General features: G+C 38.9%; 1 protein-coding gene across 2 annotated transcripts; it reads left to right on the top strand.

Moving 5' to 3' along the window:
- The first annotated feature begins 15,276 nt into the window (after positions 1–15,276).
- abcf3 (ATP-binding cassette, sub-family F (GCN20), member 3) lies at positions 15,277–71,588 on the top strand. 2 transcript variants are annotated; one of them, XM_065272942.1, is made up of 21 exons: positions 15,277–15,409; positions 15,984–16,125; positions 16,880–16,956; positions 28,134–28,189; positions 48,924–49,021; positions 49,262–49,384; positions 49,695–49,961; positions 50,377–50,457; positions 53,583–53,642; positions 64,721–64,777; positions 65,016–65,038; positions 65,157–65,212; positions 65,284–65,484; positions 66,636–66,712; positions 66,785–66,829; positions 66,920–67,052; positions 69,135–69,223; positions 69,300–69,391; positions 69,666–69,798; positions 70,914–71,001; positions 71,111–71,588. In XM_065272942.1, exons 1-21 carry the CDS (start codon positions 15,334–15,336, stop codon positions 71,267–71,269), a joined length of 2,133 nt encoding a protein of 710 aa, XP_065129014.1. In that variant the 5' UTR covers positions 15,277–15,333; the 3' UTR covers positions 71,270–71,588. The 2 variants fall into 2 exon arrangements, with proteins under 2 accessions (XP_065129014.1, XP_065129013.1); XM_065272941.1 differs by having other exon boundaries at positions 28,131–28,189.
- The last annotated feature ends 501 nt before the right edge of the window (positions 71,589–72,089 follow it).

The following is a 72,089-nucleotide window of genomic DNA, read 5'->3' as shown; positions in this document are numbered from 1 at the left end:
GTCCAGTAGAAGAACCATTACACAACATCAAACCAGGGGATTACGTGGTGGTAAAGAACCTCAGGAGGAAATCCTGGAAAGCCAGATGGTGGGATGGGCCCTATCAGGTTCTGCTGACAACTCATACCGCCGTAAAGATCGCAGAGCGTGCCACATGGGTGCACGCTGCCCATTGCCGAAGGGTTGGTGCTGGAATCCAAGGGGTGATCCAAAGGGAGGACGACTAACCGACTGCGTGGTGTGGTGGTACCATACCCGAATCTACAGAGGGAATTAATCATCAAGGGCACACGACCCCAACTATAACTGTGCTCAACCTCTTCAACACAAATCCAAAGGAATCATCAAGGGCACACGACCCCAACTATAACTGTGCTCAACATCTTCAGTACAATTCAAAAGACCCTATGTAACGATGAGAGTCATGAAGTTATGAATAAATCATAAAAAGGGAGGAGTGTAGTGGAAGATTTTTTATTTTTATTTTAATTATAGTTTATGAACTTATAATTGTTAAATGGAAAATCCTGTTCTTCTGTTCTAGTGAAAGATTTTTTGTTCTTTCCATCTGTTGAGTAGTAAAATGTCCAAAGACTAGAACATTATGCAAAGTCCTACCAGATAAGATAAAGGGGGGCTAGTGAATGACATAAGTAACAAATGATGAACAAGTGGAAAAACTCAGTAAACGGTAGAGTTTCACTGAGAACAAAATCATTTCTTCTATTTGACCAGATGTGCTTCAACTGATATGTTTCTTAGTCATTGATAAATTGAAGGTTTATTTTCTAAGTGACGCTGGAACTATGATGAAATCTTTGGATCATGGGCGGAGATGGGATGACTGTGTTTTTCAGTATCTTACTATAAATATGTGCTCAACCTTGTAAACGGGGCTCTTAGGTTTTTAAACTTCTAGCACCACGGGGGTGAGAGCCTATTCTGCAGAATATATTAAATTCATACAAAGAAAATTCTGTCGACAGTGTGTCTGTGTGATCCTTGACTTTCACTCTTAGTGAGTATTATTTGATGCGGCTAAAATTCCACGACATAACATGCTCCACTCATTGCACTAGTAATGTCTGACTTTGTTGGAAGTCTGTAGTGTTCGCGTTGGATTGCCTTGTTTAAGTCTTTTGGATCTATACACAGTCTTAGATCCCCATCTGATTTTTCTACTATTACGAGAGAATTCACCCATTCTGTAGGTTCTTCGATTATTCTGATTATTTCTTCCTTTATCAATGCTACCTTCCTTTATAAATCTTTCTTTTAATGCTACCGGCACCTTTCTTGCCGGATGTATGACCGGTTCTGCATTCTCCTTCAGCTTTATCTTGTGTTTTCCTGGTAATTTTCCTATTCCTTTAAACACTTTTTTGTATTTTTTAAACCAGTCATTCTGAGTAATTCCTTCTTTAGTTACATCTTTTTTCCTCTTCTGTGTTGTCATTTCCTTGTTTATGACATGGACTCTCTTTATCAATGCAAACTGTATGCACGATTTCAGTCCTAGTATAGCTTGTCTGTCTCCATCCACAAGTAAAAAAAACACATCCTTCTTCATTCCTTTGTATGATAGACTGACTCTGCATACTCCTTTTGAAGGTATAGTTTTGATGTCATACGTTTTCAGATGCACTTTTCTTTGATTTATTTCGGGTTTCTTTTCAGTCTCAGAAAGTCTTTCATAGGTAGGATATTTACCTGTGCCCCTGTGTCTAACTTTAATGTGACATCCGTGCTGTTAACATCCATGTGAATTATCCACTCTTCTCCTGGAGTATTTTGTTCCTCTTCGATTGAGTCTACGAAGATTGCTGTTTCATCATCTTCCTTGTCACTCTTCTTTTCTACTAGCTGTACTTTTTTCTTCGTATAACAGCATTTTGCGAAGTGATTTTTTCCTCCACAATTTCTGCAGTCTTTCCCAAAAGCTGGGCATTTTCTCGGTGCATGTTTATTTCCACACTTTACGCAACCTTTGCTTTCGTAACTTTGCATTTTCTTCTTCGACATTACTCCGTCTTTAGCACGTCGAACTGCATCAACTTCTGCAGTTTATTTTTCCTCGCTAAAAGTCTTTAGCTGAGCCCTTGCGTTTTCTGAGGCCTAGCAAATTTGTATTGCCCTTTCTACGGTGAGGTCTGTCTCTCCGTATGTCACACAAGGTTCCGATATTACATGACTCACTTTTCAATCTCAAATCCGTGACATACTGTTCGATGGATTCCGACTCTTTTTGTAATCTGTTTCTGAAGACATACCTTTCATACGTCTCATTTTTCCTCGGTGTACAATATAGCTCAAATTTCTCAATCACTGCATCATACTTGTCTTTTTCTTCTTCCGTGAAGACAAACGTGTTATACACATCCAGTGCACCACGTCCAGCCACTGTTATGCTGAGTTTACACCAAACGCGGTTTGGCCGTCAAAATCGCGTCTACCGCGCCAGGTTTGCCGCTTGAACAATTTGGATGCATTCGCGCGTGTAGAGCGGAGTAGACGCGCGGAAAAAGCAAGCATTTGACGCGCGTCCGAGGCAAACTCCGCTTCTTGTGGGAGGGGCAACTGCTGTGCGAGTGTCTGTTTGCAAGATGACTGATGTTGATTGTGCATTTATCAAAAGAGTTACCAGTTTGTATTGGGTAACCTTACTATAGGGGGAAAATAAACGGCGCGGGTCGATAAACCTCACGTGACTCAAAAGTGAAGTGTGTATTACAACTTACCAGGTTGCCCAAAGTCCTTACTGACACTCTTCAAAGCGAGGTCCTTTTTATTCCTGTATCCTATAGAAATAAGAACTTGTGTCATATAGCTCCGAGTGACTGCTTGAATGAGTGACTCCGGGCGGGGCTGCCACCACAGCAGCAGGCAGGCTCCTGATTGGTTAACGCGGCGCGAAATTCCGCCAAAGTTCAAATTTTTCAACTCGGGCGTCAGCCGCAAATTCGCGTGAACCGCAAGATGCACAAAAAGCACCATTCGCGCTTACCGCGCGTACCGCGCACAACGCTCAATTCGCGCCTTTCGCCCGAGCTTCACGCGCGAAAGAGGCGGAAACGCGTCTTCCGCGCCGAACGCCTCTTCCGCGTCGCGGGACCTCCTGACGCGCGTCAACGCGTCTGCACATTGACTTAACATTGAAATCACTCGCGCTTCACGCCTCTACCGCGGTTGGTGTAAACGTACCATTAGCAGCAATGCTGTCTTCCTCCGTTCGTTTCCATCCAATCCAATGGCGAGTGCATAAAGTTCAAAACTTTGCTTAAAAGCTTTCCAGTTATCATTTATATTTCCTGTCAACTTTAATTCGTCTGGCGAACGGATGGAATTCATCATTTTTAAACATTTTTCCTGGTACCGTGTATTGATGAGACTTACACACCGAGTGTCACGTTCGGAACCCCGTTTATTCACTACTTACGGTGTTACACACAGTCAGAACTTCACTGTATTAGTAGCACAACACTGCCCTCTAGTGGCCAACTTATACAATATACAAATCTCAATACAGAGGGTAGACACACATTTCACCGTGACAGCGCCACCCGGCACTCATTGGCCAGTAGGGGTGTCAACAATAATCGATTCAGCAATGCATCGCAATGCGGGCATGCACGATTCAGCATCGATGCAGCAAAGTCCCATAATCGATTATGTCACTGTTTATTTTCTGGCCTCGAGTGGACAATAAAGTTGTGAAGTTTCAATTACTTCCGGGGGCATAACAACAACAATCAAGATGGCTGAGGCAGAGAGAGATGACAGTGATAGACGGGTAAATAAAAACGCACCCTTTTCCATGGAAAGTGGACATGGGCACATTTCGAAAACTACGAAGTTAATGGGAAACTAGACAAGACTTACGAAGTGTGTAAATTCTCATCTCAGGTATATAATTGTCATTGTCTTAAAGCTGCTAAGCTTCCGTTTTTGTTGAGAATAGTTGCACTTGCCTTGTTGTGTACAGTAGAATTCTGATGCATCACAATGCATCGTAATTGAATCGAATTGTGAAGACAGTGCCAATGCACACCCCTATTGGCCAGTACAATCGACACAGTAGCCTATCTGCACAGATGTGAAGCTAAGATTCATCTAAACAGTCGCTAAGTTAGGCTAAATAGGTCTAAAAGTCGCTAGATGTAGCAATAAGGTTTCTAAGTTGGCAAGCAACACAGTCACTGAGTTGGCAACACTGCTTCAGCCAATCCCTCTTTTTTTAAGCAAGTAAGCCCCACCCACTTATTAACATTGAAAATAAAAATGAACACGAAAATTAAAACGAAAATGAAAAAGAAAAACAGAACATAAAATTAAAACTGAACTTTACATTTTAATTTTGTCCCTATTATTGCTTGGGCATGAATAAAAAGCCTTTTAAAAAATGTATTTACAGATTCCTTTTCAAGCTTGGTCCGTGTACTTTTGCGTCCATTCATTTTTCTTTTTTAACCAATAAATATAAAAACGAAAAATGTGATTTTCTCTTTTTTTGTTTTCAAACTGGTGAAAAGATAATCAAAATGCAAAGTTCTTCTACTTATTTTAATAGTATTTTACAATTGAAAATGTAGCGATTCAGCGGGAGGAGGGGAATAACGTTATTTGAAACACTATAAACCTCCGACCGAAATTCTACGGGGATTCCCAAGGGAATCTTAGATTTTAGCTCAAAAGGGAATATTATGTATAATTAACTATAATTAACTATACAAGTTTATCAGGTTTTACCTGGTGTAGCAGAATTAATAATAACAATTAATTAATATGTTCGTCCACCGAAGACATATATCCATAATCGTATATTAACGTCTAAGAAATGTTAATTTCATGGCCTTTAAAGTTAACCTTCTCACTGATATACAGTGCTACTCGCAGCTTGTAGCTGGATCAAAAGGCAGAAATAGTGACTTTAATTGCATGAGCATTGAACACAGAAACAATTCAATTGTGAAAATGCAAAACCGGTTTATTAACTACAAAACGAAGTACACACAAGACTAACTAAACATACACACGTACAATAACATAAAACATAGATGAGAAAGAAAAGATTGAAAAGCTAGAGAGAGAGTAAAAGATTGGCAATAGCACTATTGCTTAACATCTGCACAAACCATCGGAAAATCTCTAAGGATCGCCTTAATTTTCATAAGGGGTAAAGCTTAAACATCAGCGAGTAAACAAGTTTATACTTGCATTTGGCTCTTTGTGATGCTGTGCGCGGGTGCAAGCAGGGAGAGAGAGAGAGAATCCAGGTGTGTTCGTAAGTCCGTTAGGTTGTTCCGTATGGCGGATTGTTCCGCGTAAATTGTCCGAACTCGAAGTGCAAAGTGCAAGCCAGGAAATTACTGTCCCGAAGAGACAGGGCTCAGAGGAAAGATGATGAATCCGAGGGACTCTGGGTGAGTTTCAGCGAGTTTCCAAACTGCGCTGACGGGTTACCTGAGTAACTGAGCGAACTGAGCGGTCTCAGCTACTGAGCAGTGATGGCTTGGGCCCATTTTAGGTGAATGACCAATGTGTGAAGTGTTCGATCGCGCGGGAAACAAGCCTTTGTTCTATCAGACATCATTATTTGCGTAATTGCATAATGATAAAAGTTTGTTTCCATAACTCTTCAAATCGATATTAAATGACATTGATGCGGCTTATGGTAATATGATACATAGCAATGACTAGGAAATAAAAAGTAGATTAATTTGATACTAGACAAGACATGGGTTTAAGATCACGTTGAATAATAATTTCATACCTAAGATATGAACCATGCTACAGTGAACAAAATCTAACTAAAGTGTTAACACACAGTTACATCACATATACACCATCATGCTGTAAAGGGATAAAAAATATATATACATTTAAACAGCTCATTGTGATCTTTAAACGTGGTTTCATCAGAGACCTATAGTCTGTGCCCCCTGCTGTGTCTCTGGCGATTGTCGTTTGATCGCCTCTCAGGTTTCTCTGGTGGAATTCCTTTGAACCTCCTTTGACGACTGCATTTGTTTTAATTGTCGCCCATTTTACAACCTTGATAGGTGATAGAGATCTTGACAATTGTCACAAAGGAGACAGGGTTATCTAATATCACAATTTTAGGGCTTTTACGATCCAGCCAACAAATGGCCCCGATCTGACTCCGAGCCATCTGTTACAAAAAGCAAAGATTTTTTTTTTCAGTTTTCCAAAAATGCTAATTTTGGTTCTTGTAATTAATTTACTTTACTTACACAGTTTTGCTGTTTCACATTAAGGCTTCTTCTGGCTGTGAATTCGCAGAGCGCGGCTTTATGCACGTGAACATCACATTCTATTCATTATGATTTGTAAATGTATGTGATTCTGGTCCTCTGGCCCAATATCTGTCTTTCTTACTCGTTTAGACTATATTAAAACGCGTAGATTATAACTGGCAAGATTGAACATCTACAAAGTTTGAAACTATAAATGTTGATTTGTGATAATGGGCTCTATCTTACACCCGGCACAATGCAGCGCAATGCGCGACGCAAGTGTCTTTTGCTAGTTTCCACCCTGCGCAATTATAATTTTCATGTTTAGCGCTGCATTGTTTAAATAGCTAATGCATTTGCGCCCCCTTTTGCACCCATGGGTGTTCTGGTCTGAAAACGAGGTGTGTTCAGGCGCATTGTTGGCGGGTTGCTATTATGAGACAACTAAAATAGACTACGCCATTGACCTACAAAAACCTGGTCTATATGGCGCAATATGTTTTTTTGTTATTTAAAGAGCGCATTAGTAATATGTGCCGAAACGGGACGACAACGCAGGTTTGCTTAACACATACATGAATGCGCAGCAGCACAAAAACGCTTTTAAATATGAAAGATTTAAGGATTAAATGTGAAAGATTATTATTGAGTCTCTTGGACATAAATGAGGACTAATTATGAGACGTTTAGGCCGGGGTATACCTTTTTTCTGCGTCCGCGTCGTCCGCGGAGCTTTTCAAGTATACTCCCCGCGGCTACACGCGGATGGCCGCGTTAGACACTATACGCAATACAAATGATTTCTTATTCAAATTATTAGTCTAACAGGCCGTCAGGGCAGCACTGATTTGGCAACATTTACTGTTCATTAAAACATTAGGATAGGTGAAGAAAAGTAACTGATCCACCATTGCAAACACAGTTTAAAACAAACAATAAGACAACAAAGAACAGGAATCAAACATTATGGTAACAAACATGCTCCACAGCTTTCTGTTCTTGGAAGAAGTAAAAGTTAAAGAAGAAAAACGATAGTGTGTGTGCAAATGCTGTCCATTTCCTTTGTATAATTGTTTATAGTGGAGTGTCCTGTCAAAATATTTTCTCGCGCATGCGCTGTTGTACACGGACTGTACGCGCACTGTCCGTGCGGTTTCAAATTTTGGGCTGCACCGCCGGCCGCGGACCCTCCTGGTGACGAAAATGACGTCATGCAGACGGTGCACATATGCGGACGTCCCTAGTATACTTTCGGCTTTAGAAGGCACAAAGAGCTGCTTCATTTACTTGCAGCCTGGTAAGTAAATTAATGCTTTGCTTTAAACAAATGCATCTGTTTTTAAATGCTACCTCATGGATTTATTGTATATGATGACCAGTGTTGTGCCTGAAGGAGTTCATTGAACGAAAGTTCATGAACTCGTTCATATTTTGGGCGAACGTGAACTGAACGTACTGTATTACTGGCTGATGAACGTTACTGTGAACTCGTTCATTCTGGGGCTTGTGAACGACACGCTCTTTCAGTTTAATGTCTTTCAATAGCGTGGCAGATTTCTATAGAGTCTTCCAGGCAAAAACCCGACTAAAACACACCGTAAACAGGCCTTAATGTGTAGCGGAAAAACCACCCAATCTGGCAACCCCCGCGTTTCATGGCAGCATGCGTCATCAAAACAAAGAGCAGCATGGAGGTGACGCACTGGACGCTGCTCACATAGTTTAACATTAAATAACATCATATTTGTCCTAAACTGTTAAGGATTAACATAGGCTGCTAACGCATATTCTGGATCTTGATAGACTCTGACTAACCTCATGCTATTTAACATGCACGTGCAAGTTGTCCTACACGCGATGCCTCGCAGCGCTTCTCGACCGGAAAACCCCCTTGAAGCACCCGGCTAGCCTTTCAAGGGATGTGCAATCAAATACAAAACTTAAAAGACAGTCAAAGCTAATGTAAATCCTGGTTGGATAAGGATTTAAAGTTGGATATGAAGATGAAATCTGACGCATTTAACTTCAGTGTTAAAACTGATAAAATAATTGCTGTCTGTGGTTCTATATGGGCTATAATGGCAATAATTAAAAAAAAATAATATGGGGGAAAACTAAAGAACTATAAATTAGTTCATTTTTGGAACTGTGAACTAGTTCAAAATGTTGAAATATGATCAATGAATTGAATAAGTTCATTTTAAAATTTGTGAACTGTGAACTGAACTAGGTCATGTAGAAAGTGACCTTTCCCAACACTGATGATGACTCTGTACCTGTGGATATGGTTAGATGAGAAACATTTTTAAGTAATGCTTAAAAAAAACTGACGCTGTCAAAGTGCTGAACCTAGTGGAGACTTTGCGGTTTGTAAATTCTTTATCTCCTGTTTTTAAGAACGAAACAAATAAAGTATTTTTAGAGTACAAACCTTTTCTTACATACTTGTAAATTATTTTTTGATGATATATTGGATAGCCATTTAAAGCAATTAAAAGCCTGCTTCTTTACTTCCATGACTAAATGAAAACGGGTTTTAAAGGTTTTAATGAAAAAAAAATCAATACAAGTGTAAAACAACACAATTATTTAACATTAATCTTAAACTGGGGATCTTCTTCCTCCGCTTAGTTTTTCAGTTTCAACTGAGGGGTTTTACCATTAAAGCTAGGATAGGTAATGTTTGAGAGCTAGCAAAATTAGAAAATGGCACCTCTTCTAAGCTACACCCCCTCTCGTTAGCACTCCGTCCAAAGCTACGCCCCCACAAACATGAACGCGCATCCACAGTCGGAGTCAGCTGCAGGTCACAGGAAAACCGAGTATTTCAACACATTATAGGCATCAACCAAACGACTTCATGTCTCATTCACCTGTAACTCAACTGATTTACACCGACAGAGAATCTAATGTTAGCATTGGGCTAATACTAGCTACAAAAATAGCTACGTTGCCTAACGTAACATTTATCATGGAAATAACAAATCCCCCCGAAGCAAAACAAATTATTACCTGTTCAGCAGAAAGACCGCAACCTCGGCATCGCTTTTCAGGCCCTTCAGCTCCCTCAGTTGTCTCCACCGTTCAAATGCTCCACCGATGTTTACGCGAGTTTGTCCTCTGGCTTTATCCAGTACCTGTTTAGTTGCAGCCTTTTCTGCCTCAGATTTTCTTTTTCTAGGTTTTTTATTAGGGCGAGCAGTTACCAGCAAAGCTGGCAGTCGTAGTTTTGGCTGCTTTTTATCTTCCATTGTGCCGGTGCCGCAAACTCCTGCTTACTCGGTGTAGTGTTCAGGGTGACGATGACGTGATTAGTGCACGCAGGGCAGCGCGCGCAGTGGGGCTGGGCCACGAGACATGAAGGCATCTGATTGGTTCTTTACACACGCACCGAATGGCAGTGATTGGTCTGAGTTTTTACTGTCCTGCAGCTGCTACAGAGGTCTGATTGTTTTCATTCCGTTTTCTGAACACATAATGTATTGACTACTCTCAGGATAGAAGGACCATTTCACCCAGTATAATAAAAAATGTATCTGAACAGGATTACCTACGCTAGCTTTAACGGCTATTTTCAATCAACAAGCTGTCATGGTTCTGCCATCTTGTCCTTTGTTTAATCTAGTCTTGTGGCAGAATCATGACAGACCCATGTTTTGTGTGGGTTCACGTGGTCTTAGTATTGATTTACTAGACCACGTGTTCCCAGTGTCTTGTCCCTATTTACCCCGCTCCCTTGTCTTCCTCCTCATTATTGTTTAATTCCTGTCACCTGTTGCCCTCATTAGTTGTCCTCTATTTAATGGTGCGTTCCAGGCAGGTTTTTAAACCCGTGAGTTACGACTTCAAAACCACGACTCACGACCCTATGCGTTCCAGGCAGCCTGTAACTCGTGTTTTTACAACCTTCTACCGGTGAAAGTGCACTGGAACGGCAGTCAAACCCGTGACTTCCCACCCGTGAACTCGTACTAGATCGATGTACTCCCAGTTCAAAGTCGTGAGTCGTGGTTTTGAAGTCGTGAGTTACGGGTTACAGGTTGCCTGGAACGCAGCATAAGATCCTTATGTTTGTTGTCCTGTGCTTGTGCATTGTTCCTAAAACCTGTGAGTACATTGTCTTTGAAGTCTAGTCTAGTAGTGTTTATTGTATTTAGTCAAGTTTATTGTTCAGTGTCACCCTGTCTAGTGTTAAGTGTAGTTAAGATCTAGTCTTGTTTAGTGTTCTCTCCTTTTGTTAAGGTATCTTGTTTATGTTATTTTGCCCCCTCGTGGGTTTTGTTTTCTGTTTTGTTCTTAATAAAGTCTTTAGTGTTCATTCATCTTTGTCTGCACTTGGGTTCATCCTACACCACATAACACAAGCAGTTGGTGTTCATGCCAATTTGATTGTTTTAGATAAAGCCTGATTTGTGAAAATTATATCATATACAGTTGAAACCAGATATTTACATACACTTAAGAAAAAAACACAAAAACTTTTATTTCATTACTGTCATACATTAAATCGGAGTAAACTTTTTCTGTTTTAGATCAATAAATATTAACATATTTTCTGCATTTGTTAAATGTCAGAATTGAGCAAGGGATAATTTTTATGTATTTTTCTTATCACTTTTATCAAAGTCAGAAATATACATACACTAAGTTTATTGTGTTTTTAAACAAACAAAAAAACTCCAGATGATTCCATTTTGAGCTTAAGACGCTTCTAATAGGTTAATTGATTACATTTGAGTTAATGGTGGTACATCTGTGGATGCATATAAAGGCACACCTCAAACACAGAGCCTCTTTCCTTGACATCATGAGAAAATCAAGGTAATTCCACCAAGACATCAGGAAAAGAATTGTGGACCTCCATAAGTGTGTCTCATCCTTAGGTGCAATTTCCAGATGCCTGAAGGTCCCACGTTCATCTGTTCAGACAATTATATGCAAGTATAAAAAACTTGGGAATGTACAACCATCATACCGCTCTGGAAGAAAACGGATTCTGAGTCCAAGAGAGAAATGTTTTTGGTGCGAAATGTGCAAATCAACCGCAGGACAACAGTAAAAGATCTTGTGAAGATGTTGGCTGAAGCTGGTAAGATAGTGTCATTACCCACAGTTAAACTAGTTCTGCATCACCATTAGCTGAAAGGTTGCTCTGGGAGGAGAAAGCCATTACTTCAAAAGCACCATAAAAAAGCCAGACTACAGTTTGCAACTGCACATGGGGAAAAAATCTTAATTTCTGGAGACATGTCCTGTGGTCTGACGAAACAAAAATTGAACCGTTCGGACATAATGATAAATGGTATATTTGGAGGAAAAAGGGTGAAGCTTTGAAGCCTCAGAACACCATCCCAACTGTGAAGTATGGGGGTGGTAGTATAATGTTGTAGGGCTGCTTTGCTGCAGAAGGAACTGGTGCACTTCACAAAATAGATGGCATCATGAGAAAAGAAACTTATGTGGATGTATTGAAGCAACATCTGAAGACATCAGCAAGGAAGTTAAAGCTGGGGCGCAAATGGGTCTTCCAAATGGACAATGACCCCAAGCATACCTCCAAATTAGTTACAAAGTGGCTTAAAGACAACAAAGTCAAGGTATAGACCAATTTAGAGTAGACGTCACAGTTACGTCACCTCAAGCTGCGCGCGCAATGCGGTTGCAGAAAAACAGTGGAAATGAATTAGACACGAGTGAAAAGAGCAAGATAACTCACTAGAAAATGTCCTGTTGTGCTGTTAAGTGTCAGAATAAGAATGCCAAAAAAGATGGCTTTCATTTTTATAGAATACCATCGTCGAAGACATAATTTGAAGATAAACGTAGGTGTTTATGATTACAATAAGCCCTTAAATGGACAGAATGGAGCGAGGAAATCATCTGGGAATCTTTTAATAATTAGAATAGAAAATAAGTATAGAAGATGTCCGGTGTTCTGTCGAAGTCTGTTCCCTCCATGTGTTTCTTCTTGTAGCATTTTTATCATGTTACAATTATAATTTATTCAGAATAAATGTTTTTTTTATACTGAAAAAGCAATAATATCAAAAAAAATTTTCTATTTCATAATTTTTTCGTTTCCTATTATTTCTTTTTATTTCCTTATATCTTAGCTTATGTCTTCTTCCTGTTTGTTCTAAAATTATTATGTTTACATACTTAATAAATATATAAATATAGCACACACACACACACACACACACACACACACACACACACACACACACACACAGAAAAATTACTGGATTCTACAATGTTAGGGCTGGTTTACATATCGCGTCTTTTGCACGCTTAAAGGAATAAGGTGCGTTCCATTCGACAGGGTCCCTGCGGAGTGTTCACTGCTCCCTACTCCCTGAGCACGGTATATCAGTTGAAGTGGACTTCACGGACAATAACCGCTCATTTGGAACGGCCTGCAAACGTCATCAAAGAAAGTCAACGACGGGGTCGCGCAGATTGATATAACATAAATATATATAGGACTACATTCATATTTAAATTTTTATTTACTATCACATTTCAAATATGTACACTATACAATAAAAAAAACATTGAGTACTACGTAATGAAAAACGTATGTTTATTATACACTTTAATTGACTATTGCTGCTATTACGTGACTATTAACAGAATTGAAGCCCTGCTGTAACTGTCATGCAAATATGAAAGTAAACTTTAAACTTTGGTTAACTATGTGTATATATGTGTTTTTAAACGCTTGTCATATAATTGCATAGCGGTCTGACCGTTCCGACGGGTGATCACGTGATGCGCGCAATGACAGTTGGGTGATTATCGCTCTCCACTTCCTGTGAAGTGATGTATCGATGTTCCCTGATTCCCTATGCCGTGCGCAGTGCCCTTCGAACTGAACATGTTCGCTCCCTTCGGATTGGAATCTCACTTAAGATGGCGGAATACCCTGTGAAGTCCACTTCGCAGTCCACTTACGGTCGAATGGAACGCACCTATAGTCTACCCCTTTTGCCATATTAAACTATGTTATTACCTCAACTTATTAATACATATCTATCTTTTTTCAATGCGTGCACTGTACAGCGCGTCATGAATGTGTTAGCATTTAGCTTAGATCCATTCATTCCTATGGTACCAAACAGGGAAGCCACCAAACTCTTCCGTGTTTTACCTATTTAAAGACTGTTACATGAGGAGTTATACCAGTAAGTTTGTTGCCACAAAATAAAACTTTTTTTTGGTACCATAGGAATGAATGGGGCTAGGCTAAATGCTAACACATTAACAACGCGCTGTACAGTGCACGCATTGAAAAAAGATAGGTATGTATTAATTCGTCTAGGTTGAGGTAATAACATAGTTTACTATGGCAAAAGGGTAGACCATTCCTTTAAGTTCGTTATTTCAAATGTAGGATCACGAACGGAAGAGATTACAATTTTGTTTAATTCCATGATGTATTTTACTGAACATGAGTATGTCTTTATATCTTTATATTCTATATATCTTTATTAAGATCAGATTCTGCAGGTAAAATTACAATAATAAGGTGACTTGACTTGGACTTGACTTGACCTACTACAGGACTTGACTTGACTTGACTTGACATAGCCTGTGACTCGACTTGACTTGACTTGCCCAAGAAAAAAAAACTTGGGACTTACTTGAGACTTGAAGGTTCAGACTTGAGACTTACTTGAGACTTGCACATGTGTGACTTGGTCCCATCTCTGTTATTTACACTAAATTTGTGCTCCAGTCTTCCTTGGCCGCCATTTTATTTTTTCGAATTCGACCACTGTTGTCATGTCGTTTTTACGTCAGTAAAGGCGGTGACAAAGGGTGACATGGATATTAATGTCATTGACAGGAGACTACACTGCCCCGTGTCAATGTTTTGAATGGAAATTTTCTCACGATTTACAAGTAGTTGAAAACATTACAGATATTGATAGTAATCAGCTGGACAAAATATATAACACTGGCCTAGTGGTTTTTGGACATTTTACTGCAAATATCTTACAAATTGCACCTTTAAGGTTTGTTTTTTGGTTAGCCAGAAAAGTTTTCTTTACGGAAATAGAACGTTATTTTTAGGTTAGTTTAACGTTCCCCTAACGTAATTCTAACGTTATAATAAGGTTTGGAGAACGCTATTTTTAGGTTAGTTTAACGTTCCCCTAACGTTATTCTAACATTACCGTAACGTTAGAAAAATGTTCTCCGAACCTAAAACTAACATTCTCCTGACTTTATTCTAACGTTATTCTAACGTTAGGGGAACGTTAAACGAACCTAAAAATAACGTTCTATTTCCTTAAAGAAAACTTTCCTGGCTAACCAAAAACAAAACTTAAAAAATAACGGTATGGAAACCAAAAACTAACGTTAGGGGAACGTTTTTGGAACAAAAAACTAATGTGCCGAAAACGTTTTGGGAACCAAAAATTGTTAGCTGGGTAAATAGTAGTCAAAATTAGCTTTAGTATGTCCCATCTCTGTTAAAGTACACAAATGTCCATACTTTTTTAGGGCATATTAGGCGAACTGGCATGGATGTAGGACCATTGTAGCCATTGAAATTCTTGTAAAGAGAGTCTTTGATAATACTTGACTTTATTATTGAAAATATTGATACAATTTTGTTTTACTGTGAAAACATGTATTATTAGGTTCGTTTGTAAATCAGAAGGACAAACAAATATATTGCATATTTGATTAATTTGGCTATTTTAATGGCTAAATGTTAATAACTCTGCTCAAAAAACATAATTTACAGTATAAGAAAGAAATAATGCATATGTCTAAAAATAGCCTTAAAACAAGCTTGTCGGACACAGGCATGTAACTATTTTCATGTTTTTTAAATGACCCCCCAGCAATTTTTGCGTTCTTTGTTTTTTAATTACTTACATCTGAAGACACTACTTGCATTGTCTATAATGTTCTTGTCATTCAATAAAATAAAAAAATCATAAGACCACGTGGGACGCAGTTTTTTTTGCACGTGCTTGTGGGGCGCAGTTGCGCCTGCGCGCTATGTGTGTGAGCGCGTGTGCATTGCTGCGCATGCGCGCTGGCTGTGTGAGTGAGTAAGTGTATGATGGCGGCGTATGTGGACATACTGAAGAATGAGTTTCCGCAGATCGACTCTGAACTCTTTGAATATATCACCGGTACTGTACGACATCTACACGACACTGTTATTTACACTTATCACACATGCCGTGCACTGTTATAGTGTTTTAGCAGGAAGTATATTGTAATAGTGCTGAGGTGTTGAGCATGCTAACCTGAGTTCATGACTCATTATCATTCTAAATACTTTCACGAACACCGCAGTTATCGTTAACGTCAAATAATGAATGAACTCTGTGCTTATATGTGTGACATAAAGCGAGAATAAAGTTTGACACGTTGCACCGGTCAAGCAGATTATTTACTGTCCTCGTTTCTATTATTTTATAATATCCAGTATCAGACAAACATTTTACTGATCACGATCAATACAGTGATATGAAGGTTATTCGGCAGGTCATGCGATTGATGAGTTCTTAAAGGGCTGTAGATGATTGTGTTCAATAATTTATGCGTAATGCCGACAGATGAGATCATAAAATCTACAGAAATCTCAGACGTTCAGTTCATTATAACCATGAGCACTGGCTACCAATCAAATGTAATGCATTCCAGACAAAAAGACGTTGATGGATTGATTGACTGATTTGTTGTGTGTGTGTTGTCATTCAGGTGTGTTGGACAGTGGCGGCTCAGAGTTTGAGGATGCAGAGGAAGTGTTTGAGGCCATTGGTGGCTTTCTTCAAGATGTTGGTGACAAAAATGAGGATGACATCCGAGAGATTTGCTTCCAGATGTTCAACACACTTCATCTGTAAGTGATCCAATAATTATAGTCAAATAATATGTGTTGTGTTTCCTGATGTGTCAGTGGAGGGGGTGCGAAGCATTTTACTGTGTTAAAGAAACAGTGGGCCAAAACAACTTGAATTTCTCTCATACTTTACTCGCCTTCGTGCTATTCTAGGTGTTTATGACTACCTTGGAGATATATGTAAGACAATTGATGACGGGCCGTTAAACTATTGGGAAATAATGCACACCCAAGGAGGTAATCCATTGCAGTGCGGGTGTTCATCATTTTCCTAACCCTAAGGACCAGAGTCAATTATTCAGCTCATTGCTCTGGTGGTTAGTTTAAGACAGTTGACAAGTTAGGTGTGCGTTTACAGAAAAATAATCAACACCCGTGGAACATTTCTCAACCAGTCAGAATCAAGCATTCAACAGACCCATGGTATAAATAATTAAGAAAAATGAAATAAAATATGTTTGTAAGAGAAAACTGTTTTGATCTTATTTAGCCAATGATATGTCCTGTATTATTGATAACTTTAAATAATCGACCTGTGAGAATTTCTGTAAGCAATTAAAAACTTCAGTTTGAAACAAACCCAAAGTGAAAGTGTTTTGGTTGCCATTTGGAAAGGTAGGCACCAGAACATATAAATGATGTTTGAAATAAAGTGAAAAGGAAAAAATCAAATTTCATGTCTAATTCCAGGTTAAAAGCACACAACATTAGTTCTGTGTTTATGGTTGGTGATTACATTTGTTGTTGTTTTCAGGACCAAATGTAACTCTGGCAAGCAGCAGATGCTGTTGGAAGCTCCGGTGCAGTTATCACAAGTGTCTGCAGATGCAGGTGAGTTCAGTTCAGTTGATATCATAGTCATGATCAGGAATCTGTTATCTTTTTTTGTTATTGGAAAAAAATCTGTCAGTCATTTGGGTAAATAAGTCCCCTACAGAAGTTGCTCAACTAAAATGAATCCTTACCCCCGCTCTTGAAGCCGTGTCAGTTCCAATGGCGTTTTACATGTGAACCTCATGCATGAAAATCCTGCCAGGTGGCACAAAATGTACAGTTTGTGCTTTTAATCAACTGCTGTTATTTAATCTAACTCAACAGTTTAGATTAAAGAAAGTAATGTAATGTTAAGTGATATTTAAATTGCTTTGTTTTTTCTTGACACATTGCTTAACAAGACACTTGGGTTGGATTTCAGGTTTTATATTTAAACGCATTGAACTGGGCGATAGAGCTAAAATGTTTATCATCGATATAGCGTGTTATATCATTCGATAGCAATAATTATTGATAGATTTTATTAAACTTTTTAAAAAATGACAAGTGACAACATTGTTCCTATGCTGGTCAGATGCAAAGAACTGCCACACCGGGAGCTAACATTTCCTTTTATTATTGACAATCTCCTCGGCCACAGCACTTATTTTTAAACATTTTTGTGCTTTTCCTGTTACATGGCGATGGCGCAGACGAACCCCACAGCAACACTTGTTGTTGGCTGTTTGCTTGTCACTCGCGGCACGCTTTTTTATTAGGGCATAAAATAGGCTGTTTAAGATTTAGGAACGGCGATGTAATGTAGTCCGGTGCAGTTTTAGCAATGCATTAACAGGCGTCATATTAATAGTTTCCTCCCAATTGTTATCAATAAAGGTGCATTGACGACCAGGCCTATTGTAAAGTGAATCATACAGTTGTGGACAAAAATATTGGCACCCTTGGTAAATAAGCAAAGAAAGCTGTGAAAATAAATGTACAATGTCCTTTTTATGTTGACTTTGCTCTCTCCTCTTCAGTCATTTTCTGTATGGGATCAGGTCAGGGAACTGGGATGGTTGTGGCACAACCTTGATTTTGTGCTCACTGACTTATTAAGTGTTGATGTTTGTTTTGAAACAATGTCTTGATAAAAAGATTTAACCACGACCCATAAGTTCTAGCAGAGCAAGACAGGTTTTTACATTTCCAGGATGTCTGGTACAAAAGTAGGTTCACAACAATGAAGGTCCATCTGTAGCTGTGTCCCAATTCAAAGGCTGCGACCTTCTAAGGACGTATTTTAAGACCGATTGCGTCACAGCAGCGCGACTTGAGGCCAGTAAGGCCGTCCCATTTCAAAGGATGCTTAGAATGAAGCCTCAAAATGCGTCCTCATTTCTCCACGCTGTTAAGGATAGAACGAATGGATCCTTAACAGCCGAGGATATCCCAAGAGTCATTGCGCCTCTGCAACGGCTGCATATAATGGGTGGATATTTCTAAAATAAACAATTAAAACCTTTATTAAATAAAAGTGTATTTATCAGAAAACATTTTTTCTTGTCACTGTTTTAGTATTATAAGTTATGTTTTGTGTTAATAATATTCTTTTTATGTTGCGTATATTTATAAGGTTGATTAATTTGGTATTACTGTTGAATAGTTTAATATACATCAACGTGCCATATTTCTAAAATAAATTAATAATTTTTCTGATGTCATATTTATTTTAATAAGTCAGAAACGTGCAGGCGGGCGCGTGCAGCAGGTGACGCTATTTATGGATCCTCCGAAGGTTAGACCGTCTCATTTCAGTTCTCTTCGCGAACTTCTGAGGCTTCCACCTTGAAAGACCGAGTGCTCATCTTTTAAGGTCGAATGCTCATAAGGTTGCAGCCCTTGAAATGGGACACAGCTTGTATATTTAGATATATACACAGAGCACTTTTTAATCCCTGTTTGCACCAAACCTTGTGTTTCTGGTGCCAATAAACTCTTTTTGGTTTCAACGGCCCAAACAACTTGATGGAGGTGCTGTTTTCTTTTATTGGTTTATTTTAAAAGTGCAGTGTGTAAATTTTTGCGGCACCCGGTGGTTAGGTTGCAAATTGCAACCAACACCTCAGTCCACTGCTCACCCCTCGTTTTGAAATGCATAGAGAAGCTATGGTAGCCGCCACTGGAAAAACATGTAATTGACGGAGACAACTTAGTAAAAAAAGTTTGTCCGTTAAGGGCTTCTGTAGAAACATGGCGGCACAAAATGGCGACTTCCACGTAAGGGGACCCTCCGTGTATGTAGATAAAAACGTCTCATTCTAAGGTAAAAAAAACCCTAACAGTTCATTATAAAAAAGTCTTTATACACCCCTGATAATATAGTTACGTATATTATTTTGCAATTTTGGTCAAGAGATCGTTCTAAAAATTACACACTGCACCTTTAAAGCTTTCTGACCCTAAGATGGAACTGATTTCTGAAGGTCTCCATCTGTGAGGCTTGGAAAGCCTTTGTCCACTCAAATTGTTCTCCTTGCTGAGCATCAAGTCGAAATAGACACACGTCCTCTTTCAGGCAGATTTGCAACATCTCCAGTCAATTAAAATGTCTTCATTATTGCCCTAAATGTGGAAATAGATGTTTCTATGGTTTAACACTTTCCTTAAAGCTACTTTCTACTTTGTGTAGCTAAACAATATCTTGCTGAACATCAAAACTATAGTCTTTGGTTTTTCCCATTGTGATGAAAGAATGGGACTTGGTCTTTGTGTTACTTCATATTTTTTGACACTGGAAGTTAATAGCAATGTTAAAGGTCCCGTTCTTTCTATGTTTTTTAAGCTATGATTGTGTTTATGATGCGCAATATAACACGTGTTCATGTTTCATGTGTAAAAACACACCTTTTTTTACACAATTTACTTATCTCAATAGCGCTGTTTTCACTGTCCTAAAAACAGACTGATGTCTTCCTCAGGGAACTACACTGCGACCAAAATGGTCGCATATGCGACCTTTTGAACTGCCGTTGCGACCCTAATTTTTAATGGGCTTCCGTTGCAACCCTAATTTTTAATTGCTTCCGTGCTAAAGCTCGAGTGCAGTTTCAGCGTGCCTCCGATTTCTATGGGGATGGTTCTTGTTACGACCACGCGCTGCATTTTCTTTCTCACATTTTTTAAATAATCTTATTATTAATAAACTATATCTTTTCTAAAACCATATCCATATTAAGTTTGCACAGATTTGTAGCAAAAAAGCAGTGCTAATGTCAAGCCCATTGCACTTAACGAGCAAAGCAATGTAAAGTCTGTCACCAGGACAGCAAGTAGACTTTTAAATCTGAAATAATGAGTGGATTAAGCTTTTTAAATCGGCAAGAGAGAAATAGAAAGATAGAGCAGAAGCAGTAAAAGTGCCTATCTAATAGAAATTATTACCATTATAACATCAGTCATAACATCAGTCACATTTATAATCTATAGACCCGCACTGTCTATTAATATACTATACATAGTATTGTATTATATTGAGTTTAATAAAAGGGGTCTTATTGCTTCATATATCAGTGCAAAAACAGTAAGTGTTTTCGTGGTGCTTTGACAAACAGTGTTTGTTAATGGCAAAGAAAGTTTGGGGTGGTTAGATTAATGAAGTATAATGTGAAATTAATATTAATTTTCAATAAATCAATGTATTGTGTTGTGTCACACATTATTAGTTCTACGTCACATGTATAGTAGACCATTATTTGTCAGTGGGTAATGACCGGCTACCACCACCAAGTAAATTTCAGATCTGTGGGAAACACTGCAACGTTTAAGAAAACAAGGCGGCATGTGGTTTAAAAGATCTGTATGCAATACAGTTTCATTATTGTTCATTATTATCCAGAGCGCCTTAATATAACTTGAAAAAAATATGTGCGACCAAATCATATTTTGCGCAAATAACTGAAAAAGTTGGTAGTGCAAGTGCCACCAGTGCCCTGTTCCTTGTGTTATGAAGTCCCCTCTTCAGAAATACGTAACAGGTTCTGATTGTGTAGTTTGTTTAGTGTGTTGTGATTTGACGACAGCTTAGCTGGTGACTGACGTATTCCTGTGGGTGGAGTTTAGTCAGACACTCTTATATTAACATCATTCAATCTGGAAGTAGAGGGCTGTAGTCCAAAAAGGCCGTTCTCTGTAGGCTTTGAAAGGCGAATTCTGTTAAAGAAAATATATTGCTTGGCATTGAACTTTAAGCTTCATAATTTTGCAGGTATTATTTATGCTCTAACAGCAACATTACACACTAACTAAAGTTTGAAAAATGGGATCAGGAAAAATGGGACCTTCAGAGCTATTTTACAATTATATTAAAGAAAAACATTTATTTAATAATGCCATTTCCCACCCATTTTCAATAGTTTTACTTCAATGAAAATTTTTATTTTTGTGATTTATTATTTAATTAAAGCTCAACAGAAGAAACATTGTAGATTTATTTTCACAGCTTTCTTTGCTATTTTTTTACCAATGGTTCTTATTAAACAGGTAGTGAGTTATAGCACATTCATCATTCATTACAGGAGCCAACATATCTGATCAGCAGGCAGACGTGATGCTTCATGTAAAGTATTGTAGCTTTATTTTCAGGGGTTCACATAACTTTTTAAAGAAGCACCTGAAGATGCTGCCTGGTACTCACACTTTTCATGGCACAGACATCCTAAATGCTGTCATCATCACTAATCTCCTGACTACTCTCTTCACCATATTTATTTGGTCTAAACATGGTAGATGATGATGTACATACAATAAAATATTCCTGCTTATTGTTTATATCATGTAACCTTCATAAATAACTACTAGCCTAACATATATACATTTAAAGTAAAGTAAATGATCAGTAATAAAAATAATCAAATTATGATCAATAGCACAAATAAATACAATAGAACACACATGCAAATGAAATAAACAGGGCTGCTTATGTTTTCAGTCTGTAGTTTTAAGATAGAGTACAGAAACAAAATAATGTAATCAGAAAACACTGCATAGACTTTACTTTTGTAAAATGGATTCATTCTTATTAAAGTAACAACAGTTATTTTGTCAGGACAGTGAGATTATTAGTTTCTTTGTCTGTGGTTTGATTAAGATTAAAAACACCATCAGGTTTTGAGTGTAGTGTCACTTTAAGTGCTCACATTCAGGGTTTAAATTGGGCCGGGGCCGTCCAGGGCTAAGCTCTGTGCCAGTGTACATGCTGTGCTGGTGCGTGTGCACCGATCCGAAGTGAATAATGTGTGCTTCTCAACATGCTTCCTCATCTCCTCCCTCCTGCATCCTACAACGTGGAAACCGATCGGACACTGCCATCTTGTAGGACTTCTCAATTCTTTTATTGCACCGCGAGGAGTTAGGCTATTTGAGGAGTCATGAGCGACGATACACAAGTGTATCCTATGCACATATAAATCTTTTCCCCCTTTACATTGTCACATCTTTAAACAGACATAAATATTAATTTTACAGAACTTTTAGGAATGTCTTGATTTTAATGTAGTAAGCCAATGAACTGTTAACTGTTATTTTTCTTGTTAAAATTTTTTTTAGCACTTCATAATTTGATAACAGAGAATGAAGTTTATACAGAGAGTGAGGAAAGCGGATATGCCATTTCACTTAATACTTCATGTCCTCCGTCCTCGCCGAGGGTGGAGCTAAGATGCCGGAAAAGGAAATGAGTTAAGGAAACAAGGATGCACAAATAAGAATTAAGAAGCACCCAATGTGTTTCCATTTATTAGGCTTCAAGTTTGTGCACGCGGGGTACCCGCAACAAAAATGGTTCTACCGTTCATGCGTCAATCGTTTTTGTCACCATGTGCTCAGTTAAAGACCAATCACACCAAACTGTTTAAACCCGTGGAAACCCAAGCCTTTTTTTGTCACTTTTAATTTTGCGAGGCAACCACAGATGCAGCTGTCTTGTCAATGCAAATATTGAAGTGTGAGCACTTTAAAAAGAGGATGCTTGCTCTGACCTTGTTTAAGGGTTGAAGGTGCACAAACACACAGGAGAAAGTGAGTGACTCCAGTCCGGTTGTTTCAAACAACGGTAAACTTAGGTCACTACACCGGAAGGCCCGCCTCTCCCCTCATTCGAATGGACGATGGTAAAACGCGAATGATGTCGAGCACTTTTCTGCTCTCAGTTCTGCGGCAGGTGGCAAAAAACGCATAAACAGTACGCATAACGTTCACTGCCCATAGAAAATCTTTTAAAAAAAAGGTGCCTGCAACTGCCATAAAAGCGTTTGGTGTGATCGGCCCCTTAATCTACATCGGTACGCAGCCCTGCGTCTGACTCACACACATCGAGAAAATGTAATACAAGACTAGAAACAAGTGTTAAAATATGTATAGCCATGTCACTCATCTAATTACAATATTTTTTATTTATTTTTTTATTTAGCTCGCGCTTTTATCCAAAGCGTGAGGTCGAGGTCGCACGCCTCTGGAGCAACTAGGGTTAAGTGTCTTGCTCAGGGAGTGTCACGGTGGATTTGAACCCGGCGTGAGTCTTATCCACTGCGCCATCACCACCCAATATGAGAACTGCATAACACTGGATATAACTTATTGTATAGTTTCTTAAAATAATGTTTTTGATTATACAAATCAATTACAACCGAACTATAGTGAATGTTTTACTAGCTGCTGAACAGCATAGGGAATCTCTGTAAAACCTAAAAAGTTAACTCAACTCAAACCATGTGAGGAAACCGATTGATTGCCTTAAACCAGTGGTTCTCAACTCCAGTCCTCGGGACCCACTCCTCTGCACATTTTGGACGTCTCTCATATCTGACACACTCAGTTCAGTTCATGGAATCTATCCTAACGAGCTGATGATCTGAATCAGGTGTGTTAAATAAGGGAGACATGCACAATATGCAGAGCAGTGGGTCCCGAGGACTGGAGTTGAGAACCACTGCCTTAAACCATTTAAGTTTTAAAAGTGTGAACCTAAATGTATTGTGTCATATGCAACTATGCACTAATATTTAAGTTTTTTCATATGTATGTGTTTTAAAACTTAAAGATTTAAGGCAACAGGTTTCCTCAAATGGTTTGAGTTGAGTTAACTTATCAGGTTTTACAGAATGGCTAATTTATAAGACATGTTGCTGATTCAGTATTGAATCTTTTGGGGTATCTTATGCCTAGAATTAGTCAAGGAGGTTTTATAACTTCCTTCAAAGTTTGGTCAATTGTGCATAATGACATGTGCAAGATTTGCATAATTTAAAGTTCAGGTGCTCTTTTCAAAATATTTTGGGTTAACCTCTGGCACAGCTTTAAAGCTTTAACTTATGAAATGTTTTCAGAGGTCCAGAATGTCATTGAAACACATCAGTGGCTTTGCTCTCAACACTATTAAACATATTACTCCTTACCCCCCCCCCCAGAGTGCTCCCACATAACAAATCCCAATTTAACCCCTGCACACATCCAATATATTGTTACACACATATACATACAAAACGTATCAAACAATGCGTGAGTAAAGTATGGAGATTTGTTTCGCGTGTTTTTGAGCTTAAATATTTAAGTTGACAGGTCCGGCCAGTGACTCTGCTAACAACACATTTTAACGTGTTTGTAATAATTACCTTACCACTAATGCACAGAGAAATCCCTTATGTTGAAGTAAAATAGGTAACTATGTAAACAAAAATCCAGCAACCTTGGTACTAGGGCTGGGCGGTTTACAGGATTTAGGGGATATATCGATATGGGTTCCTGACGCGATGCGGAATTAGCCAATACCGTTCATATCGATATGGTTTAATGCAACTCAAGCACGCATACACGCGCTCTGCGTGAGCCCGCCCATCACAGCAAGTACGCGACATGGAGAAGCATGCAGAAACTCTGTGACGCATGGATGCTGTGACACCCCCTTCTAATGAAGAGGTTTGACTACTTTAGTAAATTCTGTGAACACAAATCTTAATGCTACAGACAGTTCAGTATATTAATGAGAATTGTGTGTTTCTAATTTTATGGATAATAATTTCAATAGTATGGGCAGGACACTTTTCTATAATTATAGATTAAAGATCATTTTACATGATGTAATGATTAAGAACTTCAATCACTGGTTTGTATATAAAGTTAACTAAACCCAGCTAAACAACTTTGGTATGACAAACATTTACCACCCATCAAGGACATACGCATACAGTCATTTCGGGTAAGATAAAGGCTCTAACAAAGATGATTTTTTTAGATGGTTCTGCATGGTATATAATTTTTGTTTTGATTTGAAGTGGAATAGATAGTTTATTAGGGAGTGTTTACAACTTTATGGTACAACAACTTCAGCCACAAAGATTAAAAAGGCTTTGACTTTCAAGTAACATTTTTATCCTTTTTGTAAGAAATACCGGATATATATCGGATACCGGCATTCCTAAAAAAAAATACTGGGATATGAATTTTTGCTCATACCACCCAGCCCTACTTGGTACGCAAAAGCGACTTTTAGAGCAGTGTCTGTTTCGCATTTTTTATTTTAATCGCGCATGCGCACCAGTTATGTGCACCCCTGTTTATTTCTGTTTATTTAAACACAAATGTAGCAGACAGACTCACCTTAATGATTTCTATAAATCTTATCTTGCCCAAATGAAACAAACATTGGAAATAACTTCAGAAGTAACAATTAATTTACAAACACATTTCCTAATAAGTTGTGTGACTGATAAGCTGTAATGCGGGTTAATTTAGATCAGGGGTCTTCAAGGTTTTTTTGGGCCGGGGACCTCTTACATGAGAGCGGCATGGAGCAGGGACCCCCTGATACTAAATGTGTAAAACAGAGATATTTATGTAATCAGTAAGGTACAAGAGGCTGCTTTTTCGTATTAGGCACAACGCAAAATGGAATAAAGTACAACTATTGACCAATCAGAATCAAGGACTGGAACTGTTTTATAAATAGAAACAAACCATATTGTCACACAGTCCATACCATATTAAGACATGCATTAGCACTATTATGCTGTTGTTGTACATGCATAATATTCTGTGTTTATTTTTTATTAAATTATTTGTTAAAATACAGTTAGTTAAATTATTATTTTAAGGTATTTGCAGTGTAATGGACAATTACACATTTACCTCAGGGCTCGCAAAATTTTTAAATCCCTGATAGCCCTTCGGGCAGGCACTCTTTTATTTTTGGTAGCCCGAAATGAATACTAGTAGCCCGAATAAAAAATACACTGTTTAATGTAGAATATTGATAAATCCTGGATTTCCATGTAAGCCAACTATTTCTGCCCATCCCCAGCTAACAATTTGGTACCCAAAACGTTCCCCTAACATTAGTTTTTTCCCCTAATGATATTTTAAGGTTATTTTAACGTTCCCCTAACGTTAGAATAATTGAATGTTATATTACTTAAATATTATATGAAAGTATTATAACAGAGGTTATTTTTAATTTAATATAATAAAATATCTCAACACATAGTTAGATAACATGGTATTTTATCAAATATATAAACAACCAGTGACTTTAACACAATATAGAAGACTTAAAACAGATATTTATTAAAAAGGAATAAACATTTAATTCCCTTTAGGTTAACAGATCTGACCATAGCCGTTTATTTTCACTAGAATAATGTTAGACTCTGAGGTAAAACGAAATGACAAACATACATTCTATTCGCTTTAGGTAAACGTAATATCTTACCACTGCTGTTTAGTCACCTATCAAAAGCTTCTAACATCATATTCTCTTAATAGCGTAGACGTGTCAAATCGATCGGAAATCACTCAAATATATTTTCCTTCTCATATATTTAAGTTACTACCTGAAGAAAGAAAAAAGAAACGCTAAAACAATGTTAGTCTATGAGGTAAACATTTTTTTTTAATTACTTGAGTTCGCGCTGGGCACAAGAGCAGGCAGGTGCTTGTGAAGAGCGAAGCCGGGAGAAGCGCGTGCAGAGGGTCGCGTGCAGAGGGTCGCGCGCATTTCAGACGTGCACATTAAAGGATGGGTTTATTTATGCTTTCACTTCATTTCCTGACAGTTTCACTTGTTACGTGAGGATAATGTCTGACAAGAGGACGCCGAAATACATACAATATAATGACCTAACTAAATCTGAGACAAAGCAAAAACATTAAAATATTATTTCCTACCCAAGATAGCCCGACGGGCAGGGCAAAGATACATTTTGGTAGCCCGACAGGAATTCACAATAGCCCCGGGACGTCGGGCTAGCGATTTTGCGAGCCCTGTACCTGAACCTGAGCTTTCAGTTTATAAAGATGACTGATTATGGTGAATGGCACATGGACTGTCTAATATTCTGGTGGGGATAGAGGTTGTGCTACATTATAATTCTGAGGTTTGTTGCCTTTCTTGTGTATCATCATTGTCACGAGTTTGAGTTACGCAGGTTTATTTTCTGCAGAGCATCGTATCAAACTCGAGAGAACAACATGCAACGAGTCCGCACGCATCCCTGTGGAGGAGCTTTTTAAAAGGCGGATTTCAACCTGACTATGAATCTTGCATCAAACACCATCACGGCGCGCGTTTCATTCATTTTTAAATGCGAGCGATAGTTTTGTAATGGTTTATAATGCAGAAGCGGTGTGGTGTCTTTTGCCTGTTAAATTAGCGCTTAAGGTATTACAAATCTGAACAGCGTGAAACAGCCGTCCAAGTTCAGAAATATAGATGAGACAACATGTCGCACTGATTCTAAAATGACATTCTGAAAGAAAGACACACATAAGATTTACCTGTTTTATGATTTCTTTTCTGTCCCTACTGCTGCTTCCTGAGTGGACATTTATAATCTTCAGATATTTATTTTGGTCCGCTAGCTAAACTGAACGCGCGTCTTCAAGCCTATGCAGCCGCGCATGTGCGCAACTTAAAGGGGACATGTAACGTTTTGTACATATGTTTTACGTTTTTAGCAAAAAAATAGCTTGTGAATAAACATCATTTGTTGGACCCCCGGTTGAAGACCCATGATTTCGATCATGATGCCATCTGTTGGTTATTGTTGGTGTATTAATATGACTGTTTGTGTCTTTCAATTATAAGATCAGTGGGTTAAACTATACGTTTAATGAAGGTTATTTAGATTTTAGAATTAATATATCAACTTTTTATTTTAAGTTCTCCCAGCAAATCTTCAATTTCTCACATTTTTCTTCAGCAGCGTCATCTGCCAATGATGTTCATGGAATATGGATGATAAAGAGGAACCAGAATACAGTAAGCCAATGCAAACTCTACAACATGATTAAAAAAGGTTATAAATATACTGGTTACACTTTACAGGTTGTATTAGTAATCATTTGTAAATGCATTAACGTACATTAACAAACGATAAACTATAAATCAATTTTCAACAATAACTAATTTTTGTTAAAGTCAATATAGTTATTCATGTTAGTTCATGGTAAATTAAAGGTGTAGGGGAGGGTTTTCTCGAATTTTAGAAAAGAACCGCCTTCTCCACTTTTAAAAAAAATACAATTGCGCAACACTACTGATTGACAACTATGAGGACCAATAGTCTTTATGATCCACCCGGAAAAAGAAAATCCTCCGCAATACCTTTAACTAATATTATCAGTTACAATGTTTGATTATATAAATGTATCCGTAAATCTCAAAATAACATGAACTAAGATTAATAAGCGCTGTAAAAGTATTGTTTATTGCTAGTTCATGTTAGGTAATGCCTTAACTAATTGTTATCATGTATAACCTAAGTGTTACCAATATAATAATAGCAGATTAATATCTAGACTACATCATGTAGTAACAGGTGATATGTTGCTTAGTTAAACATAACATTGTTTTAAACCTGCATGACAGACCTCTGTTAAATATATTTCTATATTATATTTATGCATTTTATCTAAAGCGACTTACAAGCTTTAATCTTTTTATCAGGATTGTGTGTTCCCTGGGTTTGAACCCATAACCTTTTGTGGTAGCACTTTATTTTACAGTACGTGTACTTATCCTGTATGTATATGTTAAATAAGTTGTAGTTACAGACAAATGTGTGGTACTTACTTTACAGTATCTTTATAGTAATTAATTGGTATCATTACTGTACTAACCAGTGTTACATAATCGGTAGTTATTATGTAACTCTAGATAAGAACTGGGTAATAACAGATACATACTTATAGTGTAGGTTTACTGTAACTAACGAGAAACATTACTGTACTTACAAATAAATGTACAATATAAGTATTTAGTATTTACAGACAAGTTAGGGTAAATGACAGGTATTTATAGTGTACATATATGATAACTAATATCAAACACTACTGTACTTACAAATTGTATATACTTGATAAGTGTGTGGTACCTGTAGGCCATAAATTAATGACCGGCACATATGGTGTATGTATACTGTAACTAACGAGAAACACTACTGTACTTACAAATTGTATATACATGATAAGTGTGTGATAACTGCAGGCAAGTGTAAGTTATACTTATACCATACGTATATGATAACTAAGAACTAACATTACTGATGTGCCATTTTGGTACTCCGTGTCTTTGTCTCCTTTAAACCAGGCATTAAATAACCATATGTATTAACTACTGGTTACATTCACTAGTACATCCATGGTAACTGCGTGGAAACAGGACTGTAAAATAAAGTGTTGCTTTTTACACAGTTATTTCATAGGACCTACCAACTAGGATGTAGCATGTCACTGTGAGGCAAACCCAACCATTGACTAGTTCACTAGTACACACTTATTTGTGTATATACAATTTGTAAGTACAGTAGTGTTTGATATTGGTTATCATTAGGGCTGCAACTAACGATTATTTTAATAATCGATTAATCTGTCAATTATTTGTTCGATTAATCGATGAAGCATTCATTTCCAACCCCTTATTCAAAACAGAACTAAAATCTTTAGAAATTGCAAAAAACATGTTGCTCTTTGAACACACCTGAGCTGTTACAATAATAATAAAATAAAATAAAATAAAAACGGACTAACACACAAAAATACACATGTATGCTTTACATCTGCCAAATATATAGACTTTTTATGACGCATTTCCCATCAAGAAGCCTCTCTTGATGGGATCAAAAAGATAGTATATGAGTACACTCTCAGAAATAAAAGTAAAAGAGTTGTCACTGGACAGTACCCTTTCAAAAAGGTACACCTTTGTACCCAAAAAGTGCATATTAGTACTTCAAAAGTACATATTGGCAGTTCAAAGATACATATTTGTACCTAAATGGTACATATTAGGACCTTTTATTAAGGGTACAGCTTAGTTTGTACCTTATATTTGACTTTATGTGTTTTCTCTGATCGGATAGCTATCTCATTTGTTAAATCGGTTCCATTTACATTTGGCCACATAAATGCGTCTTGTGAAAACGGAAAATGCGTCTTCTACTCCCGTGCAAAATGCAAATACACCTTTCATTACTTCGTCTAAAAAAATGTAAGAAGATGTTTATGCAACAAAAGGCGGCACTTACTGTATGTTGTACTGTATGTTGGGCCGGCACGCGCTTCTCCTTGCTCGGCATGAGCTGGACCGCGTAGTACAGAACAGCAGGAGAGTGACGGCGCGATGATTAACATACAGGTCCATGACGGGGAATAGCGTTCATACAACTCTCTCTCTTTCAACGTTTTATTTCTTTGTTTAATATCATTGGAGTTTTTTATTCATTCTAGAAACTTTTTTTACTCGCTGTCGTCGCTCCATAAAGCATAAGCGTGTCGTCTTTGTTTGATTACCTCTTTGCCGGCTATAACGTCCAGGTGACGGGCTTACGTTTTGGGAGGAGTAAAACACTGACATGTGGTTTTCCTCTACCTTTGCTGATTTATTATCTTTTCTCCGCCGTCCTGTCATTTCTCCGCCCTGTCTATGAGGCGCCGAACTCTGCAAGCAACAGTGCACGAGAGAGACCGACGCTCCGTCCCAAACCGCATACTTCCATACTATATAGTAGGCGAAAAGCACTACTTCTCCTACTCTTTGCCTACTATATAGTATGGAATTAGGTGGTTTGGAACCTAGTGCGAGTGTGTTCTGACGCTTAACTGAAGTTTTTCCTTTTTTTTTATTAAACATCTCTGCGTCATGCGACACAACGAATCGATTATGAAATTCGTTGCCAACACTTTTAGTAATCGATTTTTATCGATTTAATCGATTCGTTGTTGCAGCCCTAGTTATCATATATGTACACTATAAATACCTGTCATTTACCCTAACTTGCCTGTAAATACTAAATACTTGTAGTGTACATTTATTTGTTAGTACAGTAATGTTTCTCGTTAGTTACAGTATAACTACACTATAAGTATGTATCTGTTATTACCCAATACTTATCTAGAGTTACATAATAACTACCAAGTATGTACCACTGGTAAGTACAGTAATGACACCAATTAATTACCATGTAGATACCTAAAAGTAAGACACACATGCTGCTGAAGGTGTCCGGTACAGTGATCATCCCTATACCCTTCAAAACTCTTAGGCCTAGTCCACACGGACACAGGTATTTTTATAACCGTGAGTTTTTTCACGCGGTTCGGCCGTTCGTCCACACGAAACCGCAGTATCAGGGCACTGAAACCGAGCATATTTGAAAACCCCGGCCAGGGTGAGCTTTTTAAGAAACCCCGGTTACAGTGGTGTCGTGTAGAGAGTAAAACCGGGAGTTTTGCCTTGCGACGTCAGAGTGTGCGCCGTTATCCACTGTGTTTGACGTCAAGATTGTGCGCCGCTAACTGCTTTGTTGATGATTCTGTGCAATGGTGGACGTATCTTGCTAATAATAACTGAGCTAACAGGGCTTCTAACATGTATACAGATAGGTGCTCAGTTATCTCACTATATTGCGGAACACGATTTGGGTTATATCCCCGCCTGCTGGTGTGGCATGCTCTTGACAGCGCTTGATAGCGTGCTTTGGCTTTATCATGTGGATGGATATTTAATTTAAACCGAGCATGTGTGGACGGGTTTTTTTTTTTAGGGAAAACTCCGGTTATAAATATACCCGTGTCCGTGTGGACTAGGCCTTAATGTGAAAACTATAACAAGAGTTGCACTACTGTGTCTCATACTGTAGTCGATTAAAATACATTTGGCGAATAGAGCACTGAAAAAAAACACAAAGTTTTTATGTGGAGCGACTGTAGCTGCACCGTCTGGAATTAGCCCTCCGTCTGTGTGTGCGCGTGGGTTAAGGGCACTCAAAAGTGCACACACGGAGAGACATGTTTCAAAGAGCAAGCGAACATAAAATCTGTCTGTTCTGTTATGACAGGGCATATACAAACAAAATGATCTCCACAGTATTCTTTTTCTAATAAAAACATCTGTTTATGTCTTAAGTGTATGTATAGATTAGAGTCAGAAACCAGTCCGTGCTTATTTGGTCTTAAAAAGACAGTAACCTCAATTAACATACTTAAGTCTGTGTCATTAATGTTAATTAAACAACCCAAGACAACGAGAAAATCACTCCTGTAGCTGTAAAAGAATAATAGTTATATTTAATTTATGCAATGAAGACAGTGTTATCATTCATTTGATTCGATTTCTATAACTAATGCTAATTTTAGACCTGATGCTTCCAAAAAAGTTCATACATTATTTAAAGGACAAGTTCGGTATTTTAGACTTAAAGCCCTGTTTTCAGATTGTTTATGGTCAAATAGAATGGTTTTGACTGAAATTTCGACATTTTCGGCTGCCCTGAGAATTTTCGCGTGTTTGTGTTTCAGCTCAGACCTCTACAATGGGTTTAATGGTGCACTGGAACAATCCTTCCTAAAATGCATTAAACTTTCGTTTACAAAGACGTGAAACTCACCGAGTGGTCAGGGGTGTTCACTGATATGCTCACACAAAAATCGCCGCAAAAGATGCTTTCCAACAGCTGTTTTAGCATTCGTTGTTAACTTGTGGACCTATTTCCCCAAACGCCTCACACCAGTACATTCTACCGCTTAGAGCTTGAATAATAAACACTCCAGCCCAGGTGGTGGCGCTAATCCGCCTTTGCCAATTGCAAGAATAGAAACAAAGTTCCCGGCGGGAAGTAATACCGTACCTCACAGGACGTCTAATACAGTCAATGGAGTTGGTAAAAACTACGATAAAACCTGTTGGAATGCGTCTTTTGGAGCGATTTTTGTGTGAGCATACCAGTGAACACCCCTGACCACTCGGTGAGTTTCACGTCTTTGTAAACGAAAGTTTAATGCATTTTAGGAAGGATTGTTCCAGTGCACCATTAAACCCATTGTAGAGGTCTGAGCTGAAACACAAACACGCGAAAATTCTCAGGGCAGCCGAAAATGTCGAAATTTCAGTCAAAACCATTCTATTTGACCATAAACAATCTGAAAACAGGGCTTTAAGTCTAAAATACCGAACTTGTCCTTTAATTTACATTGTGTTTGTTTTGTGTCCATGCAGCACATTTGACAGATATCTGTTTTTTGGATCATTATAATCCATTATATCATTATAAATTTGGTTAAAGTGCATTCTGCATAATATTTTGGAACAGCATATTTTTTAAAGTAAAAAAAAAAAACTTTGACATTTTCCTTTCATTTAAATAGAATAACATCCACACTGTCATATAAGTGTTCAGGGTAAAATACAATTTGTAACTTACTGACTGTATTGGAAAAATAAACAAAATGACATGTGCATAATATTTTGAAACGCGGTGTATAGTGCCCACTGACCGCCTATTCTTCCATGTTTTGTCTAGGGATGCTCCGATCGATCGGCCGCCGATCGTAATCGGCCGATAACGGCATTAAATGACGCGATCGGCACTCGCTAAATTTGATTCGATCTCATGAGCGCCCCTGACTGCCTACTCCGACCGTAGTCTTCCTCAAGTCAAGTCAAAGTTTATTTATATAGCACCAATTTAACATAACTGTAGTTGATCCAAAGTGCACCAGACTAAATAAAATAATACACATATTAAGGGTGTAACGGTTCAAATTCTCACGTTTCGGTGCGTATCACAGTTTTAGGTTCACAGTAGAGGTCTACACGGAAGACCCCAGCACCCGACCCGGGACCCGTACGGGTTCGGATCTATATTTTAAATGATCAGCCGGGTCGGGTCTCAATCGATTACTTTGGGTCCCGGGTCTGTTTAACATTGTGGGTAATACCCGAGTCGATCGGACTCGGAGAACACACACTCACATTTAAATAAAATATTTCAAAAACAGTAAAAAAAACTCAGATGAACTGTCGCATACATTTTTCTTTGACGCTCAAATTGCGTTAAGTTTATATTTGGTTGCTCCAACCAGGCAGCTAAGGCGCATGTGCTCTTGTAATGTTTCTCGAGCTACCAGTCAGGAGCTTCTGCAGTGAGACGCAATGACTTTAACTTTGACAATTGGCTCTCTTATTTAGAAGGCGGGACTTATTCCGCCATACCGCGCGTTTTGCACTGACTTCTCCAATTTTTATAATAATATTATAAATTGACTGTCTTGCTGTTATATGGAAGGTATTTTTGGACTTTTTAAAAATAATTAATTAAATTATAAAATAATTAATTAAATTATAAAATTAAAAATAAAATCGCAAAATATGTCCCAAATTTGAAAATGAAATGCTAAAATAAAAATTAAAACATTATGTTAAATTATTTCATTTTCATTTTTAACGTGATGAAGCATCATTCCGGCCAAATTGAAAAATTAAATAAAATTGATGATTTGACATTTCATTTTCAATATAATCTTGAGTCAAGACTGACAATATTAAAATAAAAAGGCAAGCTTGAAAAGGAATCTGTAAATACATTTTTTAAAAGGCTTTTTATTCATGCCCAAGCAATAATAGGGACAAAATTAAAATGTAAAGTTAATTTTATGTTCTGTTTTTCTTTTTCATTTTCATTTTAATTTTCGTGTTCACTTTTATTTTCAACTTGTATGCAAATTCAATGTTAATCAATGGGTGGGGATTACTTGCTTAAAAAAAGGGGATTGGCTGAAGCAGTGTTGCCGACTCAGTGACTGTGTTGCTTGCCAACTTAGTGACCTTATTGCTACATCTAGCGACTTTTAGACCCATTTAGCCAAACTTAGCGAATGTTTGGATGAATCTTAGCTTCACATCTGTACAGATAGGCTACTGTGTCGATTGTACTGGCCAACGAGTGCCGGGTGGCGCTGTCACGGTGAAATGTGCGTCTACCCTCTGTGCATGGAGCTGGGCAGCGAGCAACATTTAGACTGTACCAGCTGACGCGTGGATTGTTTACATTTCAAAGGAGGAACAAACATTAAAAGAAGCTGGGGCCGAATTTACGAAAACATTCTTAAGACAAAAAATAAGAAAGTTTTTAAGAATAATTATAACAGGTTCGTAAGAATGTGCAAATCTTGAACATTTCTTAAGAAGTTCTCATTTTTTTTCTTAAGAATATCTTAAATTTGTGTCTTAAGAATAAAATGACAAGCTTTGAAATGAATTATGATACCCTGCTAATGAGGTAATAAACGGACCGATTGGGACATTATGGAATTATATTTACGCACCGCACCGCCTTAATACTAGCTGGCCTCTGTTACAACAGCGAATAACATCCTGTAGTAGTCTTAATGCATCACTCGTTTGTATCTCGTTAATGATCGCAAGGTAGTCAAAAGATTAATGGATAAGTGTATTGTTGCCTCATTAGCAGGGTATCTTAATTCATTTAAAAGCTTGTCATTTATTCTTAAGACACAAATTTAAGATATTCTTAAGAAAAAAATTGAGACCTTCTTAAGAAATGTTTGAGAATTGCACTTAGGAACATTCTTACGCACTTCTTATAATTTATCTTAAGAACTTTCTTATTTTTTGTCTTAAGAATGTTTTCATGAATCCGGCCCCTGATCCGGTGAGGCGTCAGTCATTCTCATATGCATACACATACAGTATCACGCAGTGTGATAATCGTGCAATACATGCGCCGAAATCCGGGAAGGACTGGTGTATCATATGCTCGCTAAAATGAAATTTGGCGTATAGCACGATAATCAAACTGCGTGTTATTTGTATGCATTTCATGAGAATGGACATACACAGCGACCAGTAACTTACTTTTGCAGCGGGCACACCTGAGCAGACTTCAGCCTTTGTGACGGGGTTCAGCTTCGGCCCAGTTTTTAAACCCTGCATATTTATAAGTGGTCCTCATTTGCATCTCTGAACCTTCCCAATCCACCAAATACTGAAATCCGCGTCCCCTCCGTCTGGAGTCTAGAATACGATTAACCGAATATGTGGTCTCCCCATTAACGATAAGAGGCGGGGGGGAACCGGGGCAGGCGGATTAAGGCGTGAAAAAATCACAGGTTTAATCTTAGATACATGGAACACAGGGTGAACCCTCCTGTACGCCGGAGGAAGGCTCAGACGCACTGTTACCGGATTAATGATTTTGGTAACAGAAAACTGGCCAATAAATTTGGGAGCAAGTTTGCTCGAAACGGAACGCATCGGAATATTCTCGGTTGAAAGCCACACTCTTTGACCGACGACGTAACGAGGAGGCTTCGACCGGTGGCGATCGGCCTTAGCCTTGGTGCGTGACCTTGCCTGGAGCAGAGCTCTGCGAGCTCTGGTCCAGGTACGGTGGCACCTCTGGACTAGTGCGTGTGCGGAGGGGACCGACACCTCGGATTCAGTACTGACAAAATTAGGTGGTTGGTACCCTAAGCTACACTTAAAAGGAGACATGCCCGTAGCTGACACTGGCAGAGAATTGTGTGCGTACTCCACAATTGAGAGCTCCTGACACCAGGACGAAGGATTCTTGGAAGCCAAACATCGCAACACCCTTTCGACATCCTGATTGGCTCGTTCGGTTTGACCATTGCTCTGGGGATGGAACCCGGATGAGAGACTAACAGTCGCTCCTAGTAATTTACAAAACTCTCGCCAAAATTTGGACACGAATTGGGGACCCCTGTCAGAGACCACGTCTGTCGGGAGGCCATGTATACGGAAGACGTGGTCAATGACAGCTACCGCTGTTTCCTTGGCTGACGGTAATTTGGGCAAGGGAATGAAATGAGTCGCCTTCGAGAACCGGTCCACTACGGTTAAAATCACCGTATTACCCTTAGAGGGTGGGAGGGCGGTAATGAAATCTAGCGAGATATGGGACCAGGGTCTTGAAGGGACTGACAGCGGTAATAGTAACCCATCCGGAGGTCGATTGGAAGTCTTACCAGTGGCGCAAACCGAACAAGCCAAGACGAAGTCGTGGACGTCACGAGCCATACCAGGCCACCAAAATCGTTGCTTGACTAGGAACCTAGTTCTACTAACCCCTGGGTGACAAGCAACACTGGAAGAATGGCCCCACTGGAGGACGTCAGACCTTAACCTCTCCGGCACAAACAAACGGTTCGGTGGGCAACGAGCCGGGGGCGTTACCCCTTCTAAGGCTGTCAAAACCTTCGATTCGACCTCCCATCTGAGCGCGGAGATATTGATGGTCTCCGGTAAAATGGGCTCGGGAGTAGCAGTACGATCGGAACGCTCAAAAAGACGGGATAAAGCATCGGGTTTGATGTTTTTGGAACCCGGCCGGTATGAAAGAGTGAAATCAAAACGTCCGAAAAACAGTGCCCACCGAGCCTGCCTGGAGTTAAGTCTTTTGGCGGTTCTAATGTATTCGAGATTCTTGTGGTCCGTCCACACTATGAAGGGTACACCCGACCCCTCAAGCCAGTGACGCCATTCCTCCAATGCTAACTTAACTGCCAACAACGCTCGATTGCCAATGTCATAATTAACTTCCGCAGGAGATAAACGGTGAGAATAATTCGCGCAAGGATGCACCTTTCCGTCTGAGGATGCGCGCTGGGAAAGCACTGCTCCTACCCCCACCTCTGACGCGTCGACCTCCACTATGAATTGACGTGAGCGATCAGGGGTGACGAGAATTGGAGCTGAAACAAAGCAGCTTTTCAGTTTGGCAAGCGCAGCCTCTGCTGCGTCTGACCACCTGAACGTCAAACTAGGGGAGGTCAAAGCGGTCAGAGGCGCGGCTAGTTGGCTGAAATTGCGAATGAAACGCCGGTAAAAATTGGCGAACCCCAGAAATCTCTGCAGGGCCTTGCGAGACTCTGGGGATGGCCAATCTACCACAGCCTTAACCTTTTCAGGATCCATGCGAACACCCTCAGTTTAAATTATGTGTCCTAGGAAAGAAACAGACTGTGCATGAAAAACGCATTTTTCCGCCTTGACAAAAAGCCCATTCTCTAACAACCGCAGAAGCACTCGTCGTACGTGTTGCAAATGTTCCTGGAGAGACGAGGAAAAGATCAGTATGTCATCCAGGTAAACATATATAAACTGATCGATCATGTCTCGCAACACGTCATTAACGAGTGCTTGGAAGACCGCTGGCGATTTCGTGAGACCGAAAGGCATCACGCAGTACTCAAAATGGCCACGAGGGGTGTTAAAAGCAGTCTTCCATTCATCCCCCTTCCTGATGCGTACCAAATGATAAGCATTACGTAAGTCCAATTTAGTGAAGACGGACGCTCCTTGCAACCTCTCGAAGGCTGAAGACATTAACGGCAAAGGATAAGTATTCTTTACCGTAATGTTGTTCAACCCTCGGTAATCAATGCAAGGTCGCAAGGACTCGTCCTTCTTACCCACAAAAAGAACCCCGCCCCCGCTGGAGAAGAGGAAGGGCGAATGAACCCCGTTGCCAGAGAATCAGAAATTTATTTCTCCATGGCCTCCATCTCAGGAACTGATAGAGTATAACTTGCCTTTAGGCGGAAACGTACCTGGCAATAAGTCTATCGCACAGTCATAGGGACGATGCGGAGGAAGAGAATCAGCCCGAGACTTACTGAACACTGCCTTCAGGTCGAGGTACTCCGCGGGGCACGTTAGACAAATCCACTGCTTCCCCCTGAAACACAGACTCCGAAACATTTAAACAGGCAGAAACAAGACAGGACTTATGACACTCCTCGTTCCAGCTGGTAACAGAACCCAGTTTCCAGTCAACAGTGGGGTTATGGGAATGGAGCCAAGGATGTCCAAGAACAATGGGGGAGAGAGAAGTGTCAGTGATAAAAAACGAAATCTTCTCCGTGTGGTTGCCAGATGTGATGAGCGGTGGTGTGCTTGATGGTGGGAAGCTGATTACCATTGAGGGCGAAGGGCGCAATCTGGTGAGTGAGTGGTATAGTGGGTAGCTGGAGCTTACGTGCGAGGGTGCTGTCGATGAAATTGCCCTCCGCCCCAGAGTCCAGAAGAACGTGACCGGTGTGTGATCTGGTGGACCACCGTAGTCTCACCGGAAGGAGAGTAGATGTAGTCGAGGTCGTCTTGGCAGAGATCCCGCCCGATAGTAGCCTCCGTCTTACTACCGGGCTTGGTCTTTTACCGGGCACCTGAAACACTGGTGACCCGGCTCGCCGCAGTACATACATAGCCCCAGGGATCTCCGCCGTATCCTCTCCTCCCGGGGTAGCCGAGCTCGACCCACCTGCATGGGCTCTGGATCTGAGAGACCGCCGGCGGAGAGTTCACTGGAGAGGCTGGTAGACTCGGTGTACTGCTGGGTTCTGGTAGACGTCTTCCTCCTGGCAGCCGTGGTTAGGCGCGCGTCTACCCGGAAAGCTAAATCTACCAGCCCGTTGAGAGATGTCGGTAACTCCGCCGTAACGATCTCTCGCTGGATCCGATCCGCTAACCCATGCAGGAAGTGATCCCACTGCGCCTCCTCGTTCCACCTACACTCCGCCGCCAGGGTCCGGAACTCGATGGCATAGTCCGAGACGGACCGCTCCCCTTGCCGTAGTTCCGTGAGGAGACGGGCGGCCTCTCTCCCGGCGACGGAGCGGTCGAAAACCCTCTTCATTTCTTCAGACAGGCGGGCGAACGAGGAGCAGCAGATGTCTTTGTTCTCCCACACCGCCGTCCCCCAGAGGGCAGCCTTGCCTGTGAGCAGCGAGAGCGTGAATGCAACCTTCGTCTCCTCAAGGAAGAATGACCGGGGCTGTTGGGCGAAATGTAGAGAGCAGTGAGACAGGAAAGTGCGACAGTAGTTGGGCTCACCGGAATATTTTTCGGGAATCTGCAGTCTGGGTTCAGGAGGAAAACTGCCCCCTGGAGGTGAAGATGGTGTGGGCGGCGTGGGTGGCGTGGTGTTTGGAGATCCCTGGGAGAGCTCGGACACTTTTGCCACCATTGCCTGGACGGCCTTCCGCATATCCTCGATGGCTTTGTCCTGGTGATCCATACGAGCCAAAGATCGCTGAAGGAATTCCTCCAACGCAGATATGGGTTGTTCTCCTGCTGCTTCCATGTTGACCAGATCCTTCTGTAATGACACGAAATGCGCGGAAGCAAATGCAGGTAAAAACATGGTTTATTGAAATGTAAACAAAGAGAGAGTATTGAAAGTCAATGCGGAAGTGGCTCTGTCCGGTGTTGTGGGCAATGGTGGCGTGACTACGGTGGCAGATGTTGTCCTTTGAGTGCGTCGGTAATGGAGTGGTGAGCAGTGGTGATATCCAGACTGAACACGGGTAAATCCAAGTGAAGACGACGAAAAACAACATCCAACTGAAAACGTAATCCAAGACACACGGAACAACCAAACAACACGGGAACCAACACAAAGTGAGGATCTGGCGAGGAACAGAAAGTCAGGTGAGTATTTATGGAGGTGATGTAATGATGAACAGCTGGAGCGAGACAATCAACACACAGGTGCAGTAGATCGTTCTAATGAGCACATGGCTGGGGTAAGTGAACAAACAAACACACACAAACATGACACGGTGGAAACAGTGGATTTCCTACCATGACACATACATAACAGCGGACCAGCCACTTTTTAGTGTTTGTTGTGATGGAACTTTCTTGGCCATGAGGATTGTGCATCACAGTTGGGTACAAGGCTAACTTCTATGGGTAAGACAAAAACTTTAATTTTCGCGACTTGTTTATTGACTTATTTATAATTTACAAAAATATAAACCTAAGCCATTTTTAACCTCTGCCAAAATCAACATTTTCACTTAAGAGCACTTGTATTATTATACTTCATGTACTACCAACTTTACTGTGCACTTCAAAATGAACATAAAATAGCTTAGAACACTGGGTTACTTTAATATTCTATGCCACTATCTTCAAGTTTTTTCGCAAGAAGATCAGTTTGTTAACATTTAAACACAGAAACAGGTCTCACCTGCAATCGCGTGCTATCAGCATCACCCTGGTGATGACGGCGCAATAAGCGAATCATCATATTAGATGTATTGCCTCGAGTATACGGCACTCACACATTTTACAGTTTTGTCCATGTTTTCTTGAGCATTGCTGCTGCAGTAGACTTAAATGAAGCTGGTGTTGTCTCTATTAGCAGCTTTTCTCCTTCGCTTGTCACGCTAAACGGTCCGCGACTCAGCGCCACACACAAACACGTGAGGAGGAACTGTGAGGTTGGCAACAGATTTGCATACTTCGAGTTGATTGGACAGGTACTCTCATCTAAACACACACAGGACTTATTCAGAACCATACATGGGCAGGTTTATGCGTTGTTTTTTCACCAAACTATATTAGAAATGCGTGGTCGAATCAAACAAGGTGCACCGTGGTGCACGGGCGTCCTGAACCGTGGGAGGAGCACGGGACGATTCGATTCTTTACTGAGAACAGTTACACCCCTAATACATATACACAAACATATATATTTATGTATGTATGCATGTAATGCATGAGGCAAGGACAGGGAAGATATGTTCACTTTTTCTGGTTCGAGTTCTGAACAACTAGTAACCGAGACCGTATAGATTGAGGTAGGCCAACATAAAGAGAATTGCAGTAGTCCAGTCGAGAAGAAATGAGTGCGTTGATCACAATTTCAAGGTCTTGAATAGAAAGAAAGTTCTTTACTTTTGTTACAGATCTAAGTTGACAAAAAATACTCTTTACAACTGCATTTATGTACTTGTCAAATAGGAAGAGGGTCAAAATTGACACCAAGATTTTTTTTCATGATTGTGCAGGTTTTTACTTAAAGGACAAGTTGGGTATTTTAGACTTAAAGCCCTGTTTTCAGATTGTTTATGGTCAAATAGAATGGTTTTGACTGAAATTTCGACATTTTCGGCTGCCCTGAGAATTTTCGCGTGTTTGTGTTTCAGCTCAGACCTCTACAATGGGTTTAATGGTGCACTGGAACAGTCCTTCCTAAAATGCATTAAACTTTCGTTTACAAAGACGTGAAACTCACCGAGTGGTCAGGGGTGTTCACTGGTATGCTCACACAAAAATCGCTCCAAAAGACACATTCCAACAGGTTTTATCGTAGTTCTTACCAACTCCATTGACATGTATTAGATGTGCTGTGAGGTACGGTATTACTCCGCGGCGGGAACTTTGTTTCTATTCTTGCAATTGGCAAAGGCGGATTAGCGCCACCACCTGGGCTGGAGTGTCTATTATTCAAGCTCTAAGCGGAAGAATGTACGGGTGTGAGGCGTTTGGGAAAATAGGTCCACAAGTTAACAACGAATGCTAAAACAGCTGTTGGAAAGCATCTTTTGCAGCGATTTTTGTGTGAGCATACCAGTGAACACCCCTGACCACTCGGTGAGATTCACGTGTTTGTAAACGAAAGTTTAATGCATTTTAGGAAGGATTGTTCCAGTGCACCATTAAACCCATTGTAGAGGTCTGAGCTGAAACACAAACACGCGAAAATTCTCAGGGCAGCCGAAAATGTCGAAATTTCAGTCAAAACCATTCTATTTCACCATAAACAATCTGAAAACAGGGCTTTACGTCTAAAATACCGAACTTGTCCTTTAAAGAACCTAACTGTTTTAACTGAGTTGTTGGTAGCAGCAGGACCCAGAAGCAGCACTTCATTTCTTTCTTTTGAGCCTAAATGGAGCATGTAGAGAGAGAGAATAAAAGAGGGCCATAAATGGAACCCTGCGAAATGAATAGGCATGGAGTGTAAACATTTGGTCCTTCACCTTTACAGGGAAAGTTCTCCCCTTTTAGTAAGAGGTGAACCACTGTAAAGCTAAGCCCTGGACTCCAACAAAACACTGAAAACCTTTCAAAAGAATGTAGTGATCGATAGTGTCAAGTATGGCACTCAGATCTAAAAGAACCAGACTGAAATGGGTCAAGAATATTAAAGGTATACAGGTATGAAGTAAACTGTATAAGTGCAACTTTTTTCAAAACCTTTTAAATTAAACAAAGTTTGGGAATAGGTCTATAGTTGTTATGCACAGTAGGATCAAGATGATATCCTTTTAATAAAGACCGTATGATAGCATGTTTAAAACTTTATGGAAAAGCGTTATTTATCAAAGAGCTGTTTATAATAGTTAAGAGGGTGGGGCTGATTGCATCCAAAACCTCTCTAAACGGACCAATTGAGAGTGGTCTATGTCAGGTGAAGGGAGGTGTCATCTAATATCCTGTTATTCTGAAAATTGTGTGCACATCTCAAGAGCTAAAAAGGCAACAGGTTTAAGAACCATATTTATGTTTTTAAAGAGTACTTTTGGCCTATTTGCGTTTTTTTGCATGCATGTTTTAGAAATGTTTAGTTTTTCCTCAAACTGATTTTTGGTAGGCAACTTAGCAGTCTTTTTTTTTTACAAATTTGATAGTAGACTTGTAGCCCATCCCTTTTCCACCTGCGCTCAGCCCTTCTGCACTCTTGTCTGAGGACTAGATATTGCCTAACTCTTTTTGCGTTTAAAGGGACACTTCACGCATTTGCATTAAGCTTTGTATAGTTAGAACCCCAGTCATGTTTTTGAATGGTCATGCATCATTTCCTCAGTTGCCGCTGAGACAGGAGAAATACAGATTTCAGTGTTCCACTTCCTTCTTTCAATGATGTAAAATCACCATTTTGCATCATTGAAAGAAGGAAGTCCAATATCTTTGTTGAGGGGGTGAGACTACAAACACCCCTTTTCTCTGTCAAATAGGCACCAAATTCTAAATGTATGTTAAATTTTGACTACAAATATGACACACTTTCAATAAAGATTAATGTTTCTACGGGTGAAATGCTCCTTTAAGTGGAGTAACTGTATTCAGAGCAGTACAACAGGCGGAGCTAAAAATGTAACCAGTTGTTCCGTACAAGTTGATAAAGAGACCGCATAATAGTGTCCCCTGACTGCATATTCTGCACACATATGGCATCATGTCACTGACGTGTAAACAACGGTGTTGCGTCACTCACGTGTAAACAGTAGTGTAATGTATGGAATCATATGGCAGCACAAATATAAAATATCCTGTAGTACTATGATAGCCAATGTAAATGAGAATTACTGTCTAAAATGTTTAAAAAAAGATTGAGCACACATGGCGTGTTTACTCACGTCTTCCTGATTTTAAAAAAAGCCTACGGATTGAAAAACAGCCATTGGTGCAATGTAATCTTGGAATCAGTGTTTTATAAAGTACTAGAAAGCAATACTTGAGTAAAAGTACAAGTATTGTACTAGAAAAAGACTTTGGTAGAAGTGAAAGTTGTCTTTTAAAATATTAGTCAAGTAAAAGTCTTAAAGTATCTGATATATACTGTACTTAAGTATCAAAAGTAATTTTCTGATATTTAATGTACTTAAAGGGGACAGAGAATGAAAAACCATTTTTACCTTGTCTTTGTTGAATAATGGTAGTCTACCCGCATTCACGAACATACAAAAAGTGCTAGACATGCTAAACATCTCAATCTCATAGAAATTCCTCTTTTAGAAATGTCAGCCAGAAAACGGCCCAATCTGAAAAACTGATGCTTATGACATCACAGGCATCTCACTGCCCCTCCACTTTAAAATAATTGGCCACATTTTTTGAGTGGCAGCAAAGTCAGCCAATCAGTAATGAGATTGCAAGTTAAGCCAGTAGGGGGAGCCAAATAGGTGCATAACCACTTGTTTAAAATCCCCCACCCTAATAGAGCTATCTGAGAGAGGTTTTTAGGAAGCTTCTAAGGCATTACAGACCCAAACAAAACGTTTTTTGTCTACATGTCACATCACAGAACAATGATAAATACCCCGTTCAATCATTCTATGTCACCTTTAAGTATTTGAAGTAAAAGTATTTTTTTTTTAAAGAAAGCAGTTAGAACTTTGATTGTGAACTTTATTGTGGCTTTCTTATAGTAAAGCATATTCAGGGTTCCCATTATCTTCTTAATCTCAATCTTCAAATAAAAATCTGTTTTTTCCAGGACTTTTCAGGCACAATTCTCTTAAGTTCAAAGAGCAAACAGCAAATTTTTAGAGCTGACATCAAATAAAAAAGCCGAAATTTCACTTTTTTATGAACTTCAGGTAAAAATGAAAAATAAATAATAACTTATTTCTTTCAAAACATGAGCATATTTTTGAAAAAAGTGGAGTATCCCTTTAAGTTAGCAGCTCTACTAAAAAAAAAACAACAACTCGTTGTGTGGCAATGAAAGTACTGTGACTTTGATGAACAATGCAAGCGCACATTCACAATGTATAACATTAGTACAACATTATCCTATAACCACTAAGTTTTGAGTTAATTAACATAAAAGGAAATCTCAAGTTTGACAAAACGTATGATGCTTTTGAAGACGTGAATACAGTCCTTAACACTTTCTTTCTAACCTGCCACTGATAGCAGTTTTTAAAAAATATTTCTCAATCTAACATTAGCCTACCCGGAGGGAATATTCGGCCGACAGCTATAATGTTACCATAAACAGTTAAGCGTGTTTCAGTTAAGAGTTCTCTGTGAATTAAATAAATCCAAGGGAAAATCAGCGGTGTTACGTTAACGTTGACGTTTATAAAACATGTGCGCCTGGCCATCACATTAGACAGATAATTATGCAATACGGCTTATGATAACTAATGTTGAATCACATTGACATTGTGGCTTAACTTAACTATTATTTTAACGTACCTTGATGTGATTCTTCAGGTTGGACGGGGAGTTTTTAAATGACAAAATGTAAATGATTTTCGGTAGGCATAGAGGCACTTTATTCGGTAGTAAGAATCTTTAATTCCAATGTACAAAAACATTTCTTTCAAATACGGCCACGGGTGTATAACGTTAGCTTTCTCACCCTGTTCATCGTCGGGGGGGTCGATTACAATAACGGGAGGTCCTCCAGTGGGTGCTTTCATTGCGGTTTCAGTTGTGCTCTCTCCTCCTTTGGCAACACTATGCTAAAATAGAATGTACGTGAAATAGATGCTGCGTCCCAAACCGCATACTTCCATACTATATAGTAGGCGAAAAGCACTACTACTTGTACTCTTTGCCTACTATATAGTATGAAAGTAGGCGGTTTGGAGACGCAACGAGAGTGTGCGGAGCTTAATGCAATCTAGAAGCGCTGATTCGCCAAAACCTCCCTTGAGGTCGCACACATTTCTTCTGATTTTATTTTGTAGTAACGAGTAACGAATATGCTTAGTGGAAATATATCGGAGTAAAAGTATACATTTTATCTAAAAAATGTAGTGGAGTAAAAGTGAAAGTTGACATAAATTTAAATAGCGAAGTAAAGTACAGATACGTGAAATTTCTACTTAAGTACAGTAACGAAGTATTTTTACTTCGTTTCATTACAACACTGCTTGGAATCATATTACAGCACACAGTTAAAATATACTGTTGAACAGTGTTTAAAAGTAGGACAACATGATAAAAAATGAATAAATTACTTGTCTGTAAGAAATAATATCCTTTATGATGATAAATATTGATTAAATATTCAACTGCGGGGAGCAGCGAGGATTTGGAGACACACAAACCAAAAACAGACGGATTTTGACTCATAACCCCCCCCTCGCATTTCAAAGCCTGTATTGGACAGTGGAGGTTGTACTGAAATTATATTGATACTTTTGGCATCCCTATTAAATATGTCAAGTGTTTTCTAAAAAAAAAATATTGCCACTTAAGCAAGGCACCTTAACCCTAATTGCACCCTAGGCACTTTAAGGATGGCTACCCATTAGGGGTGGGCAATACAGCCTTAAAATTATATCATGACATTTTAAGAATTTTGCGGTAATGATATTTATGACGGTATAAAAATTATGGAAAAGGAACGGCAATTTCCATCCAATGAGCTGTCATTGATGACAGACTACCAAAATCGAAGTGTAAATCATTTGTCATAAGGTGGCAGAAGCAGCATTAAAGTGCAATAGTAGTGACAGAATCACACAGCATGAGTCAAATATAAACAAAGTACAAACTAGAGATGAAATGGTATACAAATTTTACATCACTATGACACTACCACAGATTTTCAGTAATTTTCACAGATCCCAGTAACTTAAGTCATTAGCTAACAATTAAAAATGTTGATTTTAATATGATTTTACAATTTATTTAAGCTACATTTAAACAAAAGTTTTTTTTATTTTACTTTACTTTACTAATCTTTTTTGTTTAAATGAAGCTTTAATAAATTGATTGCAACCACTTACCTTAAAAAATTGAGTAAATTGAATGAATATTTTTTTTCATTGTACATGTACATGCACTTTTGTTTACATAAAAATCAAATAAATAACATTAACATGAATCACGGCACATTTGCGGTCGTGAGATAAATGTTATTCCAGTTCAGATAAAACACAAGTGAATCAGATTTTCATAAAAACACTGGACAAATCAAGTCATCTGTCTGTGTCTATGATCTGTATGTTATGAGAAATGGGGTGTACTTTAGGACCCAGTGGCGGACGATGAGCTTTAAACTCATCCGATCACATAATTTAATGGAAAATGAATAGCAAAGATGGATCTGTCTAATTAAATATTAAGTAAACGTGTGTCAGTACAACTAGAATGTGAAGAATTGTGAACATTTTTCGGATTTAAATTCAATCAGTAAAGTAAATTACTGTCATCACAGTGGTATGAGTTGGTGTTTTCCCTATATAAAACAACTCCTTAACACTTCAGTTTAACAGGAACTAAAGTAATTTAGACAGCGAAGCTCGGTTTAGTCATTAGTTTACTTTTTGGCCGCACGGTTGCAAGGCCACCGGAGTTTCTTTCTGTCTGACTGCTGCGCGTGGGTCTGCAGAATGCTCACACGTCAGTGCCGTTTACATTCGGTTCCAGTCGGGTTAAAAAAAAAATTTTCACTAGTTCGGGTCTAATTTTCTCGGGTCGGGTCTTTCTTTAAAAAAATTTTATTCATGCACGTCGGGTTCGGGTATGAAGTGATTCGGGTCATTTCGGGTCGGGTACATTTCTTTGGACCCGAGAAGACCTCTATGGCGCACCCCTACTACCCACTGCTCCTTGTGTGTGTTCATGACTCACTGGGATGGATTCCATACTTGACAAACATGACACTTTCAATGTCTTAGTGCATCATGTTATGTTTTCATCATCTTATAGGGTATAAAGTTATTGTAGCAATGTAGACACTCAGCTTTTTCTGTCATTTGGCCAAACAAAATTTATAAAAGGCATAGACTATAAGTGCCACATTATCCACCTTGGGTGTGCATTATTTTCTTATAATTCAACCGCTCATCATCAATTATTCCTTACATAAACCATTAATTCTGTGTTCCTTATTACAGCATTCAGAACCAGTAAAATTGGGCGTACGCATGGTCTAAAGAGTCCGTACTGTGTGCACTTATTTACCCAAAGTTTATTTTTTATAAATTCCAATAGGTATTTTGGAAATTGTTTATGCATGTTTCAGTGCCCATTTTTTGTGTATGTACACTTATAACTTATAACGTATAAATGAGGCCCCAGGTGATCAAACTAAATGTGAAAGTTTCCTACATGACAACAAAGTTTAAGTTTTTGTGTAAACTGTTGCTTGTTTAAGTGTTTCCTGTTTATAAATAAAAATCAAATCTCATGCTAGACGGTGGATGCCAAGAAACTGGAGAAAGCAGAAGCCAAACTGAAAGCCAAACATGAGCGCAGAAACGAGAAGGACTCGCAGAAAACCACCTCTCCTGTGTGAGTACTGAGTATTGTCTAATCTCTATAAGATCTCTGATCAGATCTTCAGTGCTAATATGGGTCAACACCCCAATCATGTTGTCTTCTATTTATTTATTCATTTTTCTGTTCTTTTTCTCAAACAGCTTTACATAAAAACACATGCAACCATTTTAAAGAGTGCTGTTTTCAAAGATTTGAATTATATTGAATTGAATGATATGTTTAATGTTGTTCTGTATTTGCATATATTTTAAGGGTTTTGGAGGAAGCTTCAGCCAGTCAGGCCAGTAGTAAGAAAGAAAATCGTGTCGAGTCCTCTGGGAAGAATCGTAGTTATGACATTCGCATTGAGAATTTTGATGTTTCTTTTGGGGAGAGGTAAGAACCTACATGAATGTAAACATGTCAAGTATGCTAGAATGTGGCCATTGATTGTAGAAGGATTTAAATCTGATTCATTTTATGCATTTGCCAAATGTCAAAAGCGCATTATTTTTGATTGTTTATTGAGATTAGTGGGTGTGGCATCACTTCAATGTGGTTGTGACAGGTGTAAGGCTTGACAGTGTGACACCTTTTAAAATTTGCTTTTACAGAGGTATCTTTTGTCATTAATATAATGTTGCTTTTGTTGAAAATGCAGTTTTGCATGCAATTTTGCTATAATGAAGCATGCTCCTGTCCACAGATGTTTACTGCAAGGTGCTGAGCTAAGCTTGGCCAGCGGCAGGCGCTACGGTCTCATCGGGCGTAACGGCCTCGGTAAGACCACTCTTTTGAAGATGTTGGCTAGCCGGAGCCTACGCGTCCCCTCGCATATTTCTATTCTGCATGTGGAGCAGGAGGTGGCTGGAGACGACACCATTGCCTTACAGAGTGTTCTTGAAAGTGACACTGTTCGAGAGGAGTTGCTTAAGGAGGAGCGTTTACTGAATGCACACATTGCCAATGGAACGTAAGTTACATTCTGTGTATTTAGGAATAGATATCTAGTAGATTTCACCAGAAAATAGATGACCATAAGGGGGCAGTCATGATACATTTATCGAGCAAGTAGATAGCAGGTTTTTAAAGTTCTTCTTTCTTTCCCCTAAATGGTGAGTTTTCATTGACTGAAGTTGATTCTCTGCTTGTACTTCAGTGTCAAGAGATCATGGTGTAATAGACATCAAATATTATTTACTGTACTTAGTCAGCAATATTTAGGGCTGCATTATATAAGAATTGTTAGAAATGAACTGCTTTGTTTTATTTTTCTTTCATTATAATTACCATTGTAAATAGATGTTGCATTCAATTTATTTATTTATCATTGGACCTGAATCATTTGATTTTGCCTTTGTTTCTCATTCTATCTGTTTGCATTTCAGTGCAGATGGTTTAGAAAGTGTTCGTCTTTCTGAAATTTATGCCAGACTAGAAGAAATAGAGGCAGACAAAGCACCTGCCAGGTGAGTTACGTAGTGCATCTGAAGTCACATTCTGAAAATTGTGTTACTGGAAACATTTTATGTGTGATAATATAAACATAATCTTCTTGCATTGTTAAATCAGAATTAAGATGATTTAATCTACATTGCATTTAAGTATTGGTAAGTCATAGCACTGTTTCCGCTACATGCAGCGGGCCGCCACGCCTAAAACATTCCCGCCATGCCTGCGGTTGTGGATAGAAGGGATACAGCAAACGAAATCTCGCTGGATGAGCACTGTTTTATCCTAATCCTTTACCCAAACCTAACTCTAAACACAACATTTCACAGAATGTAGGATGTATTTGTATCTCATTTAGACAGGGGTGTTGTTTTCATCCTAATTCTACCTCCAAATCTAGTCCTAAACTTTTCGGCATTTGCTGTATCCCTTCTAGACAAAACCCATGGCGGCAGCTCGCAAAATTATGCTACTGAAATGTCCGCCCTACCGGATTGGCTGTCTTAAAGAAAGAAATTCCTTTCTGGATTCACGTTGTTCACTCATTTATAAAAAATATCATAATTTTCCCCAGGGGTTTAGTTTCATGCGCAAATAGATTTAAATCAACAGAGCGTGAGGATTACTTCTCTGTTTGGAGTAAAAATAATAAAATAAATAAGCCTACATAAAATATGTTGCACTTAAATAATTCACATTGTGACCCGTCCTCTTCCTTGCTTTCATATATGAAATAAATGGTATGTTTCGCTTCATCGCACTGCTGTTCAGTGTATTGAGAACAGCCCGTCACTCGTGCACTGTGCTCCTTAATTAATTTACAAGTTCGCACATAACTATTTATAGACGCAAATGCGAGTGAAATGCTCGCACTGTAGAGCCGTGAAGACCGTTAAAGGTTTCTACTTACTACGTGATTTGCGGTGTGACTGGGTCAGGGTCACAGTCTTCATGTCAAACGGGCCAGGTGTAGAACAAAATTGCTGCTGATGTCGGTGAACAGGTCGGGTGTTCTGTCAGTCACTGCGGATGCGGATTATGCATGGCTTTGCAACAGGGAACTGTAACGCTAAACACGAGCATGTACTTGCACATAACATTAAAACTAAAATGAAAGATGCTTAAGAAGCTATGTAGTAAACAGTGTTGTGTGTAACGCGCAACGTTACTTTTGGTTAGATTTGACAGCGACACTGCCATCTGCGCGTTTGCGCAATAGTCACAAGGTCGACACACATGACAGAGGCTCGTATCAGTCTGCAAAGAAATCATGGCAAGCAAGAAGCAGCTGACGCTAACTTTTGAGGGATGGAGGCATCTTAATTTTAATCAATGTTTTATCAACCAATTGCCTGATTTTAATAAATAAGAAATAAATTAAAGAAAACGATTCAGCTTCATATTTATGTTTAAATGAAATAATTTTTTTTAAACATAAATATAAAACTAAATAGTTTTCTTTTATTTATTTCTTATTTATTAAATTCAAGCAATTGGTTGATAAAACATTGATTGAAATTAAGATACAATTAATACAAAACGAAATTCACTTTAGAGAAAGGTTTCTACGAAAACAAACTTAATAAAGTGGTCAAAATCATGTCTACCCACTCCGTTTGAAGTGAATTTCGTTTTGTATTAATTGTATCTTAGCATAGTATCTCGGAAGATCGTGCTTGTTAAATAGCTCTGTGGCTATACTGCACTGAAGCGGCAGTTTAAAATATAAACCCAGAATTCAGCGAACGTCAAGAACAAGAAAACGGAAACAACAATCAGACAGAGAAGCGGAATTTACATAATGTTACACAGACCATGTTTAAATTTCAATGTTTCTGCACAGAAATACCAACTTGTTCACTTTGTTTGGTATTAATAAGCTGCGCATTGGAGTGCTGGCCGTGGTGCTGAAGACGCGCTCGGACGGAGTACTGGTGGCAGCACAGATATTTACGTGCAACCTATTGGAAACTATTATTCGTTATTATATAATTATTATTCGTTATTTTACTTTATTACTTCCACTTAAGAAGAGTTCTGCACTTTTTATTTCAATATTTCTCTTTATATAAATACTATTTTGTACTTAAATCTATAATTTCATTATTTTACTAACCCAACTAACTCATCTGGGCTTTCCGATAGGTTGCACGTAAGGGGAAAAGTATAGCTTTCTTCCCCTTGAGAAGAGTTCTGCACTTTTAAACTTAAAAAAATATATCTCTTTACAAAAAAAACTTTTTTTCTTCTATTTAAAAGCTGTAATTTCGTTATTTTACTAACCCAACTAATGACTCCTCCACTTTCCAATAGATTGCATCTGTGTATATGTGCCATCACGCGTCTTCAGCACCGCGGGGAGCAGCCAGCACTCCAATGTGCAGCTTATTAATACCAGACAAAGTTGGTATTTCTGTCCAGAAACATTGAAATTTATACATGGTCCATGTAACGTAATTTAAATGGGTTTATATTTTAAACTGCCGCTCCAGTGCAATAGCCACAAAGCTATTTAACAATGAGCACAATCTCCCGAGACACTACAACATGCTACTAATAATTCATTAATAAGAGCTGTTTTCTTGTACACAATTAAATATTTTAAGTTAAATGTACAGTGTTAAAACATGTAAAAAAGACAAGATTTCAACAATGTCAAGATCAAATGCCTGAGTAACAGGGTATTGTGTGTATGTGTTCGTGTGTTTGTGTGTGTTTCCAAAATATTTTCAAAATACAGGCAACATAAAAGTAACGTAAAAGTAACGAGTAACGTAAAAAGTTACTTTCCAAAGGCGGTAACTAAGTAAAGTAATGGATTACTTTTTTAAAAAGTAACGAGTAACGAGCAAACACTACTTTTTTAAAGTAACTTCCCCAACACTGGTAGTAAAACATATTTTTAAGAAAATAAATTTTAGATCAAACATAGAAAAGCAATAGGCTATAAAAATAAGGAAAAGTTCATGACAGCATAAAAATGATAAAAAAAACATGTTAGTTTACAGTTGCCTATATTCTACATAAAAATTTATATTTAATCAACATGGGCAGCCCCTGCCACCACACCTGGAAAAATCCTAGAGGAAACACTGGTCATATAATACTTAAGTATAACAAATGTTTTTCACTCTTTTTTTAGGGCATCAGTCATACTTGCTGGGTTAGGCTTTTCACCCAAAATGCAACAACAAGCAACTAAGTGAGTATGAAACGTGTGAATGATGACAACCTGTTAAACTGCACTCTCTGTGATCAATGCTTTACCATTAAAGTATAATTTAAGTCACTATATATTAGTGTGTTATTAATAGCTGTAAACTACAGTTGGAATACAATATATGTGTGTGTGTGTGTGTGTGTGTGTGTGTGTGTATATATGTATATAGGTCCATAAATATATGGACAGAGCGCATATTCTGTGTTATTTTTCTTAACACATTCTGTGTTATTTTAGCTGTTTACCAAAATGTATTCCAGTTAAAATAATGATGTCATATAATGAATATTGGCTTACAGTGCACACTCTCAGCTTTATTTAGAGCACATCCAAGTTCTCTGAAGGATTTAGGAATTACAGCCGTTTAATATGTGGCTTCCACTTTTTAACTCTTTCACCGCCAGCATTTTTAAAAAAAGTTGCCAGCCAGCGCCAGCGTTTTTCATGATTTTCACCAAAGTTTAATGCCTTCCAGAAAATGTTCTTCTTTAAATATATAAACATACAATATACCAAATGAAAGAACAGACCCTCTGCTTTCAAACAAAAAAAACCGTTTCATCCTACCTTTAGTGGTTCTTTTGCGATCAGCTTTTGAATATGGGTAGGTTTTTGCAAAAACACCATATTTTGAGCAAAAAGCAGAGATAATTCCATTTTTATGACGGACTTTTCATAGAGATCCCATTCAGAGCAATCTTTAAAACAGACACGGACATGCTGCCGCTTGCCATAGGGCAATACTTCCGGTTTTAAAAAGTTGCGGAAGGGCGCCACCTGGTGGATAATAGCGGTATTGCGGAAAGACGGAAAATCTCGTCATTGGCGGGGAAGCGTTTTCTCTTAATTGACGAGATATCTCGTCAATGGCGGGGAAAGAGTTAAAGGGGTCAAAAGTAATGGGACAGTTGACTTTAAAGCTATTTTATGGACAGGTAATGTCTATTTGTTAAATGATTTCCGCATGAAGGTCTGGAGTTGATTTTAAGTGTGGCAATTGCATTTGGAAGCTGTGACTGTGAACCCACATTGTGTGGTTCAGGGAGATTTCCATGCAATTGATACAGACCATATTTAAGTTTCAATAACACAACAAATCCATCAGAGAGATAGCAGGAACATTAAGAGTGGCCAGATCAACGATTTGGTCAGGCATGAAAATCCCTCCTTTTCGGCGAAATTCATTGTTTTGAAGCCAAAACAGGTGATCCACGTGAATCGTGTACATTCATTATGAATTGTTTTGGGGTGGGGGTATGCGCAAATTGTTTGTAGACGCGCCCTTTGCGTCATCCAACATGTATCCCAGACATTAGGTTTGTTGGAGTTCAGGCCGCGCTGCAAAACCGACAGAGAGGTGATATCAAAGTACTAAGAGAGTGAATCTAGAAATCACAAGGACTCGACTTTGGAACCGCTCGTGCTACTGTGATTTCACCCTCCTTTTCTGTGTTCCTCGTCATGCATATGCTTGTTGAAGATGCGTAGAGCGACTGCCTTCGGGACGTAAAGTCAAGTGTAAGACACAAAACGCTGTTAAACTATAACTGTAGATTTCTGAGGCGTCAATGATATCAATCAAAACAACATAATTACACAGACTGACTTTGCAAAGTGAACTGAAATATTTTTTTATTGGAATGGATTGGAACGAATGATGGACATGCTCCTCGCTTGTAAGTCACATTGGTCTACTAGCCTACTTCTGTAAATACGTAAATGTAAATATGTTAAAACTGCAAAATATTGCATGAAATGCTGTTAAAGGCACATTCCACTTTTTTTGAAAATATGCTAATTTTCCAGCTCCCCCAGAGTTCAACATTTGAATCTTACCGTTTTGGAATCGATTCAGCTGATCTCCGGGTCTGGCGCTACCACTTTTAGCATAGCTTAGCACAATCCATTGAATCTGATTAGACCATTAGCATCATGTTTTGATATTTTTCCTATTTAAAGAGCCTGTAAGATGACAATTTTTAGCATCCTATCACTGTTTATAAGTCCCTGACAACAAGTTTAAAGGAGCGGTGAATCAAATACTAAATTTTAACTTGATAATTTTTTAAATAAGAGGTCATCATATTTAAATGAACATCCTGCAAGTTTCAGAACTGAAAACGTCTGTGCTAATGAAATATAACAGTTTTCGGCACCAAGCCGATATTACAGCCGAGTGTGGAATTCGGAGAAATATGACGTCAAAGTAGAATTGAAGCACCTCCCCATAGCCAAATACAACGACCACTTTTGTAGCCCCACAAACAGCTTCACGTGACACGTGTGTCTCAACAATCAGTAAACATGTCTTTAAAGATTGCCAAATGTAACTGTTACGAACCCCTAAATAAACCATAAAGAAGGGGTAAACGCAACATAAAGGAAGGACACGTGAAACCAAATTACTGCAAAATATTTATTTAAAAAGGAAACACGCATCAAAAGAAACAACTAACCTTGAAAATTAAGTCTTTAAGTAACAAAAATGATCAAATTACTCCCAATAATAATGTTAATTTAAATACCTGAAACCTTAACCAAAAACAACTAATCAAACTTACAAATAACGAAAAAGAATAAAGAAAACTAAACAAGGAAAAAGAGAGATGTTTGCTGGTGCGGATTCTGCTGGTGAGTGCTCCTCCTGGCTATTTCCACCAGCCTCCTTAATATAGCCGCCCACAACGAACCCAATTGGAAACAGGTGCGCAGGGGTGAACCTACAATTAAAACACAAGACAGGAAAAACACCAGACACACGGCAAGAGCCGTAACACTCCCCCACCTAAAAGAAGAACCTAGTCTCATACAAAATGAGACTGGTTCTGGGTGAAGCATTAACGGGCAAACGACAGAGAAGGGAAAAAAAATTATCCCAGTGAAAGGGCGTCTGCTACAACATTATCAGATCCTCTCTTGTGACGGATCTCCACATTATAACATTGGACCATCAGCGCCCAACGCATCAACCGTTGGTTGTGATTATACATTTTATTTAAAAAAACCAACGGATTGTGATCCGTGTACACAATAACAGGGGTGGTGGCACAGCCAACATACACATAAAAATGCTGCCAAGCAAGCAACATAGCCAGCGTCTCCTTTTCAATAGTATAATAATTCATTTGATGACAATTGAACTTAGCAGAAAAGTAAGACATTGGGTGGGAGATACCATCAGGACCATCCTGGAGTAAAATGCTCCCACTCCGGTCGCACTTGCATCCACCTCAAGTTTAAAGGGCCTACCCACCTCAGGAGCAGACAACACTGGAGCACTACAGAGAAGAGACTTGGAACACAAGAAAGCATTTTGACATTCATCAGTCCACTTAAAGGTGACCTTTGGACTACACAGTTTTGTTAGGGGAGTGCCTACAGTCGAAAAGTTTTTACAGAAACATCTGTAATAACCGATCATCCCCAGAAATCGTCTCAATTCGCGGCGTGTCGTAGGCACAGGATATGGCGGGCGCATTTCTAAGCCCAAAAGCCATCCGTTTTTTGTATTGGAGGAAAACATCGGGAGTCACAAATGCGTAAATTTCAGAGGCACGTTTAGTTAATGGCACCTGCCAATACCCTTTCAAAAGATCTAATTTCGTAATGTACTGAGCAGCTCCAAGGTTGTCAATGCAGTCCTCTATACGTGGTAAGGGAAACGCATCTGGAATGGTAACAGCATTTACTTTTCGAAAGTCAGTGCAAAAACGGTGTGACCCATCCGCCTTTGGCACCAAAATACACGGTGAACTCCACGGACTATTACTCTTTTCAGCAAAGCCATTCTGAACCAGATACTCCACTTCACGTCTCATGATCTCCCTTTTACTTATTGGACAGCGATACGCATGCTGTTTAATTGGACGAGCGTTGGACCTGAGGGAACATCAGTACACAGGTTTGGAAAATTCTCTACCAGACTAATCACATCCTGTCGCTGATCACTAGACAGATAAGACAGTTGAGATGGCAAATCCTTCAAAATTTCGGAATTTTTTTAAAAACAACCACCATTCAACAGTTCACTAGACATGTTTAATCCATCATCTTCAACCTCAAGTGTATTGGATAGCATAGACACTCGGTCTGCTTTAGCAGTCTGGAACTCACCCTCAGAAAGATTACTTGGCAGGTCAGTTTTATCAGCACAACAATAGGTCTTCAACATATTCACATGACACAGCCGCATCTTTCGTCTGCGTTCAGGAGTATGAATGATATAATCTGTATCACTGAGTATGCTTTTGATTACGTATGGACCAGCAAATCGTGCGGCCAAAGCAGAACCCGGCGCAGGAAGCAACACCAACACTTTCTCTCCCGCCACAAAATTGCGTGCTACTGCTCGCTTATCAAAGCGACTTTTCATTTTCTTTTGCGATAGAGAGAGCGCGCTTTTTGCCACGGCACAAGCATTTTGTAAACGCTCGCGGGTACGAGAAATAAAATCAAGCACGTTGCTTTTCTCAGACGACGCATCACAGAAAAATTCATCCTTCAGTACCTTTAAAGGACCGCGAACGTTGTGTCCAAAGACCAATTCAGACGGGCTAAAACCCAAAGACTCTTGTCGTGCTTCACGAAGGGCAAATAAAACCAACAGAACCCCATCATCCCATTCATTACCAGTCTCCAGGCAATATTTTCAAAGAGCGGATTTCAAAGTCTGATGCCATCGCTCTAAAGCACCCTGCGATTCAGGATGATATGCACTTGACACAATATGAGAAACTCCCAGAGCTTTAAGAGCATTCCTAAAAACTTTGGACAAAAAATTCGAGCCTTGATCCGTTTGGACAGTTTTTGGCAATCCAAACGTAGTAAAATTTTTTGTCAAAGCCTTAATAATAGCTCTAGCAGTTATTTTCCGCAGTGGAACTGCTTCCGGAAAGCGTGTAGCAGTACACATAATGGTTAAAAGATACTGCGAACCAGACTTTGTGCGTGGAAGTGGGCCGACGCAATCAACGAGAACGCGCTCAAAAGGTTCACCCACAGCCGGAACAGGATGAAGGGGGGCAGGAGGCACAATTTGGTTGGGTTTCCCCACGATTTGACAAGTATGGCAAGTTTTACAATGACGGGACACATCAGCTTTTAAACCCGGCCAAAAGAAATGTTTTAACACGCGATTATAGGTTTTAGTCACACCAAGGTGTCCGGACCAAGGGTGATCTTGGGCCAGTTTTAAAATATGCTGCCGAAACTGAGAAGGTACCACAATTTGATGGACCACATTCCATTCATTCTGAACATCTTCGCTCAACGAACGAGCGCTCCAACAACGCATTAAGAGAGTGTAACTCCAGTAAAAGTGATGGTTACGCTGTGGTAACATTTTACTATCAGCACTTTAACGACATTTCTCAAGCGTTGGATCAGTTTTTTGAGCTTCCGTTAAAGCACTACACGAAATGGGTAAAAATACCTCAGGATCGGGACAGACAGGCTTCGGACTCTGTTTAAAAGTACCAGGAGATGAAGAAAATTAATCTTTCCCTAAAATCTCTTTAAAAACAGACTCACCTAGATTTATTTCTTTTTCATCACCCAGCTTTTTTGCCTGTGCTCGTGTTACAACACTAACAGCGAATACGTTTGGAAAACTTTCAGCCAGTGCATCGGGGTGCGAGTCAATAAGTGGGATATTAGTAACGTGCATAACTGGCTTTACATTACTAGTGTCACACGCCGATTCGGCACTGAAGGGCAGAGAATTAGACAATATAAAAGATTGCGATCCCCCCGTGTCCCGCAAAATTTTAATGGGTTTCTGATCATCAACACAACCAGTCAAGGACACCTGACCATCAAACACAAACGGTTGAAAACACTTATCAGGAACTACTGAATTCACAGACGGCTGAGATACAACCAACACTGAAGCCCAAGGTTGATTCCCCGACGAATCCATGCGCTCTTGTTTTCGTTTTAACACTCAGCATTCAGCGATCAAATGTCCCATCTTATGGCAATAGCCACACTCTTTACGAACCTTCGAACCAAACGGGTTAGGTTTGGTTTGATTATCAACAGAGTTAAACTGTGTTCAGAGTCAAACGAACGTCTTACAAACACGGATTTATGCATTAAAGCATACTCATCTGCTAAAACGGCGGCTTGTTGTACAGTACAAACCTTTTGCTCATTTAAATAAACCGCAGTTCGCTCCGGAACACAATTCTTAAACTCTTCAATGAGCATTAATTCACGCAAAGAATTAAAGTCAGTTACTTTACAAGCCTTACCCAGGTTGTCAAAAAGAATCCCCTTTTCTCGGGAAAATTCAACATATGTCTGAGCAGCAGATTTTTTCATCATACGAAAACGTTGTCTGTAATGTTCGGGGACTAACTCATATGCACGAAGAATCGCGTCCATACGTGCTTACAAGTCGCAGGACCAGACAAACTATGAAAAAAAGTGTGACTAAAGCCCTATCCCTATATTTTCAGCTGGTGTATTCGCACTGAATTAGTATTAACTGAGGTAATTTCTCCGGACATTTTTACAGAAGGTAAAAGTTGCCGTAATCTTTACTGACATTGTCCATAATGATTAGAGATCGACCGATACTCATTTTTTTTTTTAAACCGATACCGATAACAAATATTTAGATGCTTATGTGCCTGATTACCGATATGCTGAAACGATTTTTATTTACTGTTATACTTCTGTTTTTGACATAATTACTACAACACGACTGAACTGAACAAACCCTTATAATAATAATAATCATCACAATCACTCCCTCTTTGCATACAAAGTTATAAATAGAGGGGTCTGAAAGAGTGAAGAATAATATTAATTTAATGAATAATGTAGAAACTATATTCCCAATACATGGACCATTCCAAACACCCCTATCATTTCGTCAGAAATGGACTGATCCAAAGTTCGCGCTGCGGTTTTGACGGAGCGGGAGAGAGAGAACAGCATAGCGGAGTTGGCTGCATATTGTACATAGTTTATAGAGTAAAACAGGTGGATTAAGTGCCTTTTTTTGAGATATAATATCATTGTCTTGACCAGCAACCTGTAGCCTTCAACAATCCAACCAGTAGTTAGCAAAGAGATTTTACAAACAATATCACTGAATGGAATACATTCAGGAAAGTAACAAACAAAACGGCTTATGTCATTGAATTTCTTAACTGGTATTTGATGTCAGAATAATTAATATTTTGTTGTTATAGCTTATAAAATGGCTGTTGACAGCGCTGTTTATCTATGCATTTACTCACGCATTAACTGTATCAAACTGTGACCGCTTGCGAAGGTAATAAATAATTAATTAATTAATATCCACAGACATTTATTTAGATATTTTAGCAAAATAATGTTTATCTGGTAAATGTTAATATAACTTAGGGTAAATCTTGTTAAAAGTTAGTTACATGTGGTGGCTGTGCTTCAGCCTTCAACCCCTGTAAGTGAACAGCAATATGAACGTGATTTTACGACGCTAATGATAAGCATAAATAACAGAAAAACTAATTTAATTTAGTGGTTTTAATTCCACCAAGCATTAATTCATGGCTGTTTTATTCATGCAAAACTACGTCGTTAATGGGACCGGATTTTATGGATCAGTGTGACTCTGTGAGTTCGTCTCTATTCTTTTAATAAATCAACTTTATTTAACATAACATACATTAATGCACAATAAGATGTGTTATAAATGCCTGCAAATATGCGAAGTAAGTATACTCAAAGACCTTTAAATGAAGTCGCATCACTCCGCCTTCATATTTTCTGTGCACGCTGCTGTGAGCTCCTCTCCTCAGATGCGTCCAGCGCGCAATTCTCTCGTTTATCGGTCAATCCGATATTACGAAACCGATATCCGATCATCGGAAAATGCTCAAAATCGGGGAAAATATCGGAAAACAGATATATCGGTTGATCTCTAATAATGATTACTAACATGGAGCATTCGGACAGGACTAAAATCACTGAGAAGCTCTGATAAAAATAGCTTTAGCCCACCAACCTATGTAAAACTAATCCCGTCTAAATATTACTTTATAGTCCTGAAAAAACGGTAATCATTACGGACAATGTCAGTGAAGATTAGGGCGACTTTTACCTTCTACCTTCTGTAAAAAGATCCAGAGAAATTACCTCGGGTAATTCTAATCCAGTGCGTATAGACCAGCTGTAAATATGCACATACATTTTGTCATTTCCTGTTATTTTAAGGGTTTCTTGTAAATATAAAAGCACTTAAAGAAGCATTTCCTTGCGTCCTAGGCAGAAAAACAAGTCAGTGGCAGGTCAGTTCCTGAATATCACGACACAGACTTGTGCGAATTGACCATTAATATTACAGGCATCCTGTGGTAAAATTACCTTATCATCTACTCCCATAAAACTAACCCTGCCGAATAGGGCTATAGAGTTGAGCACAGGTGCCATGTGAGTCCTTTACCAGAAGGGAAGTTAAGAAGTTTGGAAGTAATCTAGTACAGTATACTATCTCTCTCTTATGACCCACATTCGCTATTTGCAAAAAATTGATGTACCTACAGTACACAAGTAATTTTAATATATATACTTTGAGGGGGAAAATATTATTAGTAGGGTTGTGCAAAAAATATTGATATGCTATTGTGATAAATTTTTCCCCGATAGTGAATCAATATTTAAATCTCTACTATCAATATTTTTAAAAACCCATCAAATCCCTCTGTGTGTGTCAAACAACCTCCTCCACCGCTGTAGTTGTCACTGTCCAGTTGTCTGTCATATACGGCCATTCGGCCAATGCCAAATTAGTGGGAGTGAGAAAGTGGCAGAAAATAAAATACGCTGCAGCTTTCAAAGCAGACGTGTGGAAGCACTTTGGCTTTAAAAAAAAGGGTTAAAAAAATTCAGCTCTATTTTTTTGTAAAAAATTGTAAAAAAAAGTATAGCAATGTACCGCAGCCTGCAACATATTGTATTGTATCATGAAAAATTGTATCATGGTCCATGTATCATAAGGCCCTTGCCAATACCCAGCCCTAATTATTAGTGGTAGATTGCTGTCTGGATGCTTTCCGTATCGCCCATCGCTGAATGAACGGTTATAACCAACAATAACTCATTTCCCGCCAGCCTTTTTATTTAAATGTTGCGCACCAGCATTTTTTGTGATTTTCATAAATGTTTTTCAAAATGCCTTTCAGGAAAACTTACTACTTAAATATATATCCTAACCCTCTACTTTCAAACAAAAAACAAAATGGAAAAAAAAAATTCATTCTATCTTCATTTGTTCTCCTTTTATAACCTCTTAAATATGGGTGGGTTCCTTCAAAAATACCAATTTGAGATTGAGTCATCTCTGGATCAAAAACATTTGCATTTCATAGGCTGGAGAAAGGTATAATCACAGGGTGCACCATCTCAGTAATTTTGTTTGCGTTAGCCATGAATATGCTAGTTAAGTCAGCAGAGGTAGAATGCAGAGGCCCACTTACCTAGTCAGGTGTGTGACAGCCCCTGGTAAGAGCTTTTGATGAGTGATCTGACGGTGACTACAACAATCGCCTTAGATTGCAGATGAATCCTCCAAGGCCTTGAATGTTTTATAAGCTGGTCCCGAATGGACTTTAAACCTGCCAAGTCTCGATCCCTGGTGATGGAAAGGGAAAAGTAACTAATAAGTTCCGTTTCTCCCCGGGAGGAGCCCAAATCTCATCAATAACTGAAGAAGGCCTAGGAAAGGTCTTTTACTGCACACTCAGTGATACAGCCACACTTCAGGAAACTGGAAAATTATTGGATGCCTGGATTTTGCAATAGATAAGTCAGGGCTACTAGGGAAATTAAAATCCTAGATTTGCCAATGTGGTAATTTGCTGCAACATAACCTTGTACTGAAGAAAGGACAAACTACAACTGCCCTTCACTAGCCTGTCTGAGGAGTTTGTTCTCCCAAGCAAGAGATATGCTGTTGTATAGAAAGTCCACTGATACCAAAATTTCCTCAGCTGGCATAGAGGTGTGGACAGGTAGGAAGTGGAGGGCCCAGGAGGCAATTGATAAGGGTAAAGCACGGTGTTGACACAGTGTGCTTGTGGGGGCAGTAACAATAGGACATGCAGGGCTTGGCTGTATCCAAAGACCTTTATGCAAAAAAGCTTGGTTAAACGACAAATGGCAACTGGTCCAAGAAAACTTGATGGAACACGTGATGGGCCAAAATATTTCATGGCTTGATTTGTGGAAAGCAGAGCCAAACTGAATCCAGTTCCTTATCCAATCAGTCTACGATGTTCTCCCCAGTCCATTCAGCCTCTTCTCCTGGGGGCTGATAGACACCCCTGCATGTTCCCTTTTGCCAAACAAGAGGATCCTTGGAGAACATATTAAGCTGCTACCCTGGAAGAGGAACGTTATCGGTGGCACCACGACCAGGTGCTAAGAGTCATTGCAGGACCCATCAGTGCAGGGATCTCTGTCAGTATCCATCAGCAGCCAGCACAGTGCTCCATTGAATTTGTCAAGGCTGGAGATAAACCACCACAAAGCAGGAATCCAGCGGGGGACTTCTAGCAACAGCTCAGAGTTAACAGTTAAAGGTCGACCTGGGAGAGCAGCTAAAATTCCCAGAAACCATCATTATGACCCCACTAAGGCCTGACATGGTTCTCCTCTCAGAATCATCAAGCACTCATAAAACACTTTGTATCTATCATTTAAATAGTTGTTTTAGTTTTATTCTATTTTTTTCATTGTAATATGTGCGCTTTATTTCAATTTATGTAGGTTTCCTACCCAATTCTACATCATTAGGATAGCAGGGGCATTAAGAGCATCCCAGTGGCCATATTTGGAAATGTAATTTGAAAGAAAAAAGCTTACAGAAGTCTCAATACAAAGCTCAAATACAAAAATAAAATTTTATGAAACAGAAAAGTATTTTGTGCATAACATTTTAGTTCCACTTCAAGTGGCTCTTTAAACATAATTTTTTTATCGATATTTATTTACCACTAGCATTGAAATAGTTTTACATAAATATTTATGTAAACTAGTTATCATTGGTTATGATTGTTTGTTTTCTGTAGGGAGTTTTCTGGAGGATGGAGGATGAGGTTAGCTTTAGCACGAGCCCTATTTGCACGGTGAGTTTTAACCTTTGTAAAAAAAATTTTACATTATAACATTCATAAATAATAAATAAAATACTTTTAAAATGTTTATCAAATCTACATTGTAACTTAAAAAATTAGTATAATTAAAAAGCTAGATTGATTAAATCATATTTGTCTTATTGGGTTTGATATTTTTAAATGTAGAATTTATTTAATAGAAAAGTTGTGTTTTTTCAGTTAAGTGTAACTTTGTGATGTTCTATTACAGGCCAGATCTATTGTTACTTGATGGTGAGTAAAACATGCACAAGTAATCTCACCACTTTTTTGTGTTACTTTTATTATTATTATCATTATCATTATTATTATTATTATTATTACAATTCATATATCTGTTTATTTCAATCAGAACCCACAAACATGCTGGACGTCCGAGCCATTTTGTGGCTGGAAAACTATTTACAAGTGAGTTCCTGCTTAGAAATGTTTAGTATGAATGACGGTTTTATGGCTGACATGACATTTCCCTGCCCTAGACTTGGCTGTCCACTATTCTTGTTGTGTCTCACGATCGTAACTTCCTGAATGCTGTGGTGACAGACATCATACATCTGCACTCGCAGAGGTTAGAAAGTTACCGTGGTGATTATGAAAACTTCATCAAAACAAAAGAGGACAGACTGAAGAACCAGCAAAGAGAATATGAGGCGCAATTACAGTACAGAGAACACATACAGGTATGCCAATTACAACACAGAGAACACGCACAGGAAAGTCAGTTACAGTCTATATATCATACATGGGCATGCAAGTCGAGAGAACACAACAGGTATTCCAGTTACAGTCTGTAGATCACACATGGGCACGCAAGTAGAGAGAGAACAAATTGGTACGCTACTTATGCTAGAGAACACTCATGGGTACACCAGTTACAGGTTATAGATTAGGCATGGGTATGCCAGATATATATATATATATATATATATATATATATATATATATATATATATATATATATATAGCTAGTGTAACTGGACCTGTTGATATACACAATATTTTACAAATATTTATTCTGTGATGCTAGCTCCTCATCAACTACCACAGCCAAAAGAAATTGTTAGCAGTAGTAAGCTAAAAGTAGCATGCATTGCATTCACATGAGAGACAGTTGATGTACCCACTTTTCTTCCCTAGCAGACATTACATAAATATACAAAGATGACTGATATAAACTTATTACAGCCTTTTTTTAAAGGGGAATCCTTAAACTGTGAAGACATAAACTGAGTTTGGACTATCGTTCGTTTTTTTCAGTAGCTGGTGCTCTAGGAACACCTCAATTATTGACTTTTAATATATTAATTAATAATAATGTAGTTTCTAATTTGCACCTTGTATCTGCTAAAAATTCTGCTGAACTTATCTACATGTTGAGCACATGGCATTTAATAAATGTGTAATGCTTTAGCAAGCAGCAATAAGTGCCATCGGTAAATGAATTGCAGTGATTTTCTCTATATTAGTTATTGACATAGCTGTCCAGAGAGTTGGGAACTTAACGCATGTGATAATCAACAAAGTAGTCATCTTTTATGGCCAATAATCTCAGTGTCATGGCTGATAGTTTAGGGCCATGGTTCTTAACGTTATTCCTGGAGGCCCACTGCCCTGCACATTTTGTATGTCTCTTTTGTCTGACAGACTCAGTTCAGTTCGTTGAGATCTCTTCTAATGAGCTGATGATTTGAATCAGGTGTGTTAAATAATGGAGACAAACAAAATGTGCAGGGCAGTGGGCCTCGAGGAATAACGTTAAGAACCACTGGTTTAGTGCATCAGTAATGGTGGCTGTTCATGCAGAAATGACTAGTGACTGTGTTTCCTTCAGGTATTCATCGATCGCTTCAGATATAACGCCAACAGAGCCGCTCAGGTGCAGAGCAAACTCAAGCTGTTGGAGAAACTGTAAGTGCGATGTCATTCAATCATTGCTCAGACAAACTCGTGTTGGATTCTTACAGTCTGTATTTGTTACAGGCCTGAACTTAAACCCTTGGAGAAGGAATCTGAAGTAATCTTACGGTCAGTTCATGACTTACTCCTATGTGTTATGTGGTACTGATAACAGGCTCTCTCTTTCTCTTACACGCATGTCGGTCTTTTTCCCCACAGTTTTCCAGATAACTTTGAGAAGTTGTCTCCACCTATCCTGCAGCTGGACGAGGTGGACTTTGGCTACACTGCCGAACTGAGGATCTTCGCTCAGCTCAGTGTATCAGCTGATCTGGAATCTCGTATCTGCATCGTATGTGTCCGCTTGTGATTACAACCATAGGCAGAGTTTCACTTTAATGGCATCCAGGGGTATACAGGGGTACTGCAATACTTTAAGATGAGTGAGAGTGGGGATTCTTGGTTATGGAATATGGTTTATATTAATTTAAATATTTTAGCCTTAGGTTACTCGGTTTACCTACTAAAATTATTACCAGTAGCAGTTAGGGTTATTCAGACGGGATTATTTTTACAGGGTAGATGGCGTAGTGTAATTTTACCACAGGACGTCTGTAATATTGATGGTCAATTCGCCTGGGATTAGATATCTCTGTAAAACTTTCTGAAGTGGGAGGGGTGACTCGATTACACAACGCGCCACCTCTCTCGTCGTCATGTGCACGTTGTCTTGCTTGCTGATATAACATGTGCAAACAAAATGACACAGACAAAAAAAACTTGAACCACTTTGTTTAATTTAAGTTTGGGGAGAACGTCAGTTTCAGAAAAAGTTTGGTGATTTTTACTTGTTGTGTATTCAGGAACTGACTTTATTTTCCACCTGGAACGCAAGTAAATGCTTCTTTGAGTGCTTTTATATTTGAAAGAAACCCGCAAAATAACAGGAAATGATTAATTTACGTGTATTTTAACAGCTGGTCTATTCACACTGTATTACTATTACCTGAGGTAATTTCTCTGGACCCTTTTACAGAAGGTAAAAGTCGCTGTAATCTTACTGACATGGTCCGTAATGATTACTGAAATGGAGCATTATGACTGGACTAAAATCACTGAGAAGCTCTGATAAAAATTGCTTTACCCCACCCCTCCCTATGTAAAACTAATCCTTTCTGAATAGCAATTAAAGGTCCTGTTCTTGTGTTTTTGAAGCTTTAATTGTGTTTTGGTGCACAATGTAACACGTTTTCATGTTTCACCTGTAAAAACACATTATTTTTCACATAATTTACTTGCCTCTATAGCACTGTTTTCACTGTCCTCAAAACGCTCTGATGTCTTCCTTGTCCTATGAACCTCCTTCAGAAATACGTAACGAGTTCTGATTGTGTAGTTTGTTTAGTGTGCTGTGATTTGACAGCAGCTTAGTTAAGCCAGAGCCGTTTGAGCTTAGCTGGTGACTGATGTATTCCTGTGGGCGGAGTTTAGTAAAAAACTGTTTTACTGACGTCATTCAACCGGGAAGTAGAGGGCTGTAGTCCAAACCGGCCGTTCACTGTAGGCTTTGAAAGGGGAATTCGGTTAACCCTAATAAGACCTTTGGGGTCAATCCTACCCCCAAGCCACTTTTCTTAAGTTTAAAAACATGGTTCCCTTCATCTCAGTGAAATAAGATTTTGTGACTGTTCCTGATTATCTTATTTTGTTTACGCTCTAACAGCAACATTACACACTAACTAAATAAAAAAATTGGGATCAGGAAGAACGTGACCTTTAAGATTAAGATAATGACATTATTTACGTTCCCACCAATGTCAAAATTATGCCCTTGCCTTAGCTAAATGATTGTACTCATTAGTGTTCAAATTGTTTATTTGCAAAGAAAAGTTAATGGTTTTATTTATAACTGTGTTCAAGTAGGGGTGGGCAATAAACCGGTATTATAGTAATTACCGGTATTGTGTCACACCATGATATGTATTTTGCAAAACCGTTGATACCGTTACATATTTATAAATTCTATAACTTGCCCGCTGGCCTGCTAATCATTCACTCATGTGCTAATTGGCTATATCACGCTGTCTCCTCTCCACTAATAAGCCGGTGTGTGGTGGGCGTTCTGGCGCAGTATGTGTGCGTCACATCATCCAGGTGGATGCTGCACATTGGTGGAGGTTGAGAAGAATCACACTTTTTGTAAAGCGCTTTGATAAATAATTTTTTTTCTGTTGAATCAGAATATTATATTTGGTACAATGTTCTTGTTTGATTTTTGGGTATTGAAATAAAGTTGTATTGTTTTAAACAGTATTAGTCCAGCAGCACAGAATATTGTCTGCTGTCATATGTCAGGTTAAATCAGGTAATGTTTGTAGCACCTGGGTGAATATTATGTGACGGTTTTGATAATGGCTTCCTGTCTCATGTGTAGGTGGGTGAGAATGGAGCCGGTAAATCCACAGTTCTGAAGCTGCTAATGGGAGAACTGACGCCCATCAACGGCACCAGATACGCTCACCGGTCAGATTTACTAAGAACCTTTGTACGTTATATTCAACCAGACTTTCTCTCTGACATGATTTAAATGTTCACACAGAAACTTGAAGATCGGATACTTCAGTCAACATCACGTAGATCAGCTGGACCTCAATGTCTGTTCAATTGAGCTGCTACTGAACAGATTTCCTGGTATTGTGTCACATTTACACTTACACACACAATCTGTCACATCATGAGCGTGCCTGACACAACATCAAATCAGATCTACCCTCAAGCTTTTGAACAATAATATCATAGCATAACATTTTAACATCCAATCAGATCCAACATTATTTCTATTGGATATTTTGTTGAATGCAATTCTTTAAACAATAGGGAATAGTGTTATTGGATGAGGTAAATTTGTGGCAGATGGTCTCACAGTCTCATTTTAGGTTAATGTGTTTATGTATGCTGTGTTCAGGGCACACAGAGGAAGAGTACCGTCATCAGCTGGGCCGCTACGGCATCACAGGAGAATTGGCCACACGGCCGGTGGCGAGTCTTTCTGGGGGACAGAAAAGTCGTGTGGCCTTCGCTCAGATGACTATGCCATGGTAACACACACACACACACACACACACTTAATTGTGTTTCCATAGGACTTTTGCAAACTACTGTGTATGAACATATGAGACAAAGAATCATACAATCTTAAATCAGGATTTGATTGGTCAGGTTCTCATGACCTAATGCGCCACTGAATGCAATTGTTAACGATCTGTGATCTATATTTCCTCAGGAGGATGCACCTCTAGCAGGAGTGCCGATTAGTTTCTAAAACTTTGCTACACTTTCTCTTAGAATTAGAAATTCGACCCTTTACCCATTGCACTTTTAAATTACACCTAAGATGAAACCTTAGGTGCATCACAACATACAATTTTCATGGTATTTTGTGTGCTGGTTGTGGTTGTATTCACAAAAATCGTTCAGTTCTTTAAAGTGCCAACTGCATTGTATAACCAAACTTACATCTGTAAATGATCAGGACTCACAAACACGTTTACAAAGCTGTGACCGTAGTGGACAACCAGTTACCTGTCACATCTTCTGCCGTCACTCTCTGTGTTAATGTTGACTTAACGGAGATGATGGCAAACTGCTTCCTAATGCGCAGACGATCTCCCTTCACTTTTTCATACGAGCGTTCATAGCTGCCAACAGCAAATTTCTAATGTAACATAAGCTTTGAGTGTTGCGTTTGATTTTTAGTACAACATTGTGCCTACAATAACTCCTATTGTTGTACAGCGATACCTTCATTGTAAAAAATACTTTGTTGATAAAGGTGCAGTCTTAATAATTTACATCTGTCACTAAATTTCATCTGTTTAAAGGCGTCTTGTGCTAAGAGTTTGACAGTTGCTGGTTGATATTCATACACACTATATTAAAGCTGTGAATGTACACATATCCTTACACCTTAAGTCAATGTGAGCACTATTTAATTATGTGTACTGAATAATATGACATACACCTTTTCAATCTGCAACATTAGTTGAGTCCTTCAGACAGCAAATTGGGCAAAAATCTGAGCAAAAGTTGTAGTGTAGTCTATTCCAGCCTTAAGACGTAACACAGTCATACGTTGCAGCACATGCCTGACCTTCCTGTAATCTATGATCCTTGTTTATACCTTGTATTCATGTCATCGGATTCTCATTTACAGCCCCAACTTCTACATTCTGGACGAACCGACGAATCATCTGGACATGGAGACGATTGAGGCCCTAGCGAAAGCCCTCAACATCTTCAAAGTAAGAGTTGACACATTTCACACAGCGTTATGGGTTTACTTTAATTCACAGATGTAAAATTAATTTAACTGAGACTGCAGTGATATGAGAATGTCTCTCTTTCTGACAGGGTGGTGTGGTTCTGGTGTCCCACGATGAGCGTCTGATCAGGCTTGTTTGTAAAGAGCTTTGGGTTTGCGACGGGGGACGAGTCAACCGCGTGGATGGAGGCTTTGATGAGTACAAGGAGATCATGCAGGAACAGTTTCGGCGAGAGGGATACTTGTGATGTTCTCCTGCTCATCTGTCCCTTCCTCTTCATTACACGCACCAAAACTGCCTTCAGTCAAGATCATCTGCAGTCCCATGAGCCCTGTAGGCCGTCTGGATGTTCTTACCATTCAACTTCACAGTCCCCAATCCATGCGGGTCAGACATGTCCTCCATATTCGAGGCTAGGGGCTTCCTGAACTTTTGTGCGAGCCAGCATATTGAAGATAAAATAAAGGCAAAGTGGACATATGCACTAACAGATGTTGTACTTTACATCACTTTTAAAAGATCACTCAAAACACAATAATAAAATAATAACTGAGCGACAATTTTAATTGTTCTTGTTGTATTTGTTTCTTCAAAGGAACCGCTTTTGTTTTTTATTTAGTTAGAAGAGAATGGACATGTAAAGCAGCATTTCTCAACCCGGGGGCCCACAGGCAGGGTTGGGCAAAGATACATCAAAACACCAAATGCCTTAGTTTTAAGTATGTCAAAATAAGCTACCAAATACAGCATCCACAAAATAAACTACTGTATTTTCTATTTTGAAAATACTAAAAATACTTTTATATTTTGTCATTTAGCAGCAGACGCTTTTTGCAACTCACAAATGAGGTAAACAATAGAAGCAAGTATGGCAACACAAGAACAGCAATACATAAGTGCACTGAAAATAGTACAACAAGTCCAACACATGTATACATGTGTTAGTTTTTTACAGGAAATGTACAGATAAAGAAAAGATGGAAAATAGAAAAAGGTATTAAGCTCTGCATAAATAAGTGAGGTGTCGCTGGAAGAGATGGGTTTTTAGCTGATTCTTAAAGACCGCT

This window comes from Paramisgurnus dabryanus, chromosome 6 (assembly GCF_030506205.2).
Source record: "Paramisgurnus dabryanus chromosome 6, PD_genome_1.1, whole genome shotgun sequence".
In the NCBI taxonomy this organism is placed as follows: domain Eukaryota; kingdom Metazoa; phylum Chordata; class Actinopteri; order Cypriniformes; family Cobitidae; genus Paramisgurnus; species Paramisgurnus dabryanus.
The sequence above is the reverse complement of the archived record's forward strand: the minus strand, read 5'-3'. Positions and strand labels throughout refer to the sequence as shown.

Excerpts from the sequence above, each read along its gene's own strand:
- abcf3 (XM_065272941.1), top strand. The coding sequence starts at position 15,334 with ATGATGGCGGCGTATGTGGACATACTGAAGAATGAGTTTCCGCAGATC. Across the intron at positions 65,039-65,156 it reads AGATCTATTGTTACTTGATG|AACCCACAAACATGCTGGAC; the intron begins GTGAGTAAAACA and ends TATTTCAATCAG. Across the intron at positions 65,213-65,283 it reads GGCTGGAAAACTATTTACAA|ACTTGGCTGTCCACTATTCT; the intron begins GTGAGTTCCTGC and ends TCCCTGCCCTAG.